Below are 72,089 nucleotides of genomic sequence, written 5' to 3' on the forward strand. Positions count from 1 at the left end.
TTTGTTTTCATTTCACGGCGACATTGACCATTCTTCCAAGGGGCATTAAAACCGTCTTGTTAAGCTACTGTGACCTCCCCCTCTCTTCCAATGGGCATGAAAACCATCTTTTTAAGCTACTGCGACCTCCAAGTCTCTTACAATGGGCATTGAAACAATCTTGTTAAGCTACTGCATCCGCCACAACTTTTCCAAGTGTCATTTACATTTTGTTTTCATTTCACGGTGACATTCACCATTCTTCCAAGGGGCATTAAAACTATCTTGTTAAGCTTTTAAGCTACTGCGACCTTCACCACTTTTCCAAGGGGCATTGATATTGTCTTTTTCTTCCACTGTGACATCCACCATTCTTCCAAGGGGCATTAAAACCATCTTGTTAACCTACTGCGACCTCCATGTCTGTACCAAGTAGCATTAAAACCATCTTGTTAAGCTACTGCGACCTCCACGTTTCTTCCAAGGGGTATTGATATTGTTTTTGATCCACTGCGACCTCCACCTTTCATCTAAGGGGCATTAAAACTGTCTTTTTAAGCTACTGCGACCTCCAAGTCTCTTACAATGGGCATTGAAACAATCTTGTTAAGCTACTGGGTCCGCCACTACTTTTCCAAGGGTCATTTACATTTTGTTTTCATTTCACGGTGACATTCACCATTCTTCCAAGGGGCATTAAAACCGTCTTGTTAAGCTACTGCGACCTCCACGTCTCTTCCAGTGGGCATTAAAACCATATTGTTAAGCTACTGCGACTGCCACCACTTTTTCAAGGGTCAATGATATTGTCCTTTTATTCCAATGGGACCTCCACGTCTCTTCCAAGGGACAATAAAACCATCTTGTTAAGGTACTGCAACCTCCACCTTTCTTCCAAGGGGCATTAAAACCATCTTATTAAGCTACTGCGACCTCCAAGTCTCTTACAATGGGCATTAAAACAATCTTTTTTAGCTTCTGCGTCCGCGACCACTTTTCCAAGTGTCATTGATATTGTGTTTTCATTTCACAGCGACCTTCACCATTCTTCCACGGGGCGTTAAGTCCGTCTTGTTAAGCTACTGCGACTTCCACGTCTCTTCCAATGGGCATTAAAGCCATCTTGTTAAGCAACTGCGACCTCCACCACTTTTGCAAGGGGCATTGATATTGTCTTTTTGTTTCATTGCGACCTCCACCATTCTTCCAAGGGGCATTAAAACTATCTTGTTCAGCTACTGCAACTTCCATTTCTCTTCTAAGGGGCATTAAAACCATCTTGTTAAGCTACTGTGAACTCCACGTCTCTTCCAAGGGGCATTAAAACCGTCCTGTTAAGCTACTGCGACCTCCACCACTTTTCCAAGGAGCATTGATATTGTCTTTTTGTTCCACTGCGACCTCCACCATTCATCCAATGGGCAATAAAACTGTCTTGTTAAGCTACTGCAACCTCCACGTCTCTTCCAAGAGGCATTAAAACAGACGTTTAAGCTACTGCCACCTCCACCACTTTTCCAAGGGGCATTGATATTGTCTTTTTATTCCACTTTGACATCCACCATTCTTCCAAGGGGCATTAAAACCATCTTGTTAAGCTACTGCGACCTCCATGTCTGTACCAAGTAGCATTAAAACCGTCTTGTTAAGCTACTGCGACCTCCACGTTTCTTCCAAGGGGCATTGATATTGTTTTTGTTCCAATGCGACCGCCACCATTCTTCCAAGGGCATTAAAACCATCTTCTTAAGCTACTGTGACCTCCACCACTCTTCCAAGGGGCATTAAAACAGTCTTTTTAAGCTACTGCGACCTCCACCACTTTTCTAAGGGGCCTTAAAACCATCTTGTTAAGCTGCTGCGACCTCCACGTCTCTTCCAAGGGGCATTAAAACGGTCTTGTTAAGCTACTGCGACCTCCACCACTTTTCCAAGGGGCATTGATATTGTCTTTTTGTTCCACTGCGACCTCCACAATTCATCCAATGGGCATTAAAACCATCTTGTTAAGCTACTACAACATCCACCACTTTTCCAAGGAGCATTGATATGGTCTTTATATTCCACTGCAACCTCCACGTCTTTTCTAATTTGCATTAAAACCGTCTTTTTAATCTACTGCGACCTGCACCATTTTTTCAAGGGACATTGATATTGTATTTTTGTTCATCTCCGACCTCCACCATTCTTCCGAGGGGCATTAAAACCGTCTTGTTAAGCTACTGCGACCTCCACGTCTCTTCCCAGGGGCATTAAAACCGGCTTGTTAAGCTACATGGACCTCCACATCTCTTCCAAGGGGCATTAAAACCATCTTGTTAAGTTACTGCAACCTCCATGTTTCTTCAAAGAGGCATTCTTATTGTTTTTGTTCCCCTGCAACCTCCACCTTTCTTCCAAGGGGCATTATAACCATCTTGTTAAGCTACTGCGACCTCCAAGTCTCTTCCAATGGGCATTAAAACAATCTTGTTAAGCTACTGCGTCCGCCACAACTTTTCCAAGGGTCATTTACATTTTGTTTTCATTTCACTGCGACTTTCACCATTCTTCCAAGGGGCATTAAAAAAGTCTTGTTAATCTACTGCGACTTACACATCTCCTCCAATGTGCATTAAAACCATCTTCTTAAGCAACTGCGACCGCCACCACTTTTCCAAGAGTCATTGTAATTGTCTTTTTATTCCACTGCGACCTCCACGTCTCTTCCCAGGGGCATTAAAACCGGCTTGTTAAACTACATTGACCTCCACGTCTCTTCCAAGGGTCATTAAAACCGTCTAGTTAAGCTACTGCGTCCTCCACATCTTTTCCAAGGGGCAGTAAATCCCTCTTGTTAAGCTACTGCGACCTACACCCCTTTTCCAAGCGGCATTCATATTGTCTTTTTGTTCCACTGCGACTTCCACCATTCTTCCAAGGGGCATTAAAACCATCTTGTTAAGCTACTGCAACCTCCACGTTTCTTCCAAGGGGCATTGATATTGTCTTTGTTACACTGCAACCTCAACCATTCTTCCAAGGGGCATTAAAACCGTCTTGTTATGTTACTTCGACCTCCATGTCTGTTCCAAGGGGCATTAAAACCATCTTTTTAAGCTACTGCGACCGCCATCACTTTTCCAAGGGTCATTGATATTGTCTTTTCATTTCAATTCAACCTTCACCATTCTTCCAAATGGCATTAAAACATTCTTGTTAAGCTACTGCGACCTCCACGTCTCTTCCAAGGGGAATTAAAACCGCCTTGTTAAGCTACTGCGACCTCCACCACTTTTCCAATGGGCATTGATATTGTCTTTTTGTTCCATTTCGACCTCCACCATTCTTCCAAGGGGCATTAAAACCGTCTAGTTAAGCTACTGCGTCCTCCAAGTCTTTTCCAATGGGCATTAAAACAGTCTTGTGAAGCTGCTGCGACCTCCACCACTTTTCCAAGGGGCATTGATATTGTCTTTTTATACCACTGCAAACTCCAATATTCTTCCAAAGGGCAATAAAACCATTTTGTTAAGCTACTGTGACCTCCATGTCTCATCCAAGGGGCATTAAAACCATCTTATTAAGCTACTGCGACCTCCACGTGACCTCCAAGGGGCATTTAAACCGTCTTGTTAAGCTACTGCGACCTCCACCACTTTTATAAGGGACATTGATATTGTCTTTTTGTTCTACTGCGACCTCCACCATTCTTCCCAGGGGCATCAAAACCATCTTGTTAAGCTACTGCAACCTCCACGTCTCTTCCAAGGGGCATTAAAACCGTATTGTTAAGCTACTGCGACCTCCACGTCCGTACCAAGTTGCATTAAAACCGTCTTGTTAAGCTACTGCGACCTCCATGTCTCTTCCAAGGGGAAATAAAACCATCTTGTTAAGCTACTGCAAACTCCACCACTTTTCCAAGGGGCAATGATATTCTCTTTTTGTTCCACTGCGACCTACATCATTCTTCCCAGGGGCATTAAAACAGTCTTGTTAAGCTACTGCGACCTCCACATCTCTTCCCAGGGGCATGAAAACAGGCTTGGTAAGCTACTGTCACCTCCACGTCTCTTCCAAGGGGCATTAAAACCATCTTGTTAAGGTACTGTGACCTCCACATTTCTTCCAAGGGGCTTTGATATTGTCTTTAATCCACTGCGACCTTAACCATTCTTCCAAGGGGCATTAAAACAGTCTTGTTAAGCTACTGCAACCTCCACATCTCTTCCCAGGGGCATGAAAACAGGTTTGTTAAACAACTGCAACCTCCACATCTCTTCCAATGGGCATTAAAATGATCTTGTTAAGCTACTGCGACTGCCACCACTTTTACAAGGGTCATTGATATTGTCTTTTCATTTCACGTCAACCTTCACCATTCTTCCAAGGGGCATTAAAACAGTCTTGTTAAATTGCTGCGACGTCCACGTCTCTTCCAATGGGCAATAAAACCGTCTTATTAAGCTACTGCGACCTCCACCACTTTTCCAAGGGGTATTGATATTGTCTTTTTGTTCCATTGCGACCTCCACCATTCTTCCAAGGGGCATTAAGACCGTTTCGTTAAGCTTCTCCGTACTCCACGTCTCTTCCAATGGGCATAAAAACCATCTTGTGTAGCTACTGCGACCTCCACCACTTTTCCAAGGTGCATTGATATTGTCTTTTTATTCCACTGCGACCTCCACCAATCTTCCAAGGGGCATTAAAACCATATTGTTAAGCTACTGCGACCAACATCACTTTTCCAAGGGGCATTGATGTTGTCTTTTTGATCCACTGCGACCTCCACCATTCTTCCACGGGGCATTAAAACCGTCTTGTTAGGCTACTGTGACCTCCACGTCTCTTCCAAGGGACATTAAAACCGTCTTGTTAAGCTACTGTGAACTCCACGTCTCTTCCAAGGGGCATTAAAACCGTCTTTTTAAGCAACTGCGACCTCCACCACTTTTCCAAGGGGTATTAAAACCATCTTGCTAAGCTGCTGCGACCTCCACGTCTCTTCCAAGGGGCTTTAAAATGTTCTTGTTAAGCTACTGCGACCTCCACCACTTTTCCAAGGGGCATTGATATTGTCTTTTTGCTCCACTGCGACCTCCACCATTCATCCAATGGGCATTAAAACTGTCTTTTTAAGCTTCTGCGACCTCCACGTCTCTTCCAGCTGGCATTAAAACCATCTTGTTAAGCTACTGCAAACTCCATCACTTTTCCAAGGAGCATTGATATTGTCTTTATATTCCACTGCAACCTCCACGTCTCTTCCAAGGTGCATTAAAACCGTCTTGTTAATCTACTGCGACCTGCACCATTTTTTCAAGGGACATTGATATTGTATTTTTGTTCAACTCCGACCTTCACCATTCTTCCGAGGGCATTAAAACCATCTTGTTAAGCTACTGCGACCTCCACGTCTCTTCCCAAGGGCATTAGAACCGGCTTGTTAAGCTACATTGACCTCCACGTCTCTTCCAAGGGGCATTAAAATCATCTTGTTAAGGTACTGCCACCTCCACGTTTCTTCCAAGGGGCATTGTAATTGTTTTTGTTCCACTTCAACCTCCACCTTTCATCCAAGGGGCATGAAAACCATCTTTTTAAGCTACTGCGACCTCCAAGTCTCTTACAATGGGCATTGAAACAATCTTGTTAAGCTACTGCGTCCGCCACAACTTTTCCAAGGGTCATGTACATTTTGTTTTCATTTCACGGCGACATTGACCATTCTTCCAAGGGGCATTAAAACCGTCTTGTTAAGCTACTGTGACCTCCCCCTCTCTTCCAATGGGCATGAAAACCATCTTTTTAAGCTACTGCGACCTCCAAGTCTCTTACAATGGGCATTGAAACAATCTTGTTAAGCTACTGCATCCGCCACAACTTTTCCAAGTGTCATTTACATTTTGTTTTCATTTCACGGTGACATTCACCATTCTTCCAAGGGGCATTAAAACTATCTTGTTAAGCTTTTAAGCTACTGCGACCTTCACCACTTTTCCAAGGGGCATTGATATTGTCTTTTTCTTCCACTGTGACATCCACCATTCTTCCAAGGGGCATTAAAACCATCTTGTTAACCTACTGCGACCTCCATGTCTGTACCAAGTAGCATTAAAACCATCTTGTTAAGCTACTGCGACCTCCACGTTTCTTCCAAGGGGTATTGATATTGTTTTTGATCCACTGCGACCTCCACCTTTCATCTAAGGGGCATTAAAACTGTCTTTTTAAGCTACTGCGACCTCCAAGTCTCTTACAATGGGCATTGAAACAATCTTGTTAAGCTACTGGGTCCGCCACTACTTTTCCAAGGGTCATTTACATTTTGTTTTCATTTCACGGTGACATTCACCATTCTTCCAAGGGGCATTAAAACCGTCTTGTTAAGCTACTGCGACCTCCACGTCTCTTCCAGTGGGCATTAAAACCATATTGTTAAGCTACTGCGACTGCCACCACTTTTTCAAGGGTCAATGATATTGTCCTTTTATTCCAATGGGACCTCCACGTCTCTTCCAAGGGACAATAAAACCATCTTGTTAAGGTACTGCAACCTCCACCTTTCTTCCAAGGGGCATTAAAACCATCTTATTAAGCTACTGCGACCTCCAAGTCTCTTACAATGGGCATTAAAACAATCTTTTTTAGCTTCTGCGTCCGCGACCACTTTTCCAAGTGTCATTGATATTGTGTTTTCATTTCACAGCAACCTTCACCATTCTTCCACGGGGCGTTAAGTCCGTCTTGTTAAGCTACTGCGACTTCCACGTCTCTTCCAATGGGCATTAAAGCCATCTTGTTAAGCAACTGCGACCTCCACCACTTTTGCAAGGGGCATTGATATTGTCTTTTTGTTTCATTGCGACCTCCACCATTCTTCCAAGGGGCATTAAAACTATCTTGTTCAGCTACTGCAACTTCCATTTCTCTTCTAAGGGGCATTAAAACCATCTTGTTAAGCTACTGTGAACTCCACGTCTCTTCCAAGGGGCATTAAAACCGTCCTGCTAAGCTACTGCGACCTCCACCACTTTTCCAAGGAGCATTGATATTGTCTTTTTGTTCCACTGCGACCTCCACCATTCATCCAATGGGCAATAAAACTGTCTTGTTAAGCTACTGCAACCTCCACGTCTCTTCCAAGAGGCATTAAAACAGACGTTTAAGCTACTGCCACCTCCACCACTTTTCCAAGGGGCATTGATATTGTCTTTTTATTCCACTTTGACATCCACTATTCTTCCAAGGGGCATTAAAACCATCTTGTTAAGCTACTGCGACCTCCATGTCTGTACCAAGTAGCATTAAAACCGTCTTGTTAAGCTACTGCGACCTCCACGTTTCTTCCAAGGGGCATTGATATTGTTTTTGTTCCAATGCGACCGCCACCATTCTTCCAAGGGCATTAAAACCATCTTCTTAAGCTACTGTGACCTCCACCACTCTTCCAAGGGGCATTAAAACAGTCTTTTTAAGCTACTGCGACCTCCACCACTTTTCTAAGGGGCCTTAAAACCATCTTGTTAAGCTGCTGCGACCTCCACGTCTCTTCCAAGGGGCATTAAAACGGTCTTGTTAAGCTACTGCGACCTCCACCACTTTTCCAAGGGGCATTGATATTGTCTTTTTGTTCCACTGCGACCTCCACAATTCATCCAATGGGCATTAAAACCATCTTGTTAAGCTACTACAACATCCACCACTTTTCCAAGGAGCATTGATATGGTCTTTATATTCCACTGCAACCTCCACGTCTTTTCTAATTTGCATTAAAACCGTCTTTTTAATCTACTGCGACCTGCACCATTTTTTCAAGGGACATTGATATTGTATTTTTGTTCATCTCCGACCTCCACCATTCTTCCGAGGGGCATTAAAACCGTCTTGTTAAGCTACTGCGACCTCCACGTCTCTTCCCAGGGGCATTAAAACCGGCTTGTTAAGCTACATGGACCTCCACATCTCTTCCAAGGGGCATTAAAACCATCTTGTTAAGTTACTGCAACCTCCATGTTTCTTCAAAGAGGCATTCTTATTGTTTTTGTTCCCCTGCAACCTCCACCTTTCTTCCAAGGGGCATTATAACCATCTTGTTAAGCTACTGCGACCTCCAAGTCTCTTCCAATGGGCATTAAAACAATCTTGTTAAGCTACTGCGTCCGCCACAACTTTTCCAAGGGTCATTTACATTTTGTTTTCATTTCACTGCGACTTTCACCATTCTTCCAAGGGGCATTAAAAAAGTCTTGTTAATCTACTGCGACTTACACATCTCCTCCAATGTGCATTAAAACCATCTTCTTAAGCAACTGCGACCGCCACCACTTTTCCAAGAGTCATTGTAATTGTCTTTTTATTCCACTGCGACCTCCACGTCTCTTCCCAGGGGCATTAAAACCGGCTTGTTAAACTACATTGACCTCCACGTCTCTTCCAAGGGTCATTAAAACCGTCTAGTTAAGCTACTGCGTCCTCCACATCTTTTCCAAGGGGCAGTAAATCCCTCTTGTTAAGCTACTGCGACCTACACCCCTTTTCCAAGCGGCATTCATATTGTCTTTTTGTTCCACTGCGACTTCCACCATTCTTCCAAGGGGCATTAAAACCATCTTGTTAAGCTACTGCAACCTCCACGTTTCTTCCAAGGGGCATTGATATTGTCTTTGTTACACTGCAACCTCAACCATTCTTCCAAGGGGCATTAAAACCGTCTTGTTATGTTACTTCGACCTCCATGTCTGTTCCAAGGGGCATTAAAACCATCTTTTTAAGCTACTGCGACCGCCATCACTTTTCCAAGGGTCATTGATATTGTCTTTTCATTTCAATTCAACCTTCACCATTCTTCCAAATGGCATTAAAACATTCTTGTTAAGCTACTGCGACCTCCACGTCTCTTCCAAGGGGAATTAAAACCGCCTTGTTAAGCTACTGCGACCTCCACCACTTTTCCAATGGGCATTGATATTGTCTTTTTGTTCCATTTCGACCTCCACCATTCTTCCAAGGGGCATTAAAACCGTCTAGTTAAGCTACTGCGTCCTCCAAGTCTTTTCCAATGGGCATTAAAACAGTCTTGTGAAGCTGCTGCGACCTCCACCACTTTTCCAAGGGGCATTGATATTGTCTTTTTATACCACTGCAAACTCCAATATTCTTCCAAAGGGCAATAAAACCATTTTGTTAAGCTACTGTGACCTCCATGTCTCATCCAAGGGGCATTAAAACCATCTTATTAAGCTACTGCGACCTCCACGTGACCTCCAAGGGGCATTTAAACCGTCTTGTTAAGCTACTGCGACCTCCACCACTTTTATAAGGGACATTGATATTGTCTTTTTGTTCTACTGCGACCTCCACCATTCTTCCCAGGGGCATCAAAACCATCTTGTTAAGCTACTGCAACCTCCACGTCTCTTCCAAGGGGCATTAAAACCGTATTGTTAAGCTACTGCGACCTCCACGTCCGTACCAAGTTGCATTAAAACCGTCTTGTTAAGCTACTGCGACCTCCATGTCTCTTCCAAGGGGAAATAAAACCATCTTGTTAAGCTACTGCAAACTCCACCACTTTTCCAAGGGGCAATGATATTCTCTTTTTGTTCCACTGCGACCTACATCATTCTTCCCAGGGGCATTAAAACAGTCTTGTTAAGCTACTGCGACCTCCACATCTCTTCCCAGGGGCATGAAAACAGGCTTGGTAAGCTACTGTCACCTCCACGTCTCTTCCAAGGGGCATTAAAACCATCTTGTTAAGGTACTGTGACCTCCACATTTCTTCCAAGGGGCTTTGATATTGTCTTTAATCCACTGCGACCTTAACCATTCTTCCAAGGGGCATTAAAACAGTCTTGTTAAGCTACTGCAACCTCCACATCTCTTCCCAGGGGCATGAAAACAGGTTTGTTAAACAACTGCAACCTCCACATCTCTTCCAATGGGCATTAAAATGATCTTGTTAAGCTACTGCGACTGCCACCACTTTTACAAGGGTCATTGATATTGTCTTTTCATTTCACGTCAACCTTCACCATTCTTCCAAGGGGCATTAAAACAGTCTTGTTAAGCTACTGCGACCTCCATGTCTCTTCCAAGGTGCAATAAAGCCGTCTTGTTAAGCTGCTGCAACTTCCACCACTATTCCAAGGGGCAATGATATTGCCTTTTTGTTCCACTGCGACTTCCACCATTCTTCCAAGAGGCAATAAAACCTTCTTGTTAAGCTACTGTGAACACTACATCTTTTCCAAGAGGCATTAAAACCATCTTGGTAAGCTACTGCGACCAGCATCACTTTTCCAAGGGGCATTGATATTGTCTTTTGTTGCTATGCGACCTCCACCATTCTTCCAAGGGGCATTAAAACCGTCTTGTTAAGCTACTGCAACCTCGACGTCTCTTCCCAGGGGCAAAAAAAGAGGCTTGTTAAGCTACTGTGACCTCCACGTCTCTTCCAAGGGGAATTAAAACCACCTCGTTAAGCAACTGCGACCTCCAAGTTTCTTCCAAGGGGCATTGATATTGCCTTTCGTCCACTGCGACCTCCACCATCCTTCCAAGGGGCATTAAAATCGCCTTGTTAAGCTACTGAAACCTCCACGTCTCGTCCAATGGGCATTAAAACCATCTTGTTAAGCTACTGCAATGCCACCACTTATCCAATGGTCATTGGTATTGTCTTTTCATTTCCCTATGACTTTCATCATTCTTCCAAGGGGCATTAAAACAGTCTTGTTAAGCTACTGCGACCTCCACGTCTCTCCAAGGGGCAGTAAAACCATCTTGTTAATATACTGTGACCTCCACCACTATTCCCAGGGGCATTGATATTGTCTTTTATTCCACTGTGACCTCCATCCATCTTCCAAGGAGCATTATAACCATCTTGATAAGCTACTGCGACCTCCACGTCTGTACCACGTTGCATTAAAATTGGCTTGTTTAGGTACTGCTTCCTCCATGTCTCTTCCAAGGGGCAATAAAACCATCTTGTTAAGCTACTGCAACCTCCGCCACTTTTCCAAGGGACAATGATATTGTCTTTTTGTTCCACTGCGACCTCCACCATTCTTCCAAGGGGCATGAAAACCGAACTGTTAAGCTACTGCGACCACCACGTATTTTCCAAGGGGCATTAAAACCATCTTGTTAAGCTACTGCGACCTCCATGTCTCTCCCAAGGGGCATTAAAACTGTCTTGTTAACCTACTGCGACCACCACCACTTTTCCAAGGGGAATTGATATTGTCTTTTTATTCCACTGTGACCTCTATCATTCTTCCAAGGGGCATTAAAACCATCTTGTCAAGCTACTGTGACCTCCACGTCTGTACCAAGATGCATTAAAACCATCTTGTTAAGCTACTGCGACCTCCATGTCTCTTCCAAGGTGCAATAAAGCCGTCTTGTTAAGCTGCTGCAACTTCCACCACTATTCCAAGGGGCAATGATATTGCCTTTTTGTTCCACTGCGACTTCCACCATTCTTCCAAGAGGCAATAAAACCTTCTTGTTAAGCTACTGTGAACACTACATCTTTTCCAAGAGGCATTAAAACCATCTTGGTAAGCTACTGCGACCAGCATCACTTTTCCAAGGGGCATTGATATTGTCTTTTGTTGCTATGCGACCTCCACCATTCTTCCAAGGGGCATTAAAACCGTCTTGTTAAGCTACTGCAACCTCGACGTCTCTTCCAAGGGGCAAAAAAAGAGGCTTGTTAAGCTACTGTGACCTCCACGTCTCTTCCAAGGGGAATTAAAACCACCTCGTTAAGCAACTGCGACCTCCAAGTTTCTTCCAAGGGGCATTGATATTGCCTTTCGTCCACTGCGACCTCCACCATCCTTCCAAGGGGCATTAAAATCGCCTTGTTAAGCTACTGAAACCTCCACGTCTCGTCCAATGGGCATTAAAACCATCTTGTTAAGCTACTGCAATGCCACCACTTATCCAATGGTCATTGGTATTGTCTTTTCATTTCCCTATGACTTTCATCATTCTTCCAAGGGGCATTAAAACAGTCTTGTTAAGCTACTGCGACCTCCACGTCTCTCCAAGGGGCAGTAAAACCATCTTGTTAATATACTGTGACCTCCACCACTATTCCCAGGGGCATTGATATTGTCTTTTATTCCACTGTGACCTCCATCCATCTTCCAAGGAGCATTATAACCATCTTGATAAGCTACTGCGACCTCCACGTCTGTACCACGTTGCATTAAAATTGGCTTGTTTAGGTACTGCTTCCTCCATGTCTCTTCCAAGGGGCAATAAAACCATCTTGTTAAGCTACTGCAACCTCCGCCACTTTTCCAAGGGACAATGATATTGTCTTTTTGTTCCACTGCGACCTCCACCATTCTTCCAAGGGGCATGAAAACCGAACTGTTAAGCTACTGCGACCACCACGTATTTTCCAAGAGGCATTAAAACCACCTTGTTAAGCTACTGCGACCTGCACCACTTTTCCAAGGGGCTCTGATATTGTCTTTTTGTTCCACTGCGACCTCCACCATTCTTCCAAGGGGCATTAAAAGCATTTTGTTAAACTACTGCGACCTCCACGTCTCTTCCCAGGGGCATTAAAACCTGCTTGTTAAGCTACTGTGACCTCCACGTCTCTTCCAAGGGGAAATAAAACCATCTTGTTAAGCTACTGCAACCTCCAAGTTTCTTCCAAGGTGCTTTGATATTGTCTTTGTTCCACTGCGACCTCCACCTTTCTTCCAAGGGGCATTAAATCCGGCTTGTTAAGCTACTGCGACCTCCACTTCTCTTTCAATGGACATTAAACCCATCTTGTTAAGCTACCGCAACTGCCACCACTTTTCCAAGGGTCATTGATATTGTCTTTTCATTTCACTGCGACCTTCACCATTCTTCCAAGGGGCATTAAAACAGTCTTGTTAAGCTACTGCGACCTTAACGTCTCTTCCAAGGAGCATTAAAACTGTCTTGATAAGCTACTGCGACCTCCACCACTTTTCCAAGGGGCATTAATATTGTCTTTTTGTTCCATTGCGACCTCCACCATTCTTCCAAGGGGCATTAAACCGTCTTGTTAATCTACTGCGTCCTCCACGTCTCTTCAAATGGGTATTAGAACAGTTTTGTGAAGCTACTGCGACCTTCTCCACTTTTCCAAGGGGCATTGATATTGTATTTTTATACCACTACAACCTCCACCAATCTTCCAAGGGGCAATAAAAACATCTTGCTAAGCTACTTCGACCTCCACGTCTTTTACAAGGGGCATTAAAACTGTCTTGTTAACCTACTGCGACCACCACGTTAGCTCCAAGGGGCATTTAAACCGTCTTGTTAAGCTACTGCGACCTCCACCACTTTTATAAGTGGCATTGATATTATCTTTTTGTTCAACTGCGACCTCCACCATTCTTCCCAGGGGCATTAAAACGTCTTGTTAAGCTACTGCCACCTCCACGTCTCTTCCAAGGGGCAATAAAACCGTCTTGTTAAGCTACTGTGACCTCTACGTCTCGTCCAAGTGGCATTAAAACCGTTTTGTTAAGCTACTGCGACCTTCATCACTTTTCCAAGGGGCATTGATATTGTCTTTTTATTCCACTGCGACCTCCACCATTCTTCCAAGCGGCATTAAAACCATCTTGATAAGCTACTGCGACCTCCAAGTCTGTAACAAGTTGCATTAAAACCGTCTTGTTAAGCTACTGCGACCTCCATGTCTCTTCCAAGGGGCAATAAAAACGTCTTTTTAAGCTACTGCAAACTCCACCACTTTTCCAAGGGGTAATGATATTGTCTTTTTATTCCACTGCGACCTCCACCATTCTTCGAAGCGGCATTAAAACCATCTTGATAAGTTACTGTGACCTCCAAGTCTGTAACAAGTTGCATTAAAACCGTCTTGTTAAGCTACTGCGACCTCCATGTCTCTTCCAGGGGGCAATAAAAACGTCTTTTTAAGCTACTGCAAACTCCACCACTTTTCCAAGGGGTAATGATATTGTCTTTTTGTTCAACTGGGATCTCCACCATTCTTCCAAGGGGCTTTGAAACCGTCTTGTTAAGCTACTGCGACCTCCACATCTCTTCGAAGGGGAGTTAAAACTGACTTGTTAAGCTATTGCGACCTCCACCACTTTTACAAGGGGCATTGATATTGTCTTTTTGTTCCACTGCGACCTCCACCATTATACCCCGGGGCATTAAAACCGTCTTCTTAAGCTACTGCGACCTCCACGTCTTATCCCAGGGGCATGAAAACCGGCTTGTTAAGCTACTGTGACCTCCACATCTCTTCCAAGGGGCATTAAAACCACCGTGTTAAGGTACTGGGACCTCCACATTTCTTCCAAGGGGCATTGATATTGCCTTTGTTCCACTGCGATCTCCACCATTCTTCCACGGGGCATTAAAACCATCTTGTTAAACTACTGCGACCTCCACGTCTCTTCCAATGGGCATTAAAATCATCTTTTGAAGCTATTGCGACCTCCACCTCTTTTCCAAGGGTCATTGATATTGTTTTTTCATTTCACTGCGACCTTCACCATTCTTCCAAGGGGCATTAAAACAGTCTTGTTAAACTACTGCGACCTCCACGTCTCTTCCAAGGGGCAATAAAACCATCTTGCTAAGCTACTGCGACCTCCACCACTTTTCCAAGTGGCATTGATATTGTCTTTTTGTTCCAGTGCAACCTCCACCATTCTTCCAAGGGGCATTAAAACCATCTTGTTTAGCTACTGCGACCTCCAGGTCTTTTCCAATGGCCATTAAAATCGTCTTGTTAAGCTACTGCGACCTCCACGTCTCTTCCCAGGGGCATTAAAACCGGCTTGGTAAGCTACTGTGACCTTCACGTCTCTTCCAAGGGGAATTAAAACCATCTTGTTAAGCTACTGCGACCTCCAAGTTTCTTCCAAGGGGCATTGATATTGTCTTTGTTCCCCTGCGTCCTCCACCATTCTTCCAAGGGGCATTAAAACTGGCTTGTTAAGCTACTGTGAACTACGCGTCTCTTTCAAGGGGCAATAAAACCGTCTTGTTAAGCTACTGCAACCTCCACCATTTTCCAAGAGGCATTGATATTGTCTTTTTATTCCACTGCGACCTCCACCATTCTTCCAAGGGGCATTAAAACCATTTTGATTAGCTAATGCAACCTACACGTCTGTACCAAGTTGCATTAAAACCGTCTTGTTAAGCTACTGCGACCTCCATGTCTCTTCCATGGGGCAAGAAAACCGTCTAGTTAAGCTACTGCAAACTCCACCACTTTTCCAAGGGGCAATGATATTGTCTTTCTGTTGCACTGCGACCTCCACCATTCTTCCAAGTGGCATTAAAACCATCTTGTTAAGCTACTGCGACCTCCACATCTCTTCCAAGGGGTGTTAAAACTATCTTGTTAAGCTACTGCGACCTCCACCACTTTTCCAAGAGGCATTAATATTGTCTTTTTGTTCCACTGCAACCTCCACCATTCTTCCAAGGGGCATTAAAACCGTCTTCTTAAGCTACTGCGACCTCCAAGTCTCTTCCCAGGGGCATTAAAACCATCTTGTTAAGCTTCTGCGACCTCCACGTCTTATCCCAGGGGCATGAAAACCGGCTTCTTAAGCTACTGTGAACTCCAAGTCTCTTCCAAGGGGCATTAAAACCATCTTGTTAGGGTACGGCGACCTCCACATTTCTTCCAAGGGGCATTGATATTGTCTTTGTTCCACTGCGACCTCCACCATTCTTCCACGGGGCATTAAAACCGTCTTGTTAAGCTACTACGACCGCCACCACTTTTCGAAGGGTCATTGATATTGTCTATTCATTTCATTGCGACCTTCACCATTCTTCCAAGGGGTATTAAAACCGTCTTGTTAAACTAATGAGACCTCCACGTCTCTTCCAAGGGGCAGTAAAACCATCTTGTTAAGCAACTGCGACCTCCACCACTTTTCCAAGGGGCATTGATATTGTCTTTTTGTTCCAGTGCGATCTCCACCATTCTACCAAGGGGCATTAAAACCATCTTGTTAAGCTACTGCGACCTCCACGTCTCTTCCAGTGGGCATTAAAATCGTCATGTTAAGCTACTGCGACATCCACCACTTATCCAAGGGGCATTGATATTGTCTTTTTATTCCACTGCGACCTTCACCATTCTTCCCAGGGGTCAATAAAAGCGTCTTGTTAAGCTACTTCGACCTCCACATCTTTTCCAAGGGGCAATAAAACTGTCTTGTTAAGCTACTACGACCTCCATGTCTCTCCCCAGGGGTAGTAAAACTGTCTTCTTAAGCTACTGCGACATCCACCACTTTTCCAAGGGGCATTGATATTGTCTTTTTATTCCACTGCGACCTCTATCATTCCCCAAGGGGCATTAAAACCATCTTGTTAAGCTAATGCGACCTCCACGTCTGTACCAAGATGCATTAAAACCATCTTGTTAAGCTACTGCGACCTCCATGTCTCTTCCAAGGGTTATTAAAACTGTCTTGCTAAGCTGCTGCAACCTCCACCACTTTTCCAAGGGGCAATGATATTGTCTTTTTGTTCCACTGCGACTTCCACGATTCTTCCAATTGGCATTAAAACAGTCTTGTTAAGCTACTGCGACCACCACATCTTTTCCAAAAGGCATTAAAAATGTCTTCTTAAGCTACTGCGACCTGTACCACTTTTCCAAGGGGCATTGATATTGTCTTTTGTTCCACTGCGACCTCCACCATTCTTCCAAGGGTCATTAAAACCGTCTTATTAAGCTACTGCGACCTACAAGTCTCTTCCCAGGGGCATTAAAACCGGCTTGTTAAGCTACTGTGACCTCCACGTCTCTTCCAACAGGAATTAAAACCATCTCGTTACGCTTCTGCGACCTCCAAGTTTATTCCAAGGGGCATTGATATTGTCTTTGTTCCACTGCGACCTCCACCATTCTTCCAAGGGGCACCAGAACCGGCTTGTTAAGCTACTGCAACCTCCAAGTCTCTTCCAATGGGCATTAAAATCAACTTGTTAAGCTACTGCAACGCCACCACTTTTCCAAGGGTCATTGAGATTGTCTTTTCATTTCCCTGTGACCTTCACCATTCCTCCAAGGGGCACAAAAACAGTCTTGTTAAGCTACTGCTACCTTCACATGTCTTTCAAGGGGCATTAAAACCGTCTTGTTAAGTTACTGCGTCCTCCACGTCTCTTCCAATGGGCATTAAAACAGTCTCATGAAGTTACTGCGACCTCCTCCATTTTTCCAAGGGGCATTGATATTGTCTTTTTATACCACTGCGACCTCCACCATTCTTCCAAGGTTCAATAAAAAAGTCTTGTTAAGCTACTGCGACCTCCACGTCTTTTCCAAGGGGCATTAAAACCGTATTGATAAGCTTCTGCGACCTCCACCACTTTTATAAGGGGCATTGATATTGTCTTTTTGTTCCCCTGCGACCTCCACCATTCTTCCCAGCGGAATTAAAACCAACATGTTAAGCTACTGCAACCTCCACGTCTCTTCCAAGGGGTATTAAAACCGTCATGTTAAGCTATTGTGACCTCTACGTCTCTTCCAAGGGTCATCAAAACAGTCTTGTTAAGCTACTGCGACCTCCATCACTTTTCCAATGGGCATTGATATTGTCTTTTTGTTCCACTGCGACCTCCACCTTTCTTCCAAGGGGCATTAAAACCATCTTGTTAAGCTACTGTGACCTCCAGGTCTCTTCCAAGAGGCATTAAAACCGTTTTGTTATGCTACTGTGAACTCCACGTCTCTTTAAAGGGGCATTAAAAACGTCTTATTAAGCTTCTGCGACCTCCACGTCTCTTCCAAGTGGCATTAAAACCGTCTTGTTAAGCTACTGCAACCTCCACCACTTTTCCTAGTGGCATTGATATTGTCTTTTTATTCCACTGCGACCTCCATCATTCTTCCAAGGGGCATTAAAACCATCTTGATAAGCGACTGCAACCTCCACGTCCGTACCAAGTTGCATTAAAACCGTCTTGTTAAGCTACTGCGACCTCCATGTCTCTTCCAAGGGGCAATAAAATCATCTTGTTAAGCTACTGCAAACTCCACCACTTTTTCAAGGGGCAATGATATTGTCTTTTTGTTCCACTGCGACCTACACAATTCTTCCAAGGGGCATTAAAACTGTCTTGTTAAGCTACTGCGATCCTCCCACATCTCTTCCAAGTGGCGTTAAAACTGTCTTGTTAAGCTACTGCGACCTCCATCACTTTTCTAAGGGGCATTGATATTGTCTTTGTTCCACTGCGACATTCACCATTCTTCCAAGGGGCATTAAAACAGTCTTGTTAAGCTACTGTGACCTCCACATCTCTTCCCAGGGCATGAAAACAGGCTTGTTAAACTACTGCAACCTCCACGTCTCTTCCAATGGGTATTAAAACGATCTTGTTAAGTTAATGCGACCTCCACCACTTTTCCAAGGGGTATTTATATTGTCTTTTTGTTCCATTGCGACCTCCACCATTCTTCCAAGTGGCATTAAACCATCTTCTCAAGCTACTGGGACCTCCACGTCTCCTTCAATGGGCATTAAACCATCTTGTTAAGCTACTGCTACCTCCACCACTTATCCAAGGGGCATTTATATTGTCTTTTTATTCCACTGCGACCTTCACCATTCTTCCAAGGGGCAATAACATCGTCTTGTTCAGCTACTTCGACCTCCACGTCTTTTCCAAGGGGCATTAAAACCATCGTGTTAAGCTACTGCGAACTCCACGTCTCTTCCAAGGGGCATTAAAACTGTCTTGTTAAGCTACTGCGACCTCCACCACTTTTCCAAAGTGAAATGATATTGTCATTTTGTTCCACTACGACCTCCACCATTCTTCCAAGGGGCATTAAAACCGTCTTGCTAAGATACTGCGACCACCACGTCTTTTTCAAGAGGCATTAAAACCATCTTGTTTAGCTACTGCGACCTGCACCACTTTTCCAAGTGGCATTGATATTGTCTTTTTGTTCCACTGTGACCCACACCATTATTCCCCGGAGCATTAAAACCGTCTTGTTAAGCTACTGCGACCTCCCCGTCTCTTCCCAGGGGCATTAAAACCGGCTTGTTAAGCTACTGTGAAATCCACGTCTCTTCCAAGGGGCATTAAAACCGTCTAGTTAAGCTAGTGCAACCTCCACCACTTTTCCAAGGGGCATTGATATTATCTTTTTATTCCACTGTGACCTCCACCATTCTTCCCAGTTGCATTAAAACCGTCTTGTTAAGCTACTGCGACCTCCACGTCTTATCACAGGGGCATGAAAACCGGCTTGTTAAGCTACTGTGACCTTCACGTCTCTTCCAAGGGGCAGTAAAACCATCTTGTTAAGGTACTGCGACCCTCACATTTCTTCCAAAGGGCATTGATATTGTCTTTGTTCCACTGCGACCTTCACCATTCTTCCCCGGGGCATTAAAACCGTCTTGTTAGACTACTGCGACCTCCAAGTCTCTTCCAATGGGCATTAAAACCATCTTGTTAAGCTACTTCGACCGCCACTACTTTTCCATTGGTTATTGATTTTGTCTTTTCATTTCACTGCAAACTACACCATTCTTCCAAGGGGCATTAAATCAGTCGTGTTAAACTACTGTCACCTCCACGGCATTAAAATCGTCTTGTTAAGCTACTGCGACATCCACCACTTATCAAAGTGGCATTGATATTGTTTTTTTATTCCACTGCGACCTTCAACATTCTTCCAAGGGTCAATAAAACCGTCTTGTTAAGCTACTGCGACCTCCACGTCTTTTCCAAGGGGCATTAAAAACGTCTTGTTAAACTACTGCGACCTCCATGTCTCTCCCAAGGGGCATTAAAACCATTTTGATAAGCTACTGCGACCTCCACTACTTTTCCAAGTGGCATTGATATTGTCTTTTTATTCCACTGCGACCTCCATCATTCTTCCAAGGGGCATTAAAACCATCTTATGAAGCTACTGCGACCTCCACGTCTGTACCAAGATGCATTAAAACTGTTTTGTTAAGCTACTGCAACCTCCATGTCTCTTCCAAGGGGAAATAAAACCGTCTTGTTAAGCTACTGCAACCTCCACCACTTTTCCAAGGGGCAATGATATTGTCTTTTTGTTCCACTGCGACCTCCACCATTCTTCCAAGGGGCATTAAAACCGTCTTGGTAAGCTACTGCGACCTCCACGTCTCTTCCCAGGGGCATTAAAACCGGTTTGTTAAGCTACTGTGACCTCCACTTCTCTTCCAAGGGGCATTAAAACCATCTTGTTAAGGTACTGTGACCTCCACATTTCTTCCAAGGGGCTTTGATATTGTCTTTAATCCACTGCGACCTTAACCATTCTTCCAAGGGGCATTAAAACAGTCTTGTTAAGCTACTGCAACCTCCACATCTCTTCCCAGGGGCATGAAAACAGGTTTGTTAAACAACTGCAACCTCCACATCTCTTCCAATGGGCATTAAAATGATCTTGTTAAGCTACTGCGACTGCCACCACTTTTACAAGGGTCATTGATATTGTCTTTTCATTTCACGTCAACCTTCACCATTCTTCCAAGGGGCATTAAAACAGTCTTGTTAAATTGCTGCGACGTCCACGTCTCTTCCAATGGGCAATAAAACCGTCTTATTAAGCTACTGCGACCTCCACCACTTTTCCAAGGGGTATTGATATTGTCTTTTTGTTCCATTGCGACCTCCACCATTCTTCCAAGGGGCATTAAGACCGTTTCGTTAAGCTTCTCCGTACTCCACGTCTCTTCCAATGGGCATAAAAACCATCTTGTGTAGCTACTGCGACCTCCACCACTTTTCCAAGGTGCATTGATATTGTCTTTTTATTCCACTGCGACCTCCACCAATCTTCCAAGGGGCATTAAAACCATATTGTTAAGCTACTGCGACCAACATCACTTTTCCAAGGGGCATTGATGTTGTCTTTTTGATCCACTGCGACCTCCACCATTCTTCCACGGGGCATTAAAACCGTCTTGTTAGGCTACTGTGACCTCCACGTCTCTTCCAAGGGACATTAAAACCGTCTTGTTAAGCTACTGTGAACTCCACGTCTCTTCCAAGGGGCATTAAAACCGTCTTTTTAAGCAACTGCGACCTCCACCACTTTTCCAAGGGGTATTAAAACCATCTTGCTAAGCTGCTGCGACCTCCACGTCTCTTCCAAGGGGCTTTAAAATGTTCTTGTTAAGCTACTGCGACCTCCACCACTTTTCCAAGGGGCATTGATATTGTCTTTTTGCTCCACTGCGACCTCCACCATTCATCCAATGGGCATTAAAACTGTCTTTTTAAGCTTCTGCGACCTCCACGTCTCTTCCAGCTGGCATTAAAACCATCTTGTTAAGCTACTGCAAACTCCATCACTTTTCCAAGGAGCATTGATATTGTCTTTATATTCCACTGCAACCTCCACGTCTCTTCCAAGGTGCATTAAAACCGTCTTGTTAATCTACTGCGACCTGCACCATTTTTTCAAGGGACATTGATATTGTATTTTTGTTCAACTCCGACCTTCACCATTCTTCCGAGGGCATTAAAACCATCTTGTTAAGCTACTGCGACCTCCACGTCTCTTCCCAAGGGCATTAGAACCGGCTTGTTAAGCTACATTGACCTCCACGTCTCTTCCAAGGGGCATTAAAATCATCTTGTTAAGGTACTGCCACCTCCACGTTTCTTCCAAGGGGCATTGTAATTGTTTTTGTTCCACTTCAACCTCCACCTTTCATCCAAGGGGCATGAAAACCATCTTTTTAAGCTACTGCGACCTCCAAGTCTCTTACAATGGGCATTGAAACAATCTTGTTAAGCTACTGCGTCCGCCACAACTTTTCCAAGGGTCATGTACATTTTGTTTTCATTTCACGGCGACATTGACCATTCTTCCAAGGGGCATTAAAACCGTCTTGTTAAGCTACTGTGACCTCCCCCTCTCTTCCAATGGGCATGAAAACCATCTTTTTAAGCTACTGCGACCTCCAAGTCTCTTACAATGGGCATTGAAACAATCTTGTTAAGCTACTGCATCCGCCACAACTTTTCCAAGTGTCATTTACATTTTGTTTTCATTTCACGGTGACATTCACCATTCTTCCAAGGGGCATTAAAACTATCTTGTTAAGCTTTTAAGCTACTGCGACCTTCACCACTTTTCCAAGGGGCATTGATATTGTCTTTTTCTTCCACTGTGACATCCACCATTCTTCCAAGGGGCATTAAAACCATCTTGTTAACCTACTGCGACCTCCATGTCTGTACCAAGTAGCATTAAAACCATCTTGTTAAGCTACTGCGACCTCCACGTTTCTTCCAAGGGGTATTGATATTGTTTTTGATCCACTGCGACCTCCACCTTTCATCTAAGGGGCATTAAAACTGTCTTTTTAAGCTACTGCGACCTCCAAGTCTCTTACAATGGGCATTGAAACAATCTTGTTAAGCTACTGGGTCCGCCACTACTTTTCCAAGGGTCATTTACATTTTGTTTTCATTTCACGGTGACATTCACCATTCTTCCAAGGGGCATTAAAACCGTCTTGTTAAGCTACTGCGACCTCCACGTCTCTTCCAGTGGGCATTAAAACCATATTGTTAAGCTACTGCGACTGCCACCACTTTTTCAAGGGTCAATGATATTGTCCTTTTATTCCAATGGGACCTCCACGTCTCTTCCAAGGGACAATAAAACCATCTTGTTAAGGTACTGCAACCTCCACCTTTCTTCCAAGGGGCATTAAAACCATCTTATTAAGCTACTGCGACCTCCAAGTCTCTTACAATGGGCATTAAAACAATCTTTTTTAGCTTCTGCGTCCGCGACCACTTTTCCAAGTGTCATTGATATTGTGTTTTCATTTCACAGCGACCTTCACCATTCTTCCACGGGGCGTTAAGTCCGTCTTGTTAAGCTACTGCGACTTCCACGTCTCTTCCAATGGGCATTAAAGCCATCTTGTTAAGCAACTGCGACCTCCACCACTTTTGCAAGGGGCATTGATATTGTCTTTTTGTTTCATTGCGACCTCCACCATTCTTCCAAGGGGCATTAAAACTATCTTGTTCAGCTACTGCAACTTCCATTTCTCTTCTAAGGGGCATTAAAACCATCTTGTTAAGCTACTGTGAACTCCACGTCTCTTCCAAGGGGCATTAAAACCGTCCTGTTAAGCTACTGCGACCTCCACCACTTTTCCAAGGAGCATTGATATTGTCTTTTTGTTCCACTGCGACCTCCACCATTCATCCAATGGGCAATAAAACTGTCTTGTTAAGCTACTGCAACCTCCACGTCTCTTCCAAGAGGCATTAAAACAGACGTTTAAGCTACTGCCACCTCCACCACTTTTCCAAGGGGCATTGATATTGTCTTTTTATTCCACTTTGACATCCACTATTCTTCCAAGGGGCATTAAAACCATCTTGTTAAGCTACTGCGACCTCCATGTCTGTACCAAGTAGCATTAAAACCGTCTTGTTAAGCTACTGCGACCTCCACGTTTCTTCCAAGGGGCATTGATATTGTTTTTGTTCCAATGCGACCGCCACCATTCTTCCAAGGGCATTAAAACCATCTTCTTAAGCTACTGTGACCTCCACCACTCTTCCAAGGGGCATTAAAACAGTCTTTTTAAGCTACTGCGACCTCCACCACTTTTCTAAGGGGCCTTAAAACCATCTTGTTAAGCTGCTGCGACCTCCACGTCTCTTCCAAGGGGCATTAAAACGGTCTTGTTAAGCTACTGCGACCTCCACCACTTTTCCAAGGGGCATTGATATTGTCTTTTTGTTCCACTGCGACCTCCACAATTCATCCAATGGGCATTAAAACCATCTTGTTAAGCTACTACAACATCCACCACTTTTCCAAGGAGCATTGATATGGTCTTTATATTCCACTGCAACCTCCACGTCTTTTCTAATTTGCATTAAAACCGTCTTTTTAATCTACTGCGACCTGCACCATTTTTTCAAGGGACATTGATATTGTATTTTTGTTCATCTCCGACCTCCACCATTCTTCCGAGGGGCATTAAAACCGTCTTGTTAAGCTACTGCGACCTCCACGTCTCTTCCCAGGGGCATTAAAACCGGCTTGTTAAGCTACATGGACCTCCACATCTCTTCCAAGGGGCATTAAAACCATCTTGTTAAGTTACTGCAACCTCCATGTTTCTTCAAAGAGGCATTCTTATTGTTTTTGTTCCCCTGCAACCTCCACCTTTCTTCCAAGGGGCATTATAACCATCTTGTTAAGCTACTGCGACCTCCAAGTCTCTTCCAATGGGCATTAAAACAATCTTGTTAAGCTACTGCGTCCGCCACAACTTTTCCAAGGGTCATTTACATTTTGTTTTCATTTCACTGCGACTTTCACCATTCTTCCAAGGGGCATTAAAAAAGTCTTGTTAATCTACTGCGACTTACACATCTCCTCCAATGTGCATTAAAACCATCTTCTTAAGCAACTGCGACCGCCACCACTTTTCCAAGAGTCATTGTAATTGTCTTTTTATTCCACTGCGACCTCCACGTCTCTTCCCAGGGGCATTAAAACCGGCTTGTTAAACTACATTGACCTCCACGTCTCTTCCAAGGGTCATTAAAACCGTCTAGTTAAGCTACTGCGTCCTCCACATCTTTTCCAAGGGGCAGTAAATCCCTCTTGTTAAGCTACTGCGACCTACACCCCTTTTCCAAGCGGCATTCATATTGTCTTTTTGTTCCACTGCGACTTCCACCATTCTTCCAAGGGGCATTAAAACCATCTTGTTAAGCTACTGCAACCTCCACGTTTCTTCCAAGGGGCATTGATATTGTCTTTGTTACACTGCAACCTCAACCATTCTTCCAAGGGGCATTAAAACCGTCTTGTTATGTTACTTCGACCTCCATGTCTGTTCCAAGGGGCATTAAAACCATCTTTTTAAGCTACTGCGACCGCCATCACTTTTCCAAGGGTCATTGATATTGTCTTTTCATTTCAATTCAACCTTCACCATTCTTCCAAATGGCATTAAAACATTCTTGTTAAGCTACTGCGACCTCCACGTCTCTTCCAAGGGGAATTAAAACCGCCTTGTTAAGCTACTGCGACCTCCACCACTTTTCCAATGGGCATTGATATTGTCTTTTTGTTCCATTTCGACCTCCACCATTCTTCCAAGGGGCATTAAAACCGTCTAGTTAAGCTACTGCGTCCTCCAAGTCTTTTCCAATGGGCATTAAAACAGTCTTGTGAAGCTGCTGCGACCTCCACCACTTTTCCAAGGGGCATTGATATTGTCTTTTTATACCACTGCAAACTCCAATATTCTTCCAAAGGGCAATAAAACCATTTTGTTAAGCTACTGTGACCTCCATGTCTCATCCAAGGGGCATTAAAACCATCTTATTAAGCTACTGCGACCTCCACGTGACCTCCAAGGGGCATTTAAACCGTCTTGTTAAGCTACTGCGACCTCCACCACTTTTATAAGGGACATTGATATTGTCTTTTTGTTCTACTGCGACCTCCACCATTCTTCCCAGGGGCATCAAAACCATCTTGTTAAGCTACTGCAACCTCCACGTCTCTTCCAAGGGGCATTAAAACCGTATTGTTAAGCTACTGCGACCTCCACGTCCCTACCAAGTTGCATTAAAACCGTCTTGTTAAGCTACTGCGACCTCCATGTCTCTTCCAAGGGGAAATAAAACCATCTTGTTAAGCTACTGCAAACTCCACCACTTTTCCAAGGGGCAATGATATTCTCTTTTTGTTCCACTGCGACCTACATCATTCTTCCCAGGGGCATTAAAACAGTCATGTTAAGCTACTGCGACCTCCACATCTCTTCCCAGGGGCATGAAAACAGGCTTGGTAAGCTACTGTCACCTCCACGTCTCTTCCAAGGGGCATTAAAACCATCTTGTTAAGGTACTGTGACCTCCACATTTCTTCCAAGGGGCTTTGATATTGTCTTTAATCCACTGCGACCTTAACCATTCTTCCAAGGGGCATTAAAACAGTCTTGTTAAGCTACTGCAACCTCCACATCTCTTCCCAGGGGCATGAAAACAGGTTTGTTAAACAACTGCAACCTCCACATCTCTTCCAATGGGCATTAAAATGATCTTGTTAAGCTACTGCGACTGCCACCACTTTTACAAGGGTCATTGATATTGTCTTTTCATTTCACGTCAACCTTCACCATTCTTCCAAGGGGCATTAAAACAGTCTTGTTAAATTGCTGCGACCTCCACGTCTCTTCCAATGGGCAATAAAACCGTCTTATTAAGCTACTGCGACCTCCACCACTTTTCCAAGGGGTATTGATATTGTCTTTTTGTTCCATTGCGACCTCCACCATTCTTCCAAGTGGCATTAAAACCATCTTCTTAAGCTACTGCGACCTCCACGTCTCTTTTAATGGGCATTAAAACCATCTTGTTAAGCTACTGCTACCTCCACCACTTATCCAAGGGGCATTTATATTGTCTTTTTATTCCACTGCGACCTTCACCATTCTTCCAAGGGGCAATAACACCGTGTTGTTCAGCTACTGCGACCTCCACCACTTTTCCAAAGGGAAATTATATTGTCTTTTTGTTCCACTGCGACCTCCACCATTCTTCCAAGGGGCATTAAAACCATCTTGTTAAGCTACTGCGACCTCCACATCTTATCCAAGGGGCATTAAAACCATCTTGTTAAGCTACTGCAACATCCACATCTCTTCCAAGGGGCATTAAAACCATCTTGTTAAGCTACTGCAACCTCCATCACTTTTCCAAGGGGCATTGATATTGTCTTTTTATTCCACTGCGACCTCCACCATTCTTCCAAGGGGCATTAAAACCATCTTGATAAGCTACTGCGACCTCCACGTCCATACCAAGTTGCATTAAAACCATCTTGTTATGCTACTGCGACCTCCATGTCTCTTCCAAAGGGCAATAAAATCGTCTTGTTAAGCTACTGCAACCTCCACCACTTTTCCAAGGGGCAATGATATTGTCTTTTTGTTCAACTGCGACCTCCACCATTCTTCCACGTGGCATTAAAACCGTCTTGTTAAACCACTGCGACCTCCACGTCTCTTCCAATGGGCATTAAAACCATCTTGTTAAGCTACTTCGACCTCCACCACTTTTCCAAGGGGCATTGATATTGTCTTTTTGTTCCACTGCGAACTCCATCATTCTTCCCAGGGGCATTAAAACAGTCTTGTTAAGCTACTGCGACCTCCACATCTCTTCCCAGGGGCATGAAAACAGGCTTGTTAAGCTACTGTCACCTCCACGTCTCTTCCAAGGGGCATTAAAACCATCTTGTTAAGGTACTGTGACCTCCACATTTCTTCCAAGGGGCATTGATATTGTCTTTGTTCCACTGCGACCTTCACCATTCTTCCAAGGGGCATTAAAACAGTTTTGTTAAGCTACTGCGACCTCCACATCTCTTCCCAGGGGCATGAAAACAGCCTTGTTAAACTACTGCAACCTCCACGTCTCTTCCAATGGGCATTAAAACGATCTTGTTAAGTTACTGCGACTGCCACCACATTTCCAAGGGTCATTGATATTGTCTTTTCATTTCACTGTGACCTTCAGCATTCTTCCAAGGGGCATTAAAGCAGTCTTGTTAAACTACTGCGACCTCCACGTCTCTTCCAATGGGCAATAAAACCGTCTTATTAAGCTACTGCAAACTCCACCACTTTTCCAAGGGGTATTGATATTGTTTGTTTGTTCCATTGCGACCTCCACCATTCTTCCAAGTGGCATTAAAACCATCTTCTTAAGCCACTGCGACCTCCACGTCTCTTTCAATGGGCATTAAAACCATCTTGTTAAGCTACTGCTACCTCCACCACTTATCCAAGGGACATTTATATTGTCTTTTTATTCCACTGCGACCTTCACCATTCTTCCAAGGGGCAATAACACCGTGTTGTTCAGCTACTGTGACCTCCATGTCTTTTCCAAGTGGCATAAAAACCATTTTGTTAAGCTACTGCAACCTCCACGTCTCTCCCAAGGGGCATTAAAACTGTCTTGTTAAGCTACTGCGACCTCCACCACTTTTCCAAAGGGAAATGATATTGTCTTTTTGTTCCACTGCGACATCCACCTTTCTTCCAAGGGGCATTAAAACCGTCTTGCTAAGCTACTGCGACCACCACGTCTTTTCCAAGAGGCATTAAAACCATCTTGTTAAGCTACTGCGACCACCACGTCTTTTCCAAGAGGAATTAAATCCATCTTGTTAAGCTACTGTGACCTGCACCACTTTTCCGAGGGGCATTGATATTGTCTTGTTGTTCCACTGCGACACCCACCATTCTTACAAGGGGCATTAATTCCGTTTTCTTAAGCTACTGTGACCTCCACATCTCTTATAAGGGGAATTAAAACCATCTTGTTAAGCTACTGTGACCATCAAGTTTCTTCCAAGGGGCAATGATATTGTCTTTGGTCCACTGCGACCTTCACCATTATTCCAAGGGGCATTAAAACAGTCTTGTTAAGCTTCTGTCACCTCCACGTCTCTTCCAAGGGGCATTAAAACCATCTTGGTAAGCTAGCACAACCTCCACCACTTTTCCAAGGGGCATTGATATTGTCTTTTTATTCCACTGTGACCTCCACCATTCTTCCAAGGGGCATCAAAACCATCTTGATTAGCTACTGCGACCTCCACGTCTGTATCAAGTTGCATTAAAACCATCTTGTTAACTTACTGCGATCACCATGTCTCTTCCAAGGGGCAATAAAACCGTCTTGTTAAGCTTCTGCAAACTCCACCACTTTTCCAAGGGGCAATGATATTGTCTTTTTGTTGCACTGCGACCTCCATCATTCTTCCAAGTTGCATTAAAACCGTCTTGTTAAGCTACTGTGACCTCCACATCTCTTCCAAGGGGCGTTAAAACTGTCTTGTTAAGCTACTGCGACCTCCACCACTTTTCCAAGGGGCATTGATATTGTCTTTTTGTTCCACTGCGACCTCCACCATTCTTCCCAGGGGCATTAAAACCGTCTTGTTAAGCTACTGCGACCTCCACGTCTTATCCCAGTGGCATGAAAACCGGCTTGTTAAGCTACTGCGACCGCCACCACTTTTCCAAGGGTCATTGATATTATCTTTTTTTTCCACTGCGACCTCCACCATTCTTCCAGGGGGCATTAAAACCGTCTTGTTAAGCTACTGCGACCTCCTCGTCTCTTCCAAGAGGCATTAAAACTTTCTTGATAAGCTACTGCGAACTCCATCACTCTTCCATGGGGCAATGACATTATCTTTTTATTCCACTGCGACCTCCACCATTCTTCCAAGGGGCATTAAAACCATCTTGTTAAGCTACTGCGACATCCACGTCTCTTCCACGGGGCATTAAAACCGTCTTGTTAAGCTAGTGCAACCTCCACCACTTTTCCAAGGGTGCATTAATATTGTCTTTTTATTCCACTGCGACCTCCACCATTCTTCCAAGGGGCATTAAAACCATCTTGTTAAGCTACTGCGACCTCCACGTCCATACCAAGTTGTATTAAAACCTTCTTGTTAAGCTACTGCAACCTCCACATCTCTTCCAAGGGGCGTTAAAACTGTCTTCTTAACCACTGCGACCTCCACCACTTTTCCAAGGGGCATTAATATTGTATTTCTGTTCCACTGCGACCTCCACCATTCTTCCAAGAGGCATTAAAACCGTCTTGTAAAACTACTGCGACCTCCACGTCTTATCCCAGGGGCATGAAAACCGGCTTGTTAAGCTACTGTGACCTCCAAGTCTTTCAAAGGGGCATTAAAACCATCATGTTAAGGTACTGAGACCTCCACATTTCTTCCAAGGGGCATTGATATTGTCTTTGTTCCACTGCGACCTCCACCATTCTTCCATGTGGCATTAAAACCGTCTTGTTAAACCACTGCGACCTCCACGTCTCTACCAATGTGCATTAAAACCATCTTGTTAAGCTACTGCGACCGCCACCACATTTCCAAGGGTCATTGATATTGTCTTTTCATTTCACTGTGAAATTCACCATTCTTCCAAGGGGCAATAAAACAGTCTTGTTAAACTACTGTGACCTCCACATCTCTTCCAAGGGGCAATAAAACCATCTTGTTAAGCTACTGCGACCTCCACCACTTATCCAAGGGGCATTGATATTGTCTTTTTATTACACTGCGACCTTAACCATTCTTCCAAGGGGCAATAAAACCATCTTGTTAAGCTACTGCGACCTCCACATTTCTTCCAAGGGGCATTGATATTTTCTTTTTGTTCCAGTGCAACCTCCACCATTCTTCCAAAGGGCATTAAAACCATCTTGTTAAGCTGCTGCGACCTCCACGTCTCTTCCAATGGGCATTAAAATCGTCTTGTTAAGCTACTGCCACATCCACCACTTATCCAAGGGGCATTGATATTGTCTTTTTATTCCACTGCGACCTTCACCATTCTTCCAAGGGGCAATAAAACCGTCTTGTTACGCTACTGCGACCTCCACGTCTTTTCCAAGGGGCATTAAAACCATCTTGTTAAGCTACTGCGACCTCCATGTCTCTCCCAAGGGGCATTAAAACTGTCTTGTTAACCTACTGCGACCACCACCACTTTTCCAAGGGGAATTGATATTGTCTTTTTATTCCACTGTGACCTCTATCATTCTTCCAAGGGGCATTAAAACCATCTTGTCAAGCTACTGTGACCTCCACGTCTGTACCAAGATGCATTAAAACCATCTTGTTAAGCTACTGCGACCTCCATGTCTCTTCCAAGGTGCAATAAAGCCGTCTTGTTAAGCTGCTGCAACTTCCACCACTATTCCAAGGGGCAATGATATTGCCTTTTTGTTCCACTGCGACTTCCACCATTCTTCCAAGAGGCAATAAAACCTTCTTGTTAAGCTACTGTGAACACTACATCTTTTCCAAGAGGCATTAAAACCATCTTGGTAAGCTACTGCGACCAGCATCACTTTTCCAAGGGGCATTGATATTGTCTTTTGTTGCTATGCGACCTCCACCATTCTTCCAAGGGGCATTAAAACCGTCTTGTTAAGCTACTGCAACCTCGACGTCTCTTCCCAGGGGCAAAAAAAGAGGCTTGTTAAGCTACTGTGACCTCCACGTCTCTTCCAAGGGGAATTAAAACCACCTCGTTAAGCAACTGCGACCTCCAAGTTTCTTCCAAGGGGCATTGATATTGCCTTTCGTCCACTGCGACCTCCACCATCCTTCCAAGGGGCATTAAAATCGCCTTGTTAAGCTACTGAAACCTCCACGTCTCGTCCAATGGGCATTAAAACCATCTTGTTAAGCTACTGCAATGCCACCACTTATCCAATGGTCATTGGTATTGTCTTTTCATTTCCCTATGACTTTCATCATTCTTCCAAGGGGCATTAAAACAGTCTTGTTAAGCTACTGCGACCTCCACGTCTCTCCAAGGGGCAGTAAAACCATCTTGTTAATATACTGTGACCTCCACCACTATTCCCAGGGGCATTGATATTGTCTTTTATTCCACTGTGACCTCCATCCATCTTCCAAGGAGCATTATAACCATCTTGATAAGCTACTGCGACCTCCACGTCTGTACCACGTTGCATTAAAATTGGCTTGTTTAGGTACTGCTTCCTCCATGTCTCTTCCAAGGGGCAATAAAACCATCTTGTTAAGCTACTGCAACCTCCGCCACTTTTCCAAGGGACAATGATATTGTCTTTTTGTTCCACTGCGACCTCCACCATTCTTCCAAGGGGCATGAAAACCGAACTGTTAAGCTACTGCGACCACCACGTATTTTCCAAGGGGCATTAAAACCATCTTGTTAAGCTACTGCGACCTCCATGTCTCTCCCAAGGGGCATTAAAACTGTCTTGTTAACCTACTGCGACCACCACCACTTTTCCAAGGGGAATTGATATTGTCTTTTTATTCCACTGTGACCTCTATCATTCTTCCAAGGGGCATTAAAACCATCTTGTCAAGCTACTGTGACCTCCACGTCTGTACCAAGATGCATTAAAACCATCTTGTTAAGCTACTGCGACCTCCATGTCTCTTCCAAGGTGCAATAAAGCCGTCTTGTTAAGCTGCTGCAACTTCCACCACTATTCCAAGGGGCAATGATATTGCCTTTTTGTTCCACTGCGACTTCCACCATTCTTCCAAGAGGCAATAAAACCTTCTTGTTAAGCTACTGTGAACACTACATCTTTTCCAAGAGGCATTAAAACCATCTTGGTAAGCTACTGCGACCAGCATCACTTTTCCAAGGGGCATTGATATTGTCTTTTGTTGCTATGCGACCTCCACCATTCTTCCAAGGGGCATTAAAACCGTCTTGTTAAGCTACTGCAACCTCGACGTCTCTTCCCAGGGGCAAAAAAAGAGGCTTGTTAAGCTACTGTGACCTCCACGTCTCTTCCAAGGGGAATTAAAACCACCTCGTTAAGCAACTGCGACCTCCAAGTTTCTTCCAAGGGGCATTGATATTGCCTTTCGTCCACTGCGACCTCCACCATCCTTCCAAGGGGCATTAAAATCGCCTTGTTAAGCTACTGAAACCTCCACGTCTCGTCCAATGGGCATTAAAACCATCTTGTTAAGCTACTGCAATGCCACCACTTATCCAATGGTCATTGGTATTGTCTTTTCATTTCCCTATGACTTTCATCATTCTTCCAAGGGGCATTAAAACAGTCTTGTTAAGCTACTGCGACCTCCACGTCTCTCCAAGGGGCAGTAAAACCATCTTGTTAATATACTGTGACCTCCACCACTATTCCCAGGGGCATTGATATTGTCTTTTATTCCACTGTGACCTCCATCCATCTTCCAAGGAGCATTATAACCATCTTGATAAGCTACTGCGACCTCCACGTCTGTACCACGTTGCATTAAAATTGGCTTGTTTAGGTACTGCTTCCTCCATGTCTCTTCCAAGGGGCAATAAAACCATCTTGTTAAGCTACTGCAACCTCCGCCACTTTTCCAAGGGACAATGATATTGTCTTTTTGTTCCACTGCGACCTCCACCATTCTTCCAAGGGGCATGAAAACCGAACTGTTAAGCTACTGCGACCACCACGTATTTTCCAAGAGGCATTAAAACCACCTTGTTAAGCTACTGCGACCTGCACCACTTTTCCAAGGGGCTCTGATATTGTCTTTTTGTTCCACTGCGACCTCCACCATTCTTCCAAGGGGCATTAAAAGCATTTTGTTAAACTACTGCGACCTCCACGTCTCTTCCCAGGGGCATTAAAACCTGCTTGTTAAGCTACTGTGACCTCCACGTCTCTTCCAAGGGGAAATAAAACCATCTTGTTAAGCTACTGCAACCTCCAAGTTTCTTCCAAGGTGCTTTGATATTGTCTTTGTTCCACTGCGACCTCCACCTTTCTTCCAAGGGGCATTAAATCCGGCTTGTTAAGCTACTGCGACCTCCACTTCTCTTTCAATGGACATTAAACCCATCTTGTTAAGCTACCGCAACTGCCACCACTTTTCCAAGGGTCATTGATATTGTCTTTTCATTTCACTGCGACCTTCACCATTCTTCCAAGGGGCATTAAAACAGTCTTGTTAAGCTACTGCGACCTTAACGTCTCTTCCAAGGAGCATTAAAACTGTCTTGATAAGCTACTGCGACCTCCACCACTTTTCCAAGGGGCATTAATATTGTCTTTTTGTTCCATTGCGACCTCCACCATTCTTCCAAGGGGCATTAAACCGTCTTGTTAATCTACTGCGTCCTCCACGTCTCTTCAAATGGGTATTAGAACAGTTTTGTGAAGCTACTGCGACCTTCTCCACTTTTCCAAGGGGCATTGATATTGTATTTTTATACCACTACAACCTCCACCAATCTTCCAAGGGGCAATAAAAACATCTTGCTAAGCTACTTCGACCTCCACGTCTTTTACAAGGGGCATTAAAACTGTCTTGTTAACCTACTGCGACCACCACGTTAGCTCCAAGGGGCATTTAAACCGTCTTGTTAAGCTACTGCGACCTCCACCACTTTTATAAGTGGCATTGATATTATCTTTTTGTTCAACTGCGACCTCCACCATTCTTCCCAGGGGCATTAAAACGTCTTGTTAAGCTACTGCCACCTCCACGTCTCTTCCAAGGGGCAATAAAACCGTCTTGTTAAGCTACTGTGACCTCTACGTCTCGTCCAAGTGGCATTAAAACCGTTTTGTTAAGCTACTGCGACCTTCATCACTTTTCCAAGGGGCATTGATATTGTCTTTTTATTCCACTGCGACCTCCACCATTCTTCCAAGCGGCATTAAAACCATCTTGATAAGCTACTGCGACCTCCAAGTCTGTAACAAGTTGCATTAAAACCGTCTTGTTAAGCTACTGCGACCTCCATGTCTCTTCCAAGGGGCAATAAAAACGTCTTTTTAAGCTACTGCAAACTCCACCACTTTTCCAAGGGGTAATGATATTGTCTTTTTATTCCACTGCGACCTCCACCATTCTTCGAAGCGGCATTAAAACCATCTTGATAAGTTACTGTGACCTCCAAGTCTGTAACAAGTTGCATTAAAACCGTCTTGTTAAGCTACTGCGACCTCCATGTCTCTTCCAGGGGGCAATAAAAACGTCTTTTTAAGCTACTGCAAACTCCACCACTTTTCCAAGGGGTAATGATATTGTCTTTTTGTTCAACTGGGATCTCCACCATTCTTCCAAGGGGCTTTGAAACCGTCTTGTTAAGCTACTGCGACCTCCACATCTCTTCGAAGGGGAGTTAAAACTGACTTGTTAAGCTATTGCGACCTCCACCACTTTTACAAGGGGCATTGATATTGTCTTTTTGTTCCACTGCGACCTCCACCATTATACCCCGGGGCATTAAAACCGTCTTCTTAAGCTACTGCGACCTCCACGTCTTATCCCAGGGGCATGAAAACCGGCTTGTTAAGCTACTGTGACCTCCACATCTCTTCCAAGGGGCATTAAAACCACCGTGTTAAGGTACTGGGACCTCCACATTTCTTCCAAGGGGCATTGATATTGCCTTTGTTCCACTGCGATCTCCACCATTCTTCCACGGGGCATTAAAACCATCTTGTTAAACTACTGCGACCTCCACGTCTCTTCCAATGGGCATTAAAATCATCTTTTGAAGCTATTGCGACCTCCACCTCTTTTCCAAGGGTCATTGATATTGTTTTTTCATTTCACTGCGACCTTCACCATTCTTCCAAGGGGCATTAAAACAGTCTTGTTAAACTACTGCGACCTCCACGTCTCTTCCAAGGGGCAATAAAACCATCTTGCTAAGCTACTGCGACCTCCACCACTTTTCCAAGTGGCATTGATATTGTCTTTTTGTTCCAGTGCAACCTCCACCATTCTTCCAAGGGGCATTAAAACCATCTTGTTTAGCTACTGCGACCTCCAGGTCTTTTCCAATGGCCATTAAAATCGTCTTGTTAAGCTACTGCGACCTCCACGTCTCTTCCCAGGGGCATTAAAACCGGCTTGGTATGCTACTGTGACCTTCACGTCTCTTCCAAGGGGAATTAAAACCATCTTGTTAAGCTACTGCGACCTCCAAGTTTCTTCCAAGGGGCATTGATATTGTCTTTGTTCCCCTGCGTCCTCCACCATTCTTCCAAGGGGCATTAAAACTGGCTTGTTAAGCTACTGTGAACTACGCGTCTCTTTCAAGGGGCAATAAAACCGTCTTGTTAAGCTACTGCAACCTCCACCATTTTCCAAGAGGCATTGATATTGTCTTTTTATTCCACTGCGACCTCCACCATTCTTCCAAGGGGCATTAAAACCATTTTGATTAGCTAATGCAACCTACACGTCTGTACCAAGTTGCATTAAAACCGTCTTGTTAAGCTACTGCGACCTCCATGTCTCTTCCATGGGGCAAGAAAACCGTCTAGTTAAGCTACTGCAAACTCCACCACTTTTCCAAGGGGCAATGATATTGTCTTTCTGTTGCACTGCGACCTCCACCATTCTTCCAAGTGGCATTAAAACCATCTTGTTAAGCTACTGCGACCTCCACATCTCTTCCAAGGGGTGTTAAAACTATCTTGTTAAGCTACTGCGACCTCCACCACTTTTCCAAGAGGCATTAATATTGTCTTTTTGTTCCACTGCAACCTCCACCATTCTTCCAAGGGGCATTAAAACCGTCTTCTTAAGCTACTGCGACCTCCAAGTCTCTTCCCAGGGGCATTAAAACCATCTTGTTAAGCTTCTGCGACCTCCACGTCTTATCCCAGGGGCATGAAAACCGGCTTCTTAAGCTACTGTGAACTCCAAGTCTCTTCCAAGGGGCATTAAAACCATCTTGTTAGGGTACGGCGACCTCCACATTTCTTCCAAGGGGCATTGATATTGTCTTTGTTCCACTGCGACCTCCACCATTCTTCCACGGGGCATTAAAACCGTCTTGTTAAGCTACTACGACCGCCACCACTTTTCGAAGGGTCATTGATATTGTCTATTCATTTCATTGCGACCTTCACCATTCTTCCAAGGGGTATTAAAACCGTCTTGTTAAACTAATGAGACCTCCACGTCTCTTCCAAGGGGCAGTAAAACCATCTTGTTAAGCAACTGCGACCTCCACCACTTTTCCAAGGGGCATTGATATTGTCTTTTTGTTCCAGTGCGATCTCCACCATTCTACCAAGGGGCATTAAAACCATCTTGTTAAGCTACTGCGACCTCCACGTCTCTTCCAGTGGGCATTAAAATCGTCATGTTAAGCTACTGCGACATCCACCACTTATCCAAGGGGCATTGATATTGTCTTTTTATTCCACTGCGACCTTCACCATTCTTCCCAGGGGTCAATAAAAGCGTCTTGTTAAGCTACTTCGACCTCCACATCTTTTCCAAGGGGCAATAAAACTGTCTTGTTAAGCTACTACGACCTCCATGTCTCTCCCCAGGGGTAGTAAAACTGTCTTCTTAAGCTACTGCGACATCCACCACTTTTCCAAGGGGCATTGATATTGTCTTTTTATTCCACTGCGACCTCTATCATTCCCCAAGGGGCATTAAAACCATCTTGTTAAGCTAATGCGACCTCCACGTCTGTACCAAGATGCATTAAAACCATCTTGTTAAGCTACTGCGACCTCCATGTCTCTTCCAAGGGTTATTAAAACTGTCTTGCTAAGCTGCTGCAACCTCCACCACTTTTCCAAGGGGCAATGATATTGTCTTTTTGTTCCACTGCGACTTCCACGATTCTTCCAATTGGCATTAAAACAGTCTTGTTAAGCTACTGCGACCACCACATCTTTTCCAAAAGGCATTAAAAATGTCTTCTTAAGCTACTGCGACCTGTACCACTTTTCCAAGGGGCATTGATATTGTCTTTTGTTCCACTGCGACCTCCACCATTCTTCCAAGGGTCATTAAAACCGTCTTATTAAGCTACTGCGACCTACAAGTCTCTTCCCAGGGGCATTAAAACCGGCTTGTTAAGCTACTGTGACCTCCACGTCTCTTCCAACAGGAATTAAAACCATCTCGTTACGCTTCTGCGACCTCCAAGTTTATTCCAAGGGGCATTGATATTGTCTTTGTTCCACTGCGACCTCCACCATTCTTCCAAGGGGCACCAGAACCGGCTTGTTAAGCTACTGCAACCTCCAAGTCTCTTCCAATGGGCATTAAAATCAACTTGTTAAGCTACTGCAACGCCACCACTTTTCCAAGGGTCATTGAGATTGTCTTTTCATTTCCCTGTGACCTTCACCATTCCTCCAAGGGGCACAAAAACAGTCTTGTTAAGCTACTGCTACCTTCACATGTCTTTCAAGGGGCATTAAAACCGTCTTGTTAAGTTACTGCGTCCTCCACGTCTCTTCCAATGGGCATTAAAACAGTCTCATGAAGTTACTGCGACCTCCTCCATTTTTCCAAGGGGCATTGATATTGTCTTTTTATACCACTGCGACCTCCACCATTCTTCCAAGGTTCAATAAAAAAGTCTTGTTAAGCTACTGCGACCTCCACGTCTTTTCCAAGGGGCATTAAAACCGTATTGATAAGCTTCTGCGACCTCCACCACTTTTATAAGGGGCATTGATATTGTCTTTTTGTTCCCCTGCGACCTCCACCATTCTTCCCAGCGGAATTAAAACCAACATGTTAAGCTACTGCAACCTCCACGTCTCTTCCAAGGGGTATTAAAACCGTCATGTTAAGCTATTGTGACCTCTACGTCTCTTCCAAGGGTCATCAAAACAGTCTTGTTAAGCTACTGCGACCTCCATCACTTTTCCAATGGGCATTGATATTGTCTTTTTGTTCCACTGCGACCTCCACCTTTCTTCCAAGGGGCATTAAAACCATCTTGTTAAGCTACTGTGACCTCCAGGTCTCTTCCAAGAGGCATTAAAACCGTTTTGTTATGCTACTGTGAACTCCACGTCTCTTTAAAGGGGCATTAAAAACGTCTTATTAAGCTTCTGCGACCTCCACGTCTCTTCCAAGTGGCATTAAAACCGTCTTGTTAAGCTACTGCAACCTCCACCACTTTTCCTAGTGGCATTGATATTGTCTTTTTATTCCACTGCGACCTCCATCATTCTTCCAAGGGGCATTAAAACCATCTTGATAAGCGACTGCAACCTCCACGTCCGTACCAAGTTGCATTAAAACCGTCTTGTTAAGCTACTGCGACCTCCATGTCTCTTCCAAGGGGCAATAAAATCATCTTGTTAAGCTACTGCAAACTCCACCACTTTTTCAAGGGGCAATGATATTGTCTTTTTGTTCCACTGCGACCTACACAATTCTTCCAAGGGGCATTAAAACTGTCTTGTTAAGCTACTGCGATCCTCCCACATCTCTTCCAAGTGGCGTTAAAACTGTCTTGTTAAGCTACTGCGACCTCCATCACTTTTCTAAGGGGCATTGATATTGTCTTTGTTCCACTGCGACATTCACCATTCTTCCAAGGGGCATTAAAACAGTCTTGTTAAGCTACTGTGACCTCCACATCTCTTCCCAGGGCATGAAAACAGGCTTGTTAAACTACTGCAACCTCCACGTCTCTTCCAATGGGTATTAAAACGATCTTGTTAAGTTAATGCGACCTCCACCACTTTTCCAAGGGGTATTTATATTGTCTTTTTGTTCCATTGCGACCTCCACCATTCTTCCAAGTGGCATTAAACCATCTTCTCAAGCTACTGGGACCTCCACGTCTCCTTCAATGGGCATTAAACCATCTTGTTAAGCTACTGCTACCTCCACCACTTATCCAAGGGGCATTTATATTGTCTTTTTATTCCACTGCGACCTTCACCATTCTTCCAAGGGGCAATAACATCGTCTTGTTCAGCTACTTCGACCTCCACGTCTTTTCCAAGGGGCATTAAAACCATCGTGTTAAGCTACTGCGAACTCCACGTCTCTTCCAAGGGGCATTAAAACTGTCTTGTTAAGCTACTGCGACCTCCACCACTTTTCCAAAGTGAAATGATATTGTCATTTTGTTCCACTACGACCTCCACCATTCTTCCAAGGGGCATTAAAACCGTCTTGCTAAGATACTGCGACCACCACGTCTTTTTCAAGAGGCATTAAAACCATCTTGTTTAGCTACTGCGACCTGCACCACTTTTCCAAGTGGCATTGATATTGTCTTTTTGTTCCACTGTGACCCACACCATTATTCCCCGGAGCATTAAAACCGTCTTGTTAAGCTACTGCAACCTCCCCGTCTCTTCCCAGGGGCATTAAAACCGGCTTGTTAAGCTACTGTGAAATCCACGTCTCTTCCAAGGGGCATTAAAACCGTCTAGTTAAGCTAGTGCAACCTCCACCACTTTTCCAAGGGGCATTGATATTATCTTTTTATTCCACTGTGACCTCCACCATTCTTCCCAGTTGCATTAAAACCGTCTTCTTAAGCTACTGCGACCTCCACGTCTTATCACAGGGGCATGAAAACCGGCTTGTTAAGCTACTGTGACCTTCACGTCTCTTCCAAGGGGCAGTAAAACCATCTTGTTAAGGTACTGCGACCCTCACATTTCTTCCAAAGGGCATTGATATTGTCTTTGTTCCACTGCGACCTTCACCATTCTTCCCCGGGGCATTAAAACCGTCTTGTTAGACTACTGCGACCTCCAAGTCTCTTCCAATGGGCATTAAAACCATCTTGTTAAGCTACTTCGACCGCCACTACTTTTCCATTGGTTATTGATTTTGTCTTTTCATTTCACTGCAAACTACACCATTCTTCCAAGGGGCATTAAATCAGTCGTGTTAAACTACTGTCACCTCCACGGCATTAAAATCGTCTTGTTAAGCTACTGCGACATCCACCACTTATCAAAGTGGCATTGATATTGTTTTTTTATTCCACTGCGACCTTCAACATTCTTCCAAGGGTCAATAAAACCGTCTTGTTAAGCTACTGCGACCTCCACGTCTTTTCCAAGGGGCATTAAAAACGTCTTGTTAAACTACTGCGACCTCCATGTCTCTCCCAAGGGGCATTAAAACCATTTTGATAAGCTACTGCGACCTCCACTACTTTTCCAAGTGGCATTGATATTGTCTTTTTATTCCACTGCGACCTCCATCATTCTTCCAAGGGGCATTAAAACCATCTTATTAAGCTACTGCGACCTCCACGTCTGTACCAAGATGCATTAAAACTGTTTTGTTAAGCTACTGCAACCTCCATGTCTCTTCCAAGGGGAAATAAAACCGTCTTGTTAAGCTACTGCAACCTCCACCACTTTTCCAAGGGGCAATGATATTGTCTTTTTGTTCCACTGCGACCTCCACCATTCTTCCAAGGGGCATTAAAACCGTCTTGGTAAGCTACTGCGACCTCCACGTCTCTTCCCAGGGGCATTAAAACCGGTTTGTTAAGCTACTGTGACCTCCACTTCTCTTCCAAGGGGTATTAAAACCATCTTGTTAACCTACTACGACCTTCAAGTTTTTTCCAAGGGGCACTGATATTGTCTTTGGTCCACTGCGACCTCCACCATTCTTCCAAAGGGCATTAAAACCGTCTTGTTAAGCTACTGCGACCTCCACTTCTCTTCCAATGGTCATTAAAACCATCTTGTTAAGCTACTGCAACGCCACCACTTTCCAATGGTCATTGGTATTGTCTTTTCATTTCCCTGCAACTTTCACCATTCTTCCAAGGGGCATTAAAATAGTCTTGTTAAGCTACTGCGACCTCCACGTCTCTCCCAAGGGGCAGTAAAACCATCTTGTTAATGTACTGCGACCTCCACCACTATTCCCAGGGGCATTGATATTGTCTTTTATTCCACTGTGACCTCCATCAATCTTCCAAGGAGCATTATAACCATCGTGATAAGCTACTGCGACCTCCACGTCTGTACCACGTTGCATTAAAACTGGCTTGTTTAGCTACTGCTTCCTCCATGTCTCTTCCAAGGGGCAATAAAACCATCTTGTTAAGCTACTGCAACCTCCACCACTTTTCCAAGGGGCACTGATATTGTAATTTTGTTCCACTGCGACCTCCACCATTCTTCCAAGGGGCATTAAAACCATCTTGTTAAGCTACTGCGACCTCCATGTCTCTTCCCAGGGGCATTAAAACCTGCTTGTTAAGCTACTGTGACCTCCACGTCTCTTCCAAGGGGAATTAAAACCATCTTGTTAAGCAATTGCGACCTCCAAGTTTCTTCCAAGGTGCTTTGATATTGTCTTTGTTCCACTGCGACCTCCACCTTTATTCCAAGGGGCATTAAATCCGGCTTGTTAAGCTACTGCGACCTCCACTTGTCTTTCAATGGACATTAAACCCATCTTGTTAAGCTACTGCAACTGCCACCACTTTTCCAAGGGTCATTGATATTGTCTTTTCATTTTACTGCGACCTTCACCATTCTTCCAAGGGGCATTAAAACAGTCTTGTTAAGCTACTGCGACCTTCACGTCTCTTCCAAGGAGAATTAAAACTGTCTTGATAAGCTACTGCGACATCCACCACTTTTCCAAGGGGCATTAATATTGTCTTTTTGTTCCATTGCGACCTCCACGATTCTTCCAAGGGGCATTAAACCGTCTTGTTAATCTACTGCGTCGTCCACGTCTCTTCAAATGGGTATTAAAACAGTCTTGTGAAGCTACTGCGACCTTCTCCACTTTTCCAAGGGGCATTGATATTGTCTTTTTATACCACTACAACCTCCAACAATCTTTCAAGGGGCAATACAAACATCTTGTTAAGCTACTGCGACCACCACGTTAGCACCAAGGGGCATTTAAACCGTCTTGTTAGGCTACTGCGACCTCCACCACTTTTATAAGGGGCATTGATATTATCTTTTTGTTCGACTGCGACCTCCACCATTCTTCCCAGGGGCATTAAAACATCTTGTTAAGCTACTGCCACCTCCACGTCTCTTCCAAGGGGCATTAAAACCGTCTTGTTAAGCTACTGTGACCTCTACGTCTCGTCCAAGTGGCATTAAAACCGTCTTGTTAAGCTACTGCGACCTTCATCACTTTTCCAAGGGGCATTGATATTGTCTTTTTATTTCACTGCGACCTCCACCATTCTTCCAAGCGGCATTAAAACCATCTTGATAAGCTACTGCGACCTCCAAGTCTGTACCAAGTTGCATTAAAACCATCTTGTTAATTTACTGCGACCACCATGTCTCTTCCAAGGGGCAATAAAACCGTCTTGTTAAGCTACTGCAAACTCCACCACTTTTCCAAGGGGCAATGATATTGTCTTTTTGTTGCACTGGGATCTCCACCATTCTTCCAATGGGCTTTAAAACCGTCTTGTTAAGCTACTGCTACCTCCACATCTCTTCCAAGGGGCGTTAAAACTGTCTTGTTAAGCTACTGCGACCTCCACCACTTTTCCAAGGGGCATTGATATTGTCTTTTTGTTCCACTGCGACCTCCACCATTATTCCCCGGGGCATTAAAACCGACTTGTTAAGCTACTGCAACCTCCACGTCTTATCCCAGGGGCATGAAAACCGGCTTGTTAAGCTACTGTGACCTCCACGTCTCTTCCAAGGGGCATTAAAACCACCTTGTTAAGGTGCTGCGACCTCCACATTTCTTCCAAGGGGCATTGATATTGCCTTTGTTCCACTGCGATCTCCACCATTCTTCCACGGGGCATTAAAACCATCTTGTTAAACTATTGCGACCTCCACTTCTCTTCCAATGGGCATTAAAACCATCTTATTAAGCTATTGCGACCTACGCCTCTTTTACAAGGGTCAGTGATATTGTTTTTTCATTTCACTGCGACCTTCACCATTCTTCCAAGGGGCATTAAAACAGTCTTGTTAAACTACTGCGACCTCCACGTTTCTTCCAAGGGGCAATAAAGCCATCTTGCTAAGCTACTGCGAACTCCACGTCTCTTCAGACGGGCATGAAAACCGTCTTGTTAAGCTACTGTGACTTTCACGTCTCTTCCAAGGGGAATTAAAACCATCTTGTTAAGCTACTGCGACCCCCAAGTTTCTTCCAAGGGTCATTGATATTGTCTTTGTTCCCCTGCGTCCTCCACCATTCTTCCAAGGGGCATGAAAACCGGCTTGTTAAGCTACTGTGACCTCCATGTCTCTTCCAAGGGGCATTAAAACCATCTTGTTAAGGTACTGCGACCTCCACATTTCTTCCAAGGGGCATTGATATTGCCTTTGTTCGACTGCAATCTCCACCATTCTTCCACGGGGCATTAAAACCATCTTGTTAAACTACTGCGACCTCCACTTCTCTTCCAATGGGCATTAAAACCATCTTGTTAAGCTATTGCGACCTCCGCCTCTTTTCCAAAGGTTATTGATATTGTTTTTTCATTTCACTGCGATCTTCACCATTCTTCCAAGGGGCATTAAAACAGTCTTGTTAAACTACTGCGACCTCCACGTCTCTTCAAAGGGGCAATGAAGCCATCTTGCTAAGCTACTGCGACCTCCACCACTTTTCCAAGTGGCATTGATATTGTCTTTTTGTTCCAGTGCAACCTCCACCATTCTTCCAAGGGGCATAAAAACCATCTTGTTTAGCTACTGCGACCTCCACGTCTCTTCCAATGGGCATTAAAATCATCTTGTTAAGCTACTGGGACCTCCACGTCTCTTCCCAGGGGCATTAAAACCGGCTTGTTAAGCTACTGTGACTTTCACGTCTCTTCCAAGGGGAATTAAAACCATCTTGTTAAGCTACTGCGACCTCCAAGTTCCTTCCAAGGGGCATTGATATTGTCTTTGTTCCCCTGCGTCCTCCACCATTCTTCCAAGGGGCATTAAAACCGGCTTGTTAAGCTTCTGTGAACTCCGCGTCTCTTTCAAGGGGCATTAAAACCGTCTTGTTAAGCTACTGCGACCTCCACCATTTTCCAAGGGGCATTAATATTGTCTTTTCATTCCACTGCGACCTCCACCATTCTTCCAAGGGGCATTAAAACCATCTTGATTAGCTAATGCGACCTACACGTCTGTACCAAGTTGCATTAAAACCATCTTGTTAAGCTACTGCGACCTCCATGTCTCTTCCAAGGGGCAATAAAACCGTCTTGTTAAGCTACTGCAAACTCCACTACTTTTCCAAGTGGCAATGATATTGTCTTTTTGTTGCACTGCGACCTCCACCATTCTTCCAAGTGGCATTAAAACCATCTTGTTAAGCTACTGCGACCTCCACATCTCTTCCAAGGGGTGTTAAAACTATCTTGTTAAGCTACTGCGACCTCCACCACTTTTCCAAGAGGCATTGATATTGTCTTTTTGTTCCACTGCAACCTCCACCATTCTTCCAAGGGGCATTAAAACCGTCTTGTTAAGCTACTGCGACCTCCAAGTCTCTTCCCAGTGGCATTAAAACCATCTTGTTAAGCTTCTGCGACCTCCACATCTTATCCCAGGGGCATGAAATCCGGCTTCGCAAGCTACTGTGACCTCCAAGTCTCTTCCAAGGGGCATTAAAACCATCTTGTAAAGGTATGGCGACCTCCACATTTCTTCCAAGGGGCATTGATATTGTATTTGTTCCATTGCGACCTCCACCATTCTTCCACTGGGCATTAAAACCGTCTTGTTAAACTACTGCGACCTCCACGTCTCTTCCATTGGGCCTTAAAATCATCTTGTTAAGCTACTGCGACCTCGATCACTTTTCCAATGGGCATTGATATTGTCTTTTTATTCCACTGCGACCTCTATCATTCTTCCAAGGGGCATTAAAACCATCTTGTCAAGCTACTGTGACCTCCACGTCTGTACCAAGATGCATTAAAACCGTCTTGTTAAGCTACTGCGACCTCCATGTCTCTTCCAAGGGGAAATAAAGTCGTCTTGTTAAGCTACTGCAACTTCCACCACTATTTCAAGGGGCAATGATATTGCCTTTTTGTTCCACTGTGACTTCCACCATTCTTCCAAGGGGCAATAAAACCGTCTTGTTAAGCTACTGCGAACACCACATGTTTTCCAAGAGGCATTAAAACCGTCTTGTTAAGCTACTGTGACCTCTACTTCTCGTCCAAGTGGCATTAAAATCGTTTTGTTAAGCTACTGCGACCTTCATCACTTTTCCAAGGGGCATTGATATTGTCTTTTTATTCCACTGCGACCTCCACCATTCTTCCAAGGGGCATTAAACCGTCTTGTTAATCTACTGCGTCCTCCACGTCTCTTCAAATGGGTATTAAAACAGTATTGTGAAGCTACTGCGACCTCCTCCACTTTTCCAAGGGGCATTGATATTGTCTTTTTATACCATTACGACCTCCACCAATTTTCCAAGGGGCAATTAAAACGTCTTGTTAAGCTTCTGCGACCTCCACGTCTTTTACAAGGGGCATTAAAACCGTCTTGTTAACCTACTGCGACCACCATGTTAGCTCCAAAGGGCATTTAAACCGTCTTGTTAAGCTACTGCGACCTCCACCACTTTTAGAAGGGGCATTGATATTATCTTTTTGTTCAACTGCAACCTCCACCCTTCTTCCCAGGGGCATTAAAACGTCTTGTTAAGCTACTGCCAGCTCCACGTCTCTTCCAAGGGGCATTAAAACCGTCTTGTTAAGCTACTGTGACCTCTACTTCTCGTCCAAGTGGCATTAAAATCGTCTTGTTAAGCTACTGCGACCTTCATCACTTTTCCAAGGGGCATTGATATTGTCTTTTTATTCCACTGCGACCTCCACCATTCTTCCAAGGGGCTTTAAACCGTCTTGTTAATCTAATGCGTTCTCCACGTCTCTTCAAATGGGTATTAAAACAGTCTTGTGAAGCTACTGCGACCTCCTCCACTTTTCCAAGGGGCATTGATATTGTCTTTTTATACCACTACGACCTCCACCAATCTTCCAAGGGGCAATTAAAACGTCTTGTTAAGCTACTGCGACCTCCACATCTTTTACAAGGGGCATTAAAACTGTCTTGTTAACCTACTGCGACCACCATGTTAGCTCCAAGGGGCATTTAAACCTTCTTGTTAAGCTACTGCGACCTCCACCACTTTTATAAGGGGCATTGATATTATCTTTTTGTTCAACTGCGACCTCCACCCTTCTTCCCAGGGGCATTAAAACGTCTTGTTAAGCTACTGCCAGCTCCATGTCTCTTCCAAGGGTCATTAAAACCATCTTGTTAAGCTACTGTGACCTCTACGTCTCGTCCAAGTGGCATTAAAACCGTCTTGTTAAGCTACTGCGACCTTCATCACTTTTCCAAGGGGCATTGATATTGTCTTTTTATTCCACTGCGACCTACACCATTCTTCCAAGCGGCATTAAAACCATCTTGATAAGCTACTGCGACCTCCAAGTCTGTACCAAGTTGCATTAAAACCGTCTTGTTAAGCTACTGCGAACTCCATGTCTCTTCCAAGGGGCAATAAAAACGTCTTGTTAAGCTACTGCAAACTCCACCACTTTTCCAAGGGGTAATGATATTGTCTTTTTTTGCACTGGGATCTCCACCATTCTTCCAAGGGGCTTTAAAACCGTGTTGTTAAGCTACTGCGACCTCCACATCTCTTTGAAGGGGCGTTAAAACTGACTTGTTAAGCTACTGCGACCTCCACCACTTTTCCAAGGGGCATTGATATTGTCTTTTTGTTCCACTGCGACCTCCACCATTATTTCCCGGGGCATTAAAACCGTCTTGTTAAGCTACTGTGACCTCCACGTCTCTTCCCAGGGGCATTAAAACCTGCTTGTTAAGCTACTGTGACCTCCACGTCTCTTCCAAGGGGAATTAAAACCATCTTGTTAAGCTACTGCGACCTCCAAGTTTCTTCCAAGGTGCTTTGATATTGTCTTTGTTCCACTGCGACCTCCACCTTTCTTCCAAGGGCCATTAAATCCGGCTTGTTAAGCTACTGCGACCTCCACTTGTCTTTCAATGGACATTAAACCTATCTTGTTAAGCTACTGCAACTGCCACTACTTTTCCAAGGGTCATTGATATTGTCTTTTCATTTCACTGCGATCTTCACCATTCTTCCAAGGGGCATTAAAACAGTCTTGTTAAGTTTCTGCTACCTTCACGTCTCTTCCAAGGAGCATTAAAAGTGTCCTGATAAGCTACTGCGACCTCCACCACTTTTCCAAGGGGCATTGATATTGTCTTTTTGTTCCATTGAGAACTCCACCATTCTTCCAAGGGGCATTAAACCGTCTTGTTAATTTACTGCATCCTCCACCACTTTTCCAAGTGGCATTGATATTGTCTTTTTGTTCTAGTGCAACCTCCACCATTCTTCCAAGGGGCATTAAAACCATCTTTTTTAGCTACTGCGACCTCCATGTCTCTTCCAATGGGCATTAAAATCGTCTTGTTAAGCTACTGCGACCTCCATGTCTCTTCCCAGGGGCATTAAAACCGGCTTGTTAAGCTACTGTGACCTTCACGTCTCTTCCAAGGGGAATTAAAACCATCTTGTTAAGCTACTGCGACCTCCAAGTTTCTTCCAAGGGGCATTGATATTGTCTTTGTTCCCCTGAGTACTCCACCATTCTGCCAAGGGGCATTAAAACCGGCTTGTTAAGCTACTGTGAACTCCACGTCTCTTTCAAGGGGCATTAAAACGGTCTTGTTAAGCTACTGCAACCTCCACCATTTTCCAAGAGGCATTGATGTTGTCTTTTTATTCCACTGCGACCTCCACCATTTTTCCAAGAGGCATTAAAACCATCTTGATTACCTACTGCGACCTACACTTCTGTACCAAGTTGCATTAAAACTTTCTTGTTAAGCTACTGCGACCTCCACATCACTTCCAAGGGGCAAAAAAACCATCTTGTTAAGCAACTGCGACATCCACCACTTTTCCAAGGGGCATTGATATTGTCTTTTTGTTCCAGTGCGATCTCCACCATTCTACCAAGGGGCATTAAAACCATCTTGTTAAGCTACTGCGACCTCCACGTCTTTTCCAGTGGGCATTAAAATCGTCATGTTAAGCTACTGCGACATCCACCACTTATCCAAGGGGCATTGATATTGTCTTTTTATTCCACTGCGACCTTCACCATTCTTCCCAGGGGTCAATAAAAGCGTCTTGTTAAGCTACTTTGTCCTCCACGTCTTTTCCAAGGGGCATTAAAACCGTCTTGTTAAGCTACTACGACCTCCATGTCTCTCCCAAGGGGCAATGATATTGTCTTGGTCGACTGCGACCTTCACCATTCTTCCCAGGGGTCAATAAAAGCGTCTTGTTAAGCTACTTCGACCTCCACGTCTTTTCCAAGGGGCATTAAAACCGTCTTGTTAAGCTACTACGACCTCCATGTCTCTCCCAAGGGGCATTGATATTGTCTTTGGTCCACTGCGACCTCCACCATTCTTCCAAGGGGCACTAAAACCGGCTTGTTGACCTACTGCAACCTCCTAGTCTCTTCCAATGGGCATTAAAATCAACTTGTTAAGCTACTGCAACGCCACCACTTTTCCAAGGGTCATTGATATTGTCTTTTCATTTCCCTGTGACCGTCACCATTCCTCCAAGGGGCATAAAAACAGTCTTGTTAAGCTACTGCTACCTTCACATCTCTTCCAAGGGGCATTAAAACCGTCTTGTTAAGTTACTGCGTCCTCCACGTCTCTTCCAATGGGCATTAAAACAGTCTCGTGAAGCTACTGCGACCTCATCCACTTTTCCAAGGGGAATTGATGTTGTCTTTTTATACCACTGTGACCTCCACCATTCGTCCAAGTTCAATAAAAAAGTCTTGTTAAGCTACTGCGACCTCCACGTCTTTTCCAAGGGGCATTAAAACAGTCTTGTTAAGCTACTGCGACCTCCACCACTTTTATAAGGGGCATTGATATTGTCTTTTTGTTCCCCTGCGACCTCCTCCATTCTTCCCAGGGGCATTAAAACCAACATGTTAAGCTACTGCAACCTCCACATCTCTTCCAAGGGGCATTAAAACCGTCTTGTTAAGCTACTGTGACCTCTACGTCTCTTCCAAGCGTCATCAAAACCGTCTTGTTAAGCTACAGCGACCTCCATCACTTTTCCAATGGGCATTGATATTGTATTTTTGTTCCACTGCGACCTCCACCTTTCTTCCAAGGGGCATTAAAACCATCTTGTTAAGCTACTGTAACCTCCAGGTCTCTTCCCAGAGGCATTAAAACCGTCTTGCTAAGCTACTGTGAACTCCACGTCTCTTTAAAGGGGCATTAAAACCGTCCTATTAAGCTTCTGCGACCTCCACCACTTTTCCAAGTGGCATTCGTATTGTCTTTTTATTCCACTGCGACCTCCACCATTCTTCCAATGGGCATTAAAACTGTCTTGTTAAGCTACTGCGATCTCCACGTCTCTTTGAAGTTGCATTAATTCCTTCTTCTTAAGCTACTGCGACCTCCACGTCTCTTCCAAGTGGCATTAAAACCGTCTTGTTAAGCTACTGCAACCTCCACGTCCGTACCAAGTTGCATTAAAACCGTCTTGTTAAGCTACTGCGACCTCCATCTCTCTTCTAAGGAGCAATAAAATCATCTAGTTAAGCTACTGCAAACTCCACCACTTTTCCAAGGTTCATTGATATTGTCTTTTTGTTCCACTGCGACCTACACCATTCTTCCAAGGGGCATTAAAACCGTCTTGTTAAGCTACTGCGATTCTCCCTCGTCTCTTCCAAGGGGCGTTAAAACTGTCTTGTTAAGCTACTGCGACCTCCATCACTTTTCCAAGGGGCATTGATATTGTCTTTGTTCCACTGCGACATTCACCATTCTTCCAAGGGGCATTAAAACAGTCTTGTTAAGCTACTGCGACCTCCACATCTCTTCCCAGGGCATGAACACAGGCTTGTTAAACTACTGCAACCTCCACGTCTCTTCCAATGGGCATTAAAACGATCTTGTTAAGTTAATGCGACCTCCACCACTTTTCTAAGGGGTATTGATATTGTCTTTTTGTTCCATTGCGACCTCCACCATTCTTCCAAGTGGCATTAAAACCATCTTCTCAAGCTACTGCGACCTCCACGTCTCTTTCAATGGGCATTAAACCATCTTCTTAAGCTACTGCTACCTCCACCACTTATCCAAGGGGAATTTATATTGTCTTTTTATCCCACTGTGACCTTCACCACTCTTCCAAGGGGCAATAACACTGTCTTGTTCAGCTACTTCGACCTCCACGTCTTTTCCAAGGGGCATTAAAACCATCTTGTTAAGCTACTGCGACCTCCACGTCTCTCCCAAGGGGCATTAAACTGTCTTGTTAAGCTACTGCGACCTCCACCACTTTTACAAAGGGAAATGATAAAGTCATTTTGTTGCTCTACGACCTCTACCATTCTTCCAAGTGGCATTAAAACCGTCTTGCTAAAATACTGCGACCACCACGTCTTTTCCAAGAGGCATTAAAACCATCTTGTTAAGCTACTGCGACCTGCACCACTTTTCCAAGTGGCATTGATATAGTCTTTTTGTTCCACTGTGACCTCCACCATTATTCCCCGGGGCATTAAAACCGTCTTGTTAAGCTACTGCAACCTCCCCGTCTCTTCCCAGGGGCATTAAAACCGGCTTGTTAAGCTACTGTGACCTCCACGTCTCTTCCAAGGGGAATTAAAACCATCTTGTTAAGCTACTGCGACCAACAAGGTTCTTCCAAGGGGCAATGATATTGTCTTTGGTCCACTGCGACCTCCACCATTCTTCCAAGGGGCATTAAAACAGTCTTTTTAAGCTACTGTGACCTTCACGTCTCTTCCAAGGGGCATTAAAACCGTCTTTTTAAGCTAGTGCAACCTCCACCACTTTTCCAAGGGGCATTGATATTGTCTTTTTATTCCACTGTGACCTCCACCATTCTTCCAAGGGGCATTAAAACCATCTTGATTAGCTACTGCGACCTTCACGTCTGTACCAAGTTGCATTAAAACCATCTTGTTAACTTACTGCGACCACCATGTCTCTTCCAAGGGGAAATAAAACCGTCTTGTTAAGCTACTGCAAACTCAACCACTTTTCCAAGGGGCAATGATATTGTCCTTTTGTTGCACTGCGACCTCCACCATTCTTCCAAGGTGCATTAAAACCGTCTTGTTAAGCTACTGCGACCTCCACATCTCTTCCAAGGGGCGTTAAAACTGTCTTGTTAAGCTACTGCGACCTCCACCACTTTTCCAAGGGGCATTGATATTGTCTTTTTGTACCACTGTGACCTCCACCATTCTTCCCAGGGGCATTAAAACAGTCTTGTTAAGCTACTGCGACCTCCACGTCTTATCACAGGGGCATGAAAACCGGCTTGTTAAGCTACTGTGACCTTCACGTCTCTTCCAAGGAGCATTAAAACCATCTTGTTAAGGTACTGCGACCCTAACATTTCTTCCAAGGGGCATTGATATTGTCTTTGTTCCACTGCGACCTCCACCATTCTTCTACGGGGCATTAAAACCGTCTTGTTAGACTACTGCGACCTCCACGTCTCTTCCAATGCGCATTAAAACCATCTTGTTAAGCTACTGGGACCGCCACCACTTTTCCAAGGGTCATTGATATTGTCTTTTCATTTCACTGCAAACTTCACCATTCTTCCAAGGGGCATTAAATCAGTCGTGTTAAACTACTGTCAGCTCCACGTCTCTTCCAATGGGCATTAAAATTATCTTGTTAAGCTACTGCGACATCCACCACTTATCAGAGTGGAATTAATATTGTCTTTTTATTCCACTGCGACCTTCACCATTCTTCCAAGGGTCAATAAAACCGTCTTGTTAAGCTACTGCGACCTCCACGTCTTTTCCAAGGGGCATTAAAAACATCTTGCTAAACTACTGCGACCTCCATGTCTCTCCCAAGGGGCATTAAAACCATCTTGTTAAGCTACTGCGACCTCCACTACTTTTCCAAGTGGCATTGATAATGTCTTTTTATTACACTGCGACCTCCATCATTCTTCCAAGGGGCATTAAAACCTTCTTGTTAAGCTCCTGCGACCACCACATCTCTTCCAAGAAGCATTAAAACCATCTTGTTAAGCTACTGCCACCTGCACGTCTCTTCCCAGGGGCATTAAAACCGGTTTGTTAAGCTACTGTGATCTCCACTTCTCTTCCAAGGGGTATTATAACCATCTTGTTAACCTACTACGACCTTCAAGTTTTTTCCAAGGGGCACTGATATTGTCTTTGGTCCACTGCGACCTCCACCATTCTTCCAAGGGGCACTAAAACCGTCTTGTTAAGGTCCTGCGATCCTCCCACGTCTCTTCCAAGGGGTGTTAAAACTGTCTTGTTAAGCTACTGCGACCTCCATCACTTTTCCAAGGGGCATTGATATTGTCTTTGTTCCACTGCGACATTCACCATTCTTCCAAGGGGCATTAAAACAGTCTGGTTAAACTACTGCAACCTCCACGTCTCTTCCAATGTGCATTAAAATGATCTTGTTAAGTTACTGCGACTGCCACCACTTTTCCAAGGGTTATTGATATTGTATTTTCATTTCACTGTGACCTTCAGCATTCTTCCAAGGGGCATTAAAACCGTCTTTTTAAGCTAGTGCAACCTCCACCACTTTTCCAAGGGGCATTGATATTGTCTTTTTATTCCACTGTGACCTCCACCATTCTTCCAAGGGGCATTAAAACCATCTTGATTAGCTACTGCGACCTTCACGTCTGTACCAAGTTGCATTAAAACCATCTTGTTAACTTACTGCGACCACCATGTCTCTTCCAAGGGGAAATAAAACCGTTTTGTTAAGCTACTGCAAACTCAACCACTTTTCCAAGGGGCAATGATATTGTCCTTTTGTTGCACTGCGACCTCCACCATTCTTCCAAGGTGCATTAAAACCGTCTTGTTAAGCTACTGCGACCTCCACATCTCTTCCAAGGGGCGTTAAAACTGTCTTGTTAAGCTACTGCGACCTCCACCACTTTTCCAAGGGGCATTGATATTGTCTTTTTGTACCACTGTGACCTCCACCATTCTTCCCAGGGGCATTAAAACAGTCTTGTTAAGCTACTGCGACCTCCACGTCTTATCACAGGGGCATGAAAACCGGCTTGTTAAGCTACTGTGACCTTCACGTCTCTTCCAAGGAGCATTAAAACCATCTTGTTAAGGTACTGCGACCCTAACATTTCTTCCAAGGGGCATTGATATTGTCTTTGTTCCACTGCGACCTCCACCATTCTTCTACGGGGCATTAAAACCGTCTTGTTAGACTACTGCGACCTCCACGTCTCTTCCAATGCGCATTAAAACCATCTTGTTAAGCTACTGGGACCGCCACCACTTTTCCAAGGGTCATTGATATTGTCTTTTCATTTCACTGCAAACTTCACCATTCTTCCAAGGGGCATTAAATCAGTCGTGTTAAACTACTGTCAGCTCCACGTCTCTTCCAATGGGCATTAAAATTATCTTGTTAAGCTACTGCGACATCCACCACTTATCAGAGTGGAATTAATACTGTCTTTTTATTCCACTGCGACCTTCACCATTCTTCCAAGGGTCAATAAAACCGTCTTGTTAAGCTACTGCGACCTCCACGTCTTTTCCAAGGGGCATTAAAAACATCTTGCTAAACTACTGCGACCTCCATGTCTCTCCCAAGGGGCATTAAAACCATCTTGTTAAGCTACTGCGACCTCCACTACTTTTCCAAGTGGCATTGATAATGTCTTTTTATTACACTGCGACCTCCATCATTCTTCCAAGGGGCATTAAAACCTTCTTGTTAAGCTCCTGCGACCACCACATCTCTTCCAAGAAGCATTAAAACCATCTTGTTAAGCTACTGCCACCTGCACGTCTCTTCCCAGGGGCATTAAAACCGGTTTGTTAAGCTACTGTGATCTCCACTTCTCTTCCAAGGGGTATTATAACCATCTTGTTAACCTACTACGACCTTCAAGTTTTTTCCAAGGGGCACTGATATTGTCTTTGGTCCACTGCGACCTCCACCATTCTTCCAAGGGGCACTAAAACCGTCTTGTTAAGGTCCTGCGATCCTCCCACGTCTCTTCCAAGGGGTGTTAAAACTGTCTTGTTAAGCTACTGCGACCTCCATCACTTTTCCAAGGGGCATTGATATTGTCTTTGTTCCACTGCGACATTCACCATTCTTCCAAGGGGCATTAAAACAGTCTGGTTAAACTACTGCAACCTCCACGTCTCTTCCAATGGGCATTAAAATGATCTTGTTAAGTTACTGCGACTGCCACCACTTTTCCAAGGGTTATTGATATTGTATTTTCATTTCACTGTGACCTTCAGCATTCTTCCAAGGGGCATTAAAACAGTCTTGTTAAACTACTGCGACCTCCACGTCTCTTCCAAGGGGCAATAAAAGCATCTTATTAAGCTACTGCGACCTCCACCACTTTTCCAAGGGGTATTGATATTGTCTTTTTGTTCCATTGCGACCTCCACCATTCTTCCAAGTGGCATTAAAACCATCTTCTCAAGCTACTGCGACCTCCACGTCTCTTTCAATGGGCATTAAACCATCTTGTTAAGCTACTGCTAACTCCACCACTTATCCAAGTGGCATTTATATTGTCTTTTTGTTCCACTGCGACCTCCAACATTCTTCCAAGCGGCATTAAAACCGTCTTGTTAAGCTAATGCGACCTCCACTTCTCTTCCAATGGGCATTAAAACCATCTTTTAAGCTTCTGCAACCGCCACCACTTTTCCAAGGGTCATTGATATTGTCTTTTTGTTCCATTGTGAGCTCCATCATTCTTACAAGGGGCATTAAAACCGTCTTGTTAAGCTACTGCATCCTACACGTCTCTTCCAATGAGCATTAATACAGTCTTGTGAAGCTGCTGCGACCTCTTCCACTTTTCCAAGGGGCATTGATATTGTCTTTTTATACCACTGCGACCTCCACCATTCTTCCAAGGGGCAATAAAAACGTCTTGTTAAGCTACTGCCACCTCCATGTCTTTTCCAAGGGGCATTAAAACCGAGTTGTTAAGCTACTGCGACTTACACGTTACCTCCAAGGGTCATTTAAACCATCTTGTTAAGCTACTGCGACCTCCACCACTTTTAAAGGGGCATTGATATTGTTTTTTTGTACCACTGCGACCTCCACCATTCCTCCCAGGGGCATTAAAACCGTCTTGTTAAGCTACTGCAACCTCCACGTCTCTTCCAAGGTGCATTAAAACAGTCTTGTTAAGCTACTGCGACCTCCATCACTTTTCCAATGGGCATTAATATTGTCTTTTTGTTCCACTGCGACCTCCACCATTCTTTCAAGCGGCATTAAAACCGTCTTGTTAAGCTAATGCGACCTCCAGGTCTCTTCCAAGAGGCATTAAAACCATCTTGTTAAGCTACTGTGAACTCCACGTCTCTTTCAAGGGGCATTAAAACTGTCTTGTTAAGCTTCTGCGACCTCCACCACTTTTCCAAGGGGCATTGATATTGTCTTTTTATTCCACTGCAACCTCAGCCATTCTTCCAATGGGCATTAATACTGTCTTGTTAAGCTACGGCGACATCCACGTCTCTTTGAAATTTCATTAAAACCATCTTCTTAAGCTACTGCGACCTCCACGTCTCTTCCAAGTGGCATTAAAACCGTCTTGTTAAGCTACTGTGACCTCCATCACTCTTCCAAGGGGCATTGATATTATCTTTTTATTCCACTGAGATCTCCACCATTCTTACAAGGGGCAGTAAAACTGTCTTGTTAAGCTACTGCGACCTCCACGTCTCTTCCAAGGGGCATTAAATCCGTGTTGTTAAGCTACTGCAACCTCCACCACTTTTCCAAGTGGCATTGATATTATCTTTTAATTCCACTGCGACCTACACCATTCTTCCAAGGGACATTAAAACCATCTTGATAAGCTACTGCGACCTCCACGTCCGTACCTAGTTGCATTAAAACCGTCTTGTTAAGCTACCGCGACCTCCATGTCTCTTCCAAGGGGCAATAAAACCGTCTTGTTAAGATACTGCAACCTCCACCACTTTTCCTAGGGGCTATGATATTGTCTTTTTGTTCTACTGTGACCTACACCATTCTTCCAAGGGGCAATAAAACCGCCTTGTTAAGCTACTGCGAGCACCCCCACGTCTCTTCCAAGGGGCGTTAAAACTGCTTGTTAAACTACTGCGACCTCCACCACTTTTCCAAGGGGCATTGATATTTTCTTTTTGTTCCACTGTGACCTACACCATTCTTCCCAGGGGCATTAAAACAGTCTTGTTAAGCTACTGCGACCTCCACGTCTCTTCCCAGGCGCATGAAAACCGGCTTGTTTAGCTACTGTGACCTCCACGTCTCTTCCAAGGGGCATTAAAACCATCTTGTTAAGGTACTGCGACCTCCACATTTCTTCCAAGGGGCATTGATATTGTAATTGTTCCACAACGACCTCCACCATCCTCCCAAGGGGCATTAAAACCATCTTGTTAAACTACTGCGACCTCCACGTCTTCCAATGGGCATTAAAACCATCTTGTTAAGCTACTGCGACAGCCACCACTCTTCCAAGGGTCATTGATATTGTCTTTTAATTTCACTGTGACCTTCACCATTCTTCCAAGGGGCATTAAAACAGTCTTGTTAAACTATTGCGACATCCACATCTCTTTCAATGGGCATTAAAACCATGTTGTTAAGCAACTGCAACCTCCACGTCTGTACCAAGTTGCATTAATACCGTCTTTTTAAGCTACTGCAACCTCCATGTCTCTTCCAAGGGGCAATAAAAGCATTTTGTTAAGCTACTGCAACCTCCACCACTTTTCCAAGGGGCAATGATATTGTCTTTTTGTTACACTGCGACCTCCCTCCACCATTCTTCCAAGGGGCATTAAAACCGTCTTGTTAAGCTACTGCGACCTCCATGTCTCTTTCAGTGGGCATTAAAATCGTCATGTTAAGCTACTGCGACATCCACCACTTATCCAAGGGGCATTGATATTGTCTTTTTATTCCACTGCGACCTTCACCATTCTTCCCAGGGGTCAATAAAAGCGTATTTTTAAGCTACTTCGACCTCCACGTCTTTTCCAAGGGGCATTAAAACCATCTTTTTAAGCTACTATGACCTCCATGTCTCTCCCAAGGGGCAGTAAAACCGTCTTCTTAAGCTACTGCGACATCCACCACTTTTCCAAGGGGCATTGATATTGTCTTGTTATTCCACTGCGACATCTATCATTCTTCCAAGGGGCAATAAAAACATCTTGTTAAGCTAATGCGACCTCCACGTCTGTACCAAGATGCATTAAAACCATCTTGTTAAGCCACTGCGACCTCCATGTCTCTTCCAAGGGGCATTAAAACTGTCTTGCTAAGCTACTGCAACCTCCACCACTTTTCCAAGGGGCAATGATATTGTCTTTTTGTTCCACTGCAACTTCCACCATTCTTCCAAGGGGCATTAAAACAGTCTTGTTAAGCTACTGCGACCACCACATCTTTTCCAAAAGGCGTTAAAAATGTCTTGTTAAGCTACTGCGACCTGTACAACTTTTCCAAGGGGCATTGATATTGTCTTTTGTTCCACTGCTACCTCCACCATTCTTCCAAGGGTCATTAAAACCGTCTTGTTTAGCTACTGCGACCTACACGTCTCTTCCCAGGGGCATTAAAACCGGCTTGTTAAGTTACTGTGACCTCCACGTTTCTTCCAACGGGAATTAAAACCATCTCGTTACGCTTCTGTGACATGCAAGTTTATTCCAAGGGGCATTGATATTGTCTTTGGTCCACTGTGACCTCCACCATTCTTCCCAGGGGCACTAAAACCGGCTTGTTAAGCTACTGCAACCTCCAAGTCTCTTCCATTGGGTATTAAAATCAACTTGTTAAGCTACTGCAACGCCACCACTTTTCCAAGGGTCATTGATATTGTCTTTTCATTTCCCTGTGACCTTCACCATTCCTCCAAGGGGCATTAAAACAGTCTTGTTAAGCTACTGCTACCTTCACATCTCTTCCAAGGTGCATTAAAACCGTCTTGTTAAGTTACTGCGTCCTCCACGTCTCTACCAATGGGCATTAAAACAGTCTTGTGAAGCTACTGCGACCTCCTCCACTTTTCCAAGGGGCATTGATATTGTCTTTTTATACCACTGCGACCTCCACCATTCTTCCAAGGGGCAATAGAAAAGTCTTGTTAAGCTTCTGCGACGTCCACGTCTTTTCCATGGGGCATTAAAACCATCTTGTTAAACTACTGCGACCTCCACCACTTTTATAAGGGCCAATGATATTGTCTTTTCGTTCCACTGCGACCTCTACCATTCTTCCCAGGGGCATTAAAACCAACATGTTAAGCTACTGCAACCTACACGTCTCTTCCAAGGAGCATTAAAACCGTCTTGTTAAGCTACTGTGACCTCTACGTCTCTTCACAGGGTCATCAAAACCGTCTTGCTAAGCTACTGCGACCTCCATTACTTTTCCAATGGGCATTGATATTGTCTTTTTGTTCCACTGCGACCTCCACCTTTCTTCCACGGGGCATTAAAACCATCTTGTTAAGCTACTGTGACCTCCAGTTCTCTTCCAAGAGGCATTAAAACCGTCTTGTTAAGCTACTGTGAACTCCACGTCTCTTTCAAGGGGCATTAAAACCGTCTTATTAAGCTTCTGCGACCTCCACCACTTTTCCAAGGGGCATTGGTATTGCCTTTTTATTCCACTGCGACCTCCACCATTCTTCCAATGGGCATTAAAACTGTCTTGTTAAGCGACTGCGATCTCCACGTCTCTTCGAAGTTGCATTCATTCCTTCTTCTTAAGCTACTGCAACCTCCACCACTTTTCCAAGTGGCATTGATATTGTGTTTTTATTCCACTGCGACCTCCATCATTCTTCCAAGGGGCATTAAAACCATCTTGATAAGCGACTGCAACCTCCACGTCCGTACCAAGTTGCATTAAAACCGTCTTGTTAAGCTATTGCGACCTCCATATCTCTTCCAAGGGGCAATAAAACCATCTTGTTAAGCTACTGCAAACTCCACCACTTTTCCAAGGGGCAATGATATTGTCTTTTTGTTCCACTGCGACCTACACCTTTCTTCCAAGGGGCATTAAAACCGTCTTGTTAAGCTTCTGCGATCCTCCCACGTCTCTTCCAAGGGGCGTTAAAACTGTCTTGTTAAGCTACGGCGACCTCCATCACTTTTCCAAGGGGCATTGATATTGTCTTTGTTCCACTGCGACATTCACCATTCTTCCAAGGGGCATTAAAACAGTCTTGTTAAGCTACTGTGACCTCCACATCTCTTCCCAGGGGCATGAAAACAGGCTTGTTAAACTACTGCAACCTCCACGTCTCTTCCAAGTGGCATTAAAACTGTCTTGTTAAGTTACTGCGACTGCCACCACTTTTCCAAGGGTCATTGATATTATATTTTCATTTCACTGTGACCTTCAGCATTCTTCCAAGGGCATTAAAACAGTCTTGTTAAACTACTGCGACCTCCACGTCTCTTCAAAGTGGCAATAAAACCGTGTTATTAAGCTACTGCGACCTCCACCACTTTTCCAAGGGGTATTGATATTGTCTTAAACTTCCATTGCGACCTCCATCATTCTTCCAAGTGGCATTAAAACCATCTTCTCAAGCTACTGCGACCTCCACGTCTCTTTCAATGGGCATTAAACCATCTTGTTTAGCTACTGCTAACTCCACCACTTGTCCAAGGGGCATTTATATTGTCTTTTTATTCCACTGCGACCTTCACCATTCTTCCAAGGGGCAATAACACCGTCTTGTTCAGCTACTTCGACCTCCACGTCTTTTCCAAGGGACATTAAAACCATCTTTTTAAGATACTGCGACATCCACGTCTCTCCCAAGGGGCATTAAAACTGTCTTGTTAAGCTACTGCGACCTCCACCACTTTTCCAAAGGGAAATGATATTGTCTTTTTGTTCCACTGCGACCTCCACCATTCTTCCAAGGGGCATTAAAACCGTCTTGCTAAGATACTGCGACCACCACGTCTTTTCCAAGAGGCACTAAAACCATCTTGTTAAGCTACTGCGACCTGCACCACTTTTCCAAGTGGCATTGATATTGTCTTTTTGTTCCACTGCGACCTCCACCATTCCTACAAGGGCCATTAATACCGTCTTCTTACGCTAAAGTGACCTGCACCACTTTTCCAAGGGGCATTGAAATTGTCTTTTTGTTCCACTGCGACCTCCACCTTTCTTTCAAGGGGCATTAATACTGTCTTATTAAGCTACTGCGACCTCCACGTCTCTTCCAAGGGGAATTAAAACCATCTTGTTAAGCTACTGCGACCTCAAAGTTTCTACCAAGGGGCATTGATATTGTCTTTGTTCCACTGCGAAATCCACCATTCTTCCAAGGGGCATTAAAACCGGCTTGTTAAGCTACTGCGACCTCCACGTCTCTTCCAATGGTCATTAAAACTATCTTTTTAATCCACTGCAACCGCCACCAGTTTTCCAAGGGTTATTGAAATTGTCTTTTCATTTCACTGCGACCTTCACCATTATTCCAAGGGGCATTAAAACAGTCTTGTTAAGCTACTGTGACCTCCACATCTCTTCCAATGGGCATTAAAACCTTCTTGTTAAGCTACTGCGACCTCAACCACTTTTCCAAGGGGCATTGATAATGTCTTTTTATTTCACTGCAACCTCCACCATTATTCCAAGGGGCATTAAAACAGTCTTGTTAAGCTACTGAGACCTCCATGTGTCTTCCAAGGGACAATAAAACCGTCTTGTTAAGCTACTGCGACCTCAACATCCGTAACAATTTGCATTTAAACCGTCTTGTTAAGCTACTGCAACCCCCACCACTTTTCCAAGGGGCAATGATATTGTCTTTTTGTTCCACTGCGACCTACACCATTCTTCCAAGGGCATTAAAACCGTCTTGTTAAGCTATTGTGACTTCCACGTCTCTTCCAAGTGGCATTAAAACCGTCTTGCTGAGCTACTGCGACCTCCACAACTTTTCTAGGGGGCAATAAAACCGTCTTTTTAAGCAACTGTGAACTCCACTTTTCTTCCAAGGGGCATTAAAATCGTCTTGTTAAGCTACTGCGACCTCCATCACTTTTCCAAGGGGTATTGATATTGTCTTTTTATTCCACTGCGACCTCCACCATTCTTCCAATGGGCATTAAAACTGTCTTGTTAAGCTACTGCGACCTCCACGTCTCTTCCAAGTGGCAATAAAAACGTCTTGTTAAGCTACTGCGACCTCCATCGCTCTTCCAAGGGGAATTAAAACCTTTTTTCAAGCTACTGCGACGTCCACCACTTTTCCAAGGGGCATTAAAACCGTCTTTTTAAGCTGCTGCAACCTCCACGTCTCTTCCAAGGGGCATTAAAAGCGTGGTGTTAAGCTGCTGCGACCTCCACCACTTTTCCAAGTGACATTGATATTGTCTTTTTGTTCCACTGCGACCTCCACCATTCATCCAAGGGGCAATAAAACCGTCTTATTAAGCTACTGCGAACTCCATGTCTCTTCCAATTGGCATTGAAACCGTCTTGTTAAGATACTGCTACCTCCACCACTTTTCCAAGGAGCATTGATATTGTCTTTTTATTCCAATGCGACCTCCACGTCTCTTCCAAGGGGCATTAAAACCGTCATGTTAAGCTACTTTGACCAGAACAAATTTTCCAAGGGACGTTGATATTGTCTTTTTGTTCCCCTGCGACCTCGACCATTCTTCCGAGGGGCATTAAAACTGTCTTGTTAAACTATTGCGATCTCCACATCTCTTCCCAGGGGCATTAAAACCGGCTTGTTAAGCTACTGTGACCTCCACGTCTCTTCCAGGGGGAATTAAAACCATCTTGTTAAGCTACTGCAACCTCCAAGTTTCTTCCAAGGGGCACTGATATTGTCTTTGTTCCACTGCGACATCCACCATTCTTCCAAGAGGCATTAAAACCGGCTTGTTAAGCTACTGCGACCTCCACGTCTCTTCCAATGGGCATTAAAACCATCTTCTTAAGCTACTGCAACGCCACCCCTTTTCCAAGGGGCATTGATATTGTCTTTTTATTTCACTGCGACCTCCATCATTCTTCCAAGGGGCATTAAAACCATCTTGTTAAGCTACTGCAATCTCTACGTCTGTACCAAGTTGCATTAAAACCGTCTTATTAAGATACTGCGTCCACCACGTCTCTACCAAGTTGCATTAAAACTGTCTTGTTAAGCTACTGCAACCTCCACATCTCTTCCAAATGGCAATAAAAACGTCTTGTTAATCTAATGCGACCTCCACCACTTTTCCAAGGGGCATTAAAACCGTCTTTTTAAGCTACTGCAACCTCCACATCTCTTCCAAATGGCAATAAAAACGTCTTGTATTTTCTACTGCGACCTCCATCACTCTTCCAAGGGGTATTGATATTATCTTTTTATTCCACTGTGAACTCCACCATTCTTCCAAGGGGCATTAAAACCATATTGTTAAGCTGCTGCGACCTCCACATCTTTTCCAAGTGGCATTAAAACTGTCTTGATAAGCTACTGTGACCTCCACCACTTTTTCAAGGGGCATTAAAACCGTCATGTTAAGCTGCTGGACCTCCACGTCTCTTGCAAGGGGCATTAAAACTGTCTTGTTAAGCTACTGCGACCTGCACCACTTTTCCAAGGGGCATTGATATTGTCTTTTTGTTCCACTGCTACCTCCACCATTCTTCTAAGGGGCATTAAAACCATCTTGCTAAGCTACTGCGACCGCCACGTCTCTTCTAAGGGGCATTAAAACCGTCTTGTTAAGCTACTGTGAACTACAGGTCTCTTCCAAGGAGCATTAAAACTGTCTTGTTAAGCTACTGCGACCTCCACCACTTTTCCAAGGGGCTTTCATATTGTCTTTTTATTCCACTGCGACCTCCACCATTCTTCCAATGGGCATTAAAACTGTCTTGCTAAGCTACTGCGACCTCCACGACTCTTCCAATTTGCTTTAAAACCGTCTTATTAAGCTACTGCGACCTGCACGTCTTTTCCAAGTGGCAATAAAACTGTCTTGTTAAGCTACTGCAACCTCCATAACTCTTCCAAGGGGCATTCATATTATCTTTTTATTCCACTGCGACCTCCACCATTCTTCCAAGGGGCATTAAAACCGTCTTTTTAAGCTGCTGCGACCTCCACCTCTCTTTCAAGGGGCATTAAAACTGTCTAGTTAAGCTACTGCGACCTGCACCACTTTTCCAAGGGGCATTGATATTGTCTTTTGTTCCACTGAGACCCACAAAATTCATTCAAGGGGCATTAAAACCATCATATTAAGCTACTGCGACCTCCACGTCTCTTCCAATTGGCATTTAAATCGTCTTGTTAAGCTACTGCGACCTCAACCAATTTTCCAATGAGCATTGATATTGTTGTTTTTATTCCACTGTTACCTCCACGTCTCTTCCAAGGGGCATTAAAACCTTCTTGTTAAGCTACTGCGACCTGCACCACTTTTCCAAGGGATGTTGATATTGTCTTTTTGTTCCACTGCGACCTCGACCATTCTTCCGAGGGGCATTAAAACTGTCTTGTTATGCTACTGCGACCTCCACGTCTAATCCAAGGGGCATTAAAACCATATTGTTAAGCTACTGCGACCTTCACGTCTCTTCCATGGGGCATTAAAACTGTCTTGTTAAGCTACTGCAACCTCCACCACTTTTCCAAGTGGCATTGATATTGTCTTTTTATTCCACTGCGACCTCCACCATTCTTACAAGGGGCATTAAAACCATCTTGATAAGCTACTGCGACCTCCACGTCAGTACCTAGTTGCATTAAAACCGTCTTGTTAAGCTACCGCAAACTCCATGTCTCTTCCAAGGGGCAATAAAACCGTCTTGTTAAGATACTGCAACCTCCACCACTTTTCCCAGGGGCATTGATATTGTCTTTGTTCCACTACGACCTCCACCATCCTTCCAAGGGCATTAATACGGTCTTGTTAAACTACTGCCACCTCCACGTCTTTTCCAATGGGCATTAAAACCATATTGTTAAGCTACTGCGACCGCCACCACTTTTCCAAGGGTCATTGATATTGTCTTTTCATTCCACTGCGACCTTCACCATTCTTCCAAGGGGCATTAAAACCATCTTGCTAAGCTACTGCGACCTCCACGACTTTTCTAAGGGGCAATAAACTGTATTGTTAAGCTACTGCAACCTCCACGTCTCTTCCAAGTGGCAATAAAAACGTCTTGTTAAGCTACTGCTACCTCCATCGCTCTTCCAAGGGGAATTAAAACCTTTTTTCAAGCTACTGCGACCTCCACCACTTTTCCAAGGGGCATTAAAACTGTCTTTTTAAGCTGCTGCAACCTCCACGTCTCTTCCAAGGGGCATTAAAACCGTGGTGTTAAGCTGCTGCGACCTCCACCACTTTTCCAAGGGACGTTGATATTGTCTTTTTGTTACACTGCGACCTCCACCATTCATCCAAGGGGCATTAAAACCGTCTTATTAAGCTACTGCGACCTCCACGTCTCTTCCAATTGTCATTGAAACTGTCTTGTTAATCTACTGCGACCTCCACCACTTTTCGAAGGAGCACTGATATTTTTTTTTTACTCCAATGTGACCTCCACGTCTCTTCCAAGGGGAATTAAAACCTTCTTTTTAAGCTACTTTGACCTGAACAACTTTTACAAGGGACGTTGATATTGTCTTTTTGTTGAAATGCAACCTCGACCATTCTACCGAGGGGCATTAAAACTGTCTTGTTAAACTATTGCGACCTCCACGTCTCTTCCCAGGGGCATAAAAACCGGCTTGTTAAGCTACTGTGACCTCCACGTCTCTACCAGGGGGAATTAAAACCATCTTGTAAAGCTACTGCAACCTCCAAGTTTCTTCCAAGGGGCATTGATATTGTCTTTGTTCCACTGCGACCTCCACCATTCTTCCAAGGGGCATTAAAACCATCTTGCTAAGCTACTGCGACCGCCACGTCTCTTCTAAGGGGCATTAAAACTGCCTTGTTAAGCTACTGTGAACTATAGGTCTCTTCCAAGGAGCATTAAAACCGTCTTGTTAAGCTACTGCGACCTCCACCACTTTTCCAAGGGGCTTTCATATTGTCTTTTTATACCACTGCAACCTCCACCATTCTTCCAATGGGCATTAAAACTGTCTTGTTAAGCTACTGCGACCTCCACGACTCTTCCAAGTTGCTTTAAAACCGTCTTGTTAAGCTACTGCGACCTGCCCGTCTCTTCCAAGTGGCAATAAAACTGTCTTGCTAAGCTACTGCAACCTCCATAACTCTTCCAAGGGGCATTCATATTATCTTTTTATTCCACTGCGACCTCCACCATTCTTCCAAGGGCATTAAAACCGTCTTGTTAAGCTACTGCGACCTCCACATCCTTTTCAAGGGACATTAAAACCTTCTTTTTAAGCTACTGCGACCTCCACCACTTTTCCAAGGGGCATTAAAACCGTCTTTTTAAGCTGCTGCGACCTCCACGTCTCTTTCAAGGTGCATTAAAACTGTCTAGTTAAGCTACTGCGACCTGCACCACTTTTCCAAGGGGCACTGATATTGTCTTTTGTTCCACTGAGACCTACACCATTCATTCAAGGGGCATTAAAACCATCATATTAAGCTACTGCGACCTCCACGTCTCTTCCAATTGGCATTAAAATTGTCTTGTTAAGCTACTGCGACCTCCACCACTTTTCCAAGGAGCATTGAAATTATTGTTTTTATTCCACTGTTACCTCCACGTCTCTTCCAAGGGGCATTAAAACCTTCTTGTTAAGCTTCTGCGACCTGCACTACTTTTCCAATTGACGTTGATATTGTCTTTTTGTTCCACTGCGACCTCGACCATTCTTCCGAGGGGCATTAAAACTGTCTTGTTAAGCTACTGCGACCTCCATGTCTTATCCAAGGGGCATTAAAACCATCTTGTTAAGCTACTGCGACCTCCACGTCTCTTCCAAGGGGCATTAAAAGTGTCTTGTTAAGCTACTGCAACCTCCACCACTTTTCCAAGTGGCATTGATATTGTCTTTTTATTCCACTGCGACCTCCACCATTCTTACACGGGGCATTAAAACCATCTTGATAAGCTACTGCGACCTCCACGTCAGTACCTAGTTGCATTAAAACCATCTTGTTAAGCTACCGCAAACTCCATGTCTCTTCCAAGGGGTAATAAAACCGTCTTGTTAAGATACTGCAACCTCCACCACTTTTCCTAGGGGCTATGATGTTTTCTTTTTGTTCCACTGCGACCTACACCATTCTTCCAATGGGCATTAAAACCGCCTTGTTAAGCTACTGCGAGCCCCCCCATGTCTCTTCCAAGAGGCGTTAAAACTGTCTTGTTAAGCTATTGCGACCTCCACCACTTTTCCAAAGGGCATTGATATTGTCTTTTTGTTCCACTGAGACCTCCACAATTATTCCCAGGGGCATTAAAACCATCTTGTTAAGCTACTGCGACCTCCACGTCTCTTCCCAGGGGCAGGAATACCAGCTTGTTAAGCTACTGTGACCTCCACGTCTCTTCCAAGAGGCATTAAAACCATCTTGTTAAGATACTGTGACCTCCACATTTCTTCCAAGGGGCATTGATATGTCTTTGTTCCACTGCGACCTCCACCATCCTTCCAAGGGGCATAAAACTGTCTTGTTAAACTACTGCGACCTCCACGTCTTTTCCAATGGGCATTAAAATCATCTTGTTAAGCTACTGCGACCGCCACCACTTTTCCAAGGGTCATTGATATTGTCTTTTCATTTCACTGCGACCTTCACCATTCTTCCAAGGGGAATTAAAACCATCTTGCTAAGCTACTGCGACCTCCACGACTTTTCTAAGGGGCATTAAAATGGTCTTTTTAAGTTACTGTGAACTCCACTTTTCTTCCAAGGGGCAATAAAATTGTCTTGTTAAGCTACTGCGACCTCCACCATTTTTCCAAGGGGTACTGATATTGTCTTTTTATTCCACTGCGACCTCCACCATTCTTCCAATGGGCATTAAAACTGTCTTGTTAAGCTACTGCGACCTCCACGTCTCTTCCAAGTTGCATTAAAACCATCTTGTTAAGCTACTGCAACCTCCACGTCTCTTCCAAGTGGCAATAAAAACGTCTTATTAAGCTACTGCTACCTCCATCGCTCTTCCAAGGGGAATTAAAACCTTTTTTCAAGCTACTGCGACCTCCACCACTTTTTCAAGGGGCATTAAAACCGTCTTTTTAAGCTGCCGCAACCTCCACGTCTCTTCCAAGGGCCATTAAAACCGTGGTGTTAAGCAGCTGCGACCTCCACCACTTTTCCAAGGGGCATTGATATTGTATTTTTTTTTCCACTGTGACCTCCACCATTCATCCAATGGGCATTAAAACCGTTTTATTAAGCTACTGCGATCTCCACGTCTCTTCCAATTGACATTAAAACCGTCTTGCTAAGCTACTGCGACCTCCACCACTTTTACAAGGAGCATTGATATTGTCTTTTTATTCCAATGCGACCTCCACGTCTCTTCCAAAGGGCATTAAAACCGTGGTGTTAAGCTACTGTGACCTGCACCACTTTTCCAAGGAGCATTGATATTGTCTTTTGTTCCACTGAGACCTACACCATTCATTCAAGCTGCATTAAAACCGTCATATTAAGCTACTGCGACCTTCACGTCTCTTCCAAATGGCATTAAAATCGTCTTGTTAAGCTACTGCGACCTCCACCACTTTTCCAAGGAGCATTGATATTGTTGTTTTTATTCCACTGCTACCTCCACGTCTCTTCCAAGGAGCATTAAAACCTTCTTGCTAAGCTACTGCGACCTGCACCACTTGTCCAAGGGACGTTGATATTGTCTTTTTGTTCCACTGCGACCTCGACCATTCTTCCGAGGGGCATTAAAACTGTCTTGTTAAGCTACTGCGACCTCCACGTCTTATCCAAGGGGCATTAAAACCATCTTGTTATGCTACTGCGACCTCCACATCTCTTCCAAGGGGCATCAAAACCGTCTTGTTAAGCTACTGCAACCTCCACCACTTTTCCAAGTGGCATTGATATTGTCTTTTTATTCCACTGCGACCTCCACCATTCTTACAAGGGGCATTAAAACCATCTTGATAAGCTACTGCGACCTCCACGTCAGTACCTAGTTGCATTAAAACCGTCTTGTTAAGTTACCGCAAACTCCATGTCTCTTCCAAGGGGCAATAAAACCGTCTTGTTAAGATACTGCAACCTCCACCACTTTTCCTAGGGGCTATGATATTGTCTTTTTGTTCCACTGCAACCTACACCATTCTTCCAATGGGCATTAAAACCACCTTGTTAAGTTACTGCGAGCCCCCCCACGTCTCTTCCAAGGGGCGTTAAAACTGTCTTGTTAAACTACTGCGATCTCCACCACTTTTCCAAGGGGCATTGATATTGTCTTTTTGTTCCACTGCGACCTCCACTATTCTTCTCAGGGGCATTAAAACCATCTTGTTAAGCTATTGCGACCTCCACATCTCTTCCCAGGGGCAGGATTACCGGATTGTTAAGCTACTGTGAACTCCACGTCTCTTCCAAGGGGCATTAAAATCGTCTTGTTAAGCTACCGCGACTTCCACCACTTTTCCAAGGGTTATTGATATTGTCTTTTTATTCCATTGCGACCTCAACCATTCTAACAATGGGCTTTAAAACTGTCTTTATAAGCTACTGCGACCTCCACGTCTCTTCCAAGTTGCATTAAAACCGTCTTGTTAAGCTACTGCGACCTCCACGTCTCTTCCAAGTGGCAACAAAAACGTCTTGTTAAACTACTGAGACCTCTATCGCTCTTCCAAGGGGAATTAAAACCTTTTTTCAAGCTACTGAGACCTCCACCACTTTTCCAAGGGGCATTAAAACCGTCTATTTAAGCTGCTGCAACCTCCACGTCTCTTCCAAGGTGCATTAAAACCGTGGTGTTAAGCTGCTGTGACCTCCACCACTTTTCCAAGGGGCATTAATATTGTTTTTTTGTTCCACTGCCACCTCCACCATTCATCCAAGGGGCATTAAAACAGTCTTATTAAGCTACTGCGACCTCCACGTCTGTTCCAATTGGCATTGAAAACATCTTGTTAAGCTATTGCGACCTCCACCACTTTTCCAAGGAGAATTGATATTGTCTTTTTATTCCAATGCGACCTCCACGTCTCTTCCAAGGTCCATTAAAACCGTCTTGTTAAGCTACTTTGACCTGCACAATTTTTCCAAGGGACGTTGATATTTTCTTTTTGTTCCCCTGCGACCTCGACCATTCTAAGGAGGGGCATTAAAACCGTCTTGTTATTCTATTTCGACCTGCACGTCTCTTCCCAGGGGCATTAAAACCGGCTTGTTAAGCTACTGTAACCTCCACTTTTCTTCCAGGGGGAATTAAAACCATCTTGTCAATCTACTGCGACCTCCAAGTTTCTTCCAAGGGGCATGGATAATGTCTTTGTTCCACTGAGACCTCCACCATTCTTCCAAGGGGCCAATAAAACCGGCTTGTTAAGCTACTGCGACCTCACGTCTCTTCCAATGGGCGTTAAAACCATCTTGTTAAGCTACTGCAACGTCAACACTTTTCCAAGGGGCATTGATATTGTCTTTTTATTCCACTGCGACCTCCATCATTCTTCCAAGGGGCATTAAAACCATCCTGTTAAGCTACTGCGACCTTTACATCTGTACCAAGTTGCATTAAAACCGTCTTATTAAGCTACTGCGTCTGCCACGTCTCTACCAAGTTGCATTAAAACGGTCTTGTTAAGCTACTGCAACCTCCACATCTCTTCCAAATGGCAACAAAAACGTCTTGTTAATCTAATGCAAACTCCACCACTTTTCCAAGGGGCATTAAAACCGTCTTTTTAAGCTCCTGCAACCTCCACGTCTCTTCCAAGGGGCATTAAAACCGTGGTGTTAAGGTGCTGCGACCTCCACCACTTTTCCAAGGGGCATTGATATTGTCTTTTTGTTCCACTGCGACCTCCACCATTCATCCAAGGGGCATTAAAACCGTCTTATTAAGCTACTGCGACCTCCACGTCTCTTCCAATTGGCATTAAAACCATCTTGTTAAGCTACTGCGACCTCCACCACTTTGCCAAGGAGCATTGATATTGTCTTTTTATTCCAATGCGTCCTCCACCTCTCTTCCAAAGGGCATTAAAGCCGTCTTGTTAAGCTACTATGACCTGCACAACTTTTCCAAGTGACGTTGATATTGTCTTTTCTTTCCACTGCGACCTCCACCATTCTTCCGAGGGCCATTAAAACTGTCTTCTTAAGCTACTGCGACCTCCATGTCTCTTCCAAGTTGCATTAAAACCTTCTTGTTAAGCTACTGTGACCTCCACGTCTCTTCCAAGGTGCTTTAAAACCATCTTGTTAATCTACTGCGACCTCCACCACTTTTCCAAGGGGCATTGATATTGTCTTTTTATTCCATTGCAAACTCCACCATTCCTCCAAGGGGCAATAAAACTGTCTTGTTAAGCTACAGCGACCTCCACGTCTTATCTAAGGGGCTTTACAACCATCTTGTTAAGCTACTGCGACCTGAGCCACTTTTCCAAGGGGAATTAAAACCATCTTTTCAAGCTACTGCGACCTCCACCACTTTTTCAAGGGGCATTAAAACCGTCATGTTAAGCTGCTGGACCTCCACGTCTCTTGCAAGGTGCAATAGAACTGTCTTGTTAAGCTACTGTGACCTGCACCACTTTTTCAAGGGGCATTGATATTTTCTTTTTGTTTCACTGCGACCTCCACCATTCTTCCAAGGGGCATTAAAACCATCTTGCTAAGCTACTGCGACCGCCACGTCTCTTCTAAAGGGCACTAAAACCGTCTTGTTAAGCTACTGTGAACTCCACGTCTCTTCCAAGGGGCATTAAAACCGTCTTGTTAAACTACTGCGACCTGCACGTCTCTACCAAGTGTCAATAAAACTGTCTTGTTAACCTACTGCAACCTCCATAACTCATCCAAGTGGCATTCATATTATCTTTTTATTCCACTGCGACCTCCACCATTCTTCCAAGGGGCATTAAAACCGTCTTGTTAAGCTACTGCGACCTCCACGTCTTTTCCAAGGGGCATTAAAACCATCTTATTAAGCTACTGCAACCTCCACCACTTTTCCAAGGGGCATTAAAACCGTCTTTTTAAGCTGCTGCGACCTCCACGTCTCTTTCAAGGGGTTTTAAAACCGTCTAGTTAAGCTACTGCGACCTGCACCACTTTTCCAAGGGGCATTGATATTGTCTTTTGTTCCACAAACGACTTCCACCATTCTTCCAATGAGCATTAAAACTATCTTGTTAAGCTACTGCGACCTCCACGTCTCTTCCAAGTTGCATTAAAACCGTCTTGTTAAGCTACTGCGACCTGCACGTCTCTTCCAAGTGGCAATAAAACTGTCTTGTTAAGCTACTGCGACCTCCACCACTTTTCCAAGGAGCATTGATATAGTAGTTTTTATTGAACTGCTACCTCCACGTCTCTTCCAAGGGGCATTAAAAACTTCTTGTTAAGCTACTGCGACCTGCACCACTTTTCCAAGGGACGTTGATATTGTCTTTTTATTCCACTGCGACCACCACCATTCTTCCAAGGGGCATTAAA

This window comes from Phyllobates terribilis, unplaced genomic scaffold, assembly GCF_046119375.1.
Source record: "Phyllobates terribilis strain yellow unplaced genomic scaffold, ASM4611937v1 Scaffold_42__1_contigs__length_11168841, whole genome shotgun sequence".
Taxonomy (NCBI): domain Eukaryota; kingdom Metazoa; phylum Chordata; class Amphibia; order Anura; family Dendrobatidae; genus Phyllobates; species Phyllobates terribilis.